The 72,089-nt window shown below is 44.9% G+C and overlaps 3 protein-coding genes across 3 annotated transcripts in view; 2 read left to right on the top strand and 1 right to left on the bottom strand.

The window, feature by feature from the left end:
- LOC135551658 (transmembrane protein 64-like) overlaps positions 1 to 3,822 on the top strand; it is a 28,248-nt gene extending 24,426 nt beyond the window's left edge. The window contains exon 3 of the mRNA XM_064982837.1: positions 1 to 3,822. This exon is cut by the window's left edge and continues 3,037 nt beyond it. The gene's annotated coding sequence lies outside the window, so the exon portion shown is untranslated.
- A 13,138-nt stretch (positions 3,823 to 16,960) lies between these two features.
- On the top strand, positions 16,961 to 18,772 carry acot13 (acyl-CoA thioesterase 13). The gene is made up of 3 exons (XM_064982836.1): positions 16,961 to 17,126; positions 17,534 to 17,718; positions 18,093 to 18,772. Exons 1-3 carry the CDS (start codon positions 17,043 to 17,045, stop codon positions 18,247 to 18,249), a joined length of 426 nt encoding a protein of 141 aa, XP_064838908.1. The 5' UTR covers positions 16,961 to 17,042; the 3' UTR covers positions 18,250 to 18,772.
- On the bottom strand, positions 18,771 to 30,554 carry c13h6orf62 (chromosome 13 C6orf62 homolog). Its single transcript, XM_064982835.1, has 5 exons — positions 28,833 to 30,554; positions 28,351 to 28,527; positions 24,225 to 24,350; positions 22,908 to 23,042; positions 18,771 to 20,209 (listed from the first exon to the last, which is right to left on the bottom strand). The coding sequence occupies exons 1-5, from the start codon at positions 28,959 to 28,961 to the stop codon at positions 20,084 to 20,086; spliced, it is 693 nt and encodes a 230-aa protein (XP_064838907.1). The 5' UTR covers positions 28,962 to 30,554; the 3' UTR covers positions 18,771 to 20,083.
- Positions 30,555 to 72,089: the final 41,535 nt, after the last annotated feature.

The following is a 72,089-nucleotide window of genomic DNA, read 5'->3' as shown; positions in this document are numbered from 1 at the left end:
TGAGCTTGTGTGGCCAACCACTTCGCAGCTGAGACGTTTCTTTCTTCTCCTAGACGTGTCCACTTCACAGTAACAGCACTTACAGTTGACCGGGGAAGCTGTAGCAGGGCTTCAATTTGACGAACTGACTTGTTGGAAAGGTGGCATCATGACGGTGCCACGTTGAAAGTCACTGTGCTCTTCAGTACGGGCCATTCTACTGCTAATGTTTGTCTATGGAGATTGCATGGCTGTGTGCTGGATTTTGTACACCTGTCTGCAACGGGTGTGGCTGAAATAGACGAATCCATACATTTTTTTAAGGGGGTGTCCACATACTTTCATAAATATACAATGTACATGAATCTAGAACTCCAGATTCCAGCTGTTTTTAAATCACTAGTATGTAAAATGGTGTTTCTTAATACCCACAAAAATCAAACATGACATGTACGCAAAACGATGAATGTGATCATCCTTAGGTGCACACTTTATTCTATGGACTTGAATATTCTTATTGTGGTGATGCTGTTGCTTTGATGGTAAAGGTCTAGTAGAGGATACTGGCTTCTACCAAACATCATCTGGTCTAGTTTGGTCTTCGCTTTGTTCCCAAGCCTGAAATCTCTCTTCCCAGACCGGTTTCTCTTGTCCTGACAAAATGACTATAAGTTGTCGGCTTGGCTCCACCACAAACCCATCTGACAACAGTCCCTCTGTTCCATCTTATTCCATCTTCTCTCATTCTTCTTCTCTGGTTTTGGAAGCAGCGTAGAGTATAAACCAACACATTCCATGCTGTCTGTCAGTTGGTTCTTCTCTGGTTTTGGAAGCAGAGTAGAGTATAAACCAACACATTCCATGCTGTCTGTCAGTTGGTTCTTCTTCTCTGGTTTTGGAAGCAGTGTAGAGTATAAACCAAAACATTCCATGCTGTCTGTCAGTTGATTCTTCTTCTCTGGTTTTGGAAGCAGAGTAGAGAATAAACCACCACATTCCATGCTGTCTGTCAGTTGGTACTTCTTCTCTGGTTTTGGAAGCAGAGTAGACTATAAACCAACACATTCCATGCTGTCTGTCAGTTGGTTCTTCTTCTCTGGTTTTGGAAGCAGAGTAGAGTATACACCAACACTTTCCATGCTGTCTGTCAGTTGGTTCTTCTTCTCTGGTTTTGGAAGCAGCGTAGAGTATAATTAAGTCTTCACTATTTCTGAGAATGGGGCCTCCTCTTTCCTGAATTTAGAAATAATGTTTTGAAAAAGTGTGCAGAAATGTGATGACGGGACTATACTGATATTAACGGGCAGAATCATACAACATTCCCTGGAGTTAGCCTGGCTCCAGGTCTGTTTGTGCTTTTACCTACTTCATGCTGTCAGCCAAGACGAGGAGTGGCACGGTGGCACAAACAGACTTGTACCCAGGCTACATTGGAGTTGGCAAGACCGCACAAGCAGATCTGGGATCCAGGCTACAAACCTGCCTTGTGGTTCCTGCTGTCTAACACGTAAAGCTGCCTAACACTTCATCATAGACGGACCGACGCTTCATTAATTCTACTCTGTCCACCAGCACAGCATTTAAACAGCTTTTATTTAGACAAACAAACGGGGCAGTTGGAAAAAGTGTCATCTCTAGTCACTGAGCCTGGGGGACGAGGTGTCATCACTAGTCACTGAGCCTGGGGACGAGGTGTCATCTCTAGTCACTGAGCCTGGGGATGAGGTGTCGTCACTGAGCCTGGGGACGAGGTTAGTGGAGGTGTCATCTCTAGTCACTGAGCCTGGGGGACGAGGTGTCATCACTAGTCACTGAGCCTGGGGACGAGGTGTCATCTCTAGTCACTGAGCCTGGGGATGAGGTTAGTAGAGGTGTCATCTCTAGTCACTGAGCCTGGGGACGAGGTGTCATCTCTAGTCACTGAGCCTGGGGACGAGGTGTCATCTCTAGTCACTGAGCCTGGGGACGAGGTTAGTGGAGGTGTCATCTCTAGTCACTGAGCCTGGGGACGAGGTTAGTAGAGGTGTCATCTCTAGTCACTGAGCCTGGGGATGAGGTGTCATCTCTAGTCACTGAGCCTGGGGACGAGGTGTCGTCACTAGTCACTGAGCCTGTCGACGAGGTTAGTGGAGGTGTCATCTCTAGTCACTGAGCCTGGGGATGAGGTTAGTGGAGGTGTCATCTCTAGTCACTGAGCCTGGGGATGAGGTTAGTAGAGGTGTCATCTCTAGTCACTGAGCCTGGGGACGAGGTGTCATCTCTAGTCACTGAGCCTGGGGGACGAGGTGTCATCTCTAGTCACTGAGCCTGGGGGACGAGGTGTCGTCACTGAGCCTGGGGACGAGGTTAGTAGAGGTGTCATCACTAGTCACTGAGCCTGGGGGACGAGGTGTCGTCACTGAGCCTGGGGATGAGGTGTCATCTCTAGTCACTGAGCTTGGGGATGAGGTGTCATCTCTAGTCACTGAGCCTGGGGATGAGGTGTCGTCACTGAGCCTGGGGATGAGGTGTCATCTCTAGTCACTGAGCCTGGGGCCGAGGTGTCATCACTAGTCACTGAGCCTGGGGACGAGGTGTCGTCACTGAGCCTGGGGATGAGGTTAGTAGAGGTGTTATGCAATCATGAAGCGGGTTTTACCGACATCAAAAGCTTTGGTTTCTGTTCATCTGTTGGCTCTACTTTACATAGACACGTTATGCAACCATGGATTCATACAGGAAGTCTTCCATAGACCTACCAATTCTTAGCCTGGCCCCAGATCTGTTTCTACTGTCTAGCCAACTCCTAAATAGTGTTTGACATGACAATGACCATAAGAGTTGGATATACAAACTAATCTGAGTATAGGCCAACAAACCCCTACTCTGGGACCTAACTGGGGTCTGGTGAAGTAGACCCTAGATCAGAGGTGGGCAAACCTTTTGGCTCGAGGGCCACAACGGGATTTTGAAATTCAACAGAAGGATACATTTTTTGGAGGGGACCAATTGCTTGTTAAAATCAATTTGAGGGGGCCTCCCGAGTGGCGCAGTGGTCTAAGGCGTCATTACAGACCCGGGTTCGATCCCAGGCTGTGTCATAGCTGGCCGTGACATGAGGCGGTGCACAATTGGCCCAGCGACGTCCGGGTTAGGGGAGGGTTTGGCAGGCCGAGATTTCCTTGTCCCATCACGCTCTAGCGACTCCTGTGGCGGGCCGGGCGCATGCACGCTGATGCAGTCGCCAGGTGTAAGGTGTTTCCTCTGACACATTGGTGCGGCTGGTTTCCAGGTTCAGTGGGCGTTGTGTCTAGAAGCAGTGAGGCTGGTTTCCTGGTTCAGTGGGCGTTGTGTCTAGAAGCAGTGAGGCTGGTTTCCTGGTTCAGTGGGCGTTGTGTCTAGAAGCAGTGAGGCTGGTTTCCTGGTTCAGTGGGCATTGTGTCTAGAAGCAGTGAGGCTGGTTTCCTGGTTCAGTGGGCGTTGTGTCTAGAAGCAGTGAGGCCTTGTTGGGTTGTGTATTGGAGGACGCACGGCTCTCGACCTTCGCCTCTCCCGAGTCCGTACAGGAGTTGCAGCGATGGGACAAGACTGTAACTACCAATTGGATGCCACAAAATTGGGTATTCAGATGCTGGGTCAGATTATAATTTTTGCCAACTAATGGTTAAGGTTAGGATTTGGGGAGGGATAGCTGATCTGTACCTCAGAGAAACTTGGTTTCTTGATTCGACTTCACATTGGAACACAGCCGGATCTCATAGACCTGACGTAACATAGTAAAAGTAAATCCACGATACCAATTAGTATGATATGTTACGTATGGTTACATGAGACAGATGGTTGCTGAAGGTAACAACTAAAGTAGGGTGGTTGGTTGGGGCGGACGGGTGGGCGTATGGGGTGGTTGGTTGGGGTGGGCGTATGGGGTGGTTGGTTGGGGTGGACGGTTGGGGCGGACGGGTGGGGTGGACGGGTGGGTGTATGGGGTGGTTGGTTGGGGTGGACGGGTGGGCGTATGGGGTGGTTGGTTGGAGTGGGCGTATGGGGTGGTTGGTTGGGGTGGACGGGTGGGGTGGTTGGTTGGGGTGGACAGGTGGGGTGGATGGGTGGGCGTATGGGGTGGTTGGTTGGGGTGGACGGGTGGGGTGGTTGGTTGGGGCGGACGGGTGGGGTGGACGGGTGGGCGTATGGGGTGGTTGGTTGGGGTGGACGGGTGGGCGTATGGGGTGGTTGGTTGGAGTGGGCGTATGGGGTGGTTGGTTGGGGTGGACGGGTGGGCGTATGGGGTGGTTGGTTGGAGTGGGCGTATGGGGTGGTTGGTTGGGGTGGACGGGTGGGGTGGTTGGTTGGGGTGGACGGGTGGGGTGGATGGGTGGGCGTATGGGGTGGTTGGTTGGGGTGGACGGGTGGGGTGGATGGGTGGGCGTATGGGGTGGTTGGTTGTGATGGACGTATGGGGTGGACGGGTGGGGTGGTTGGTTGGTTGGGGTGGACGGATAAGGTCAGTGTATGAATTGATATTTATCACTGTACCATGCTTGTTCAGTGTTATTTATTACATTTAAAAAAAACTAACTGGCAACAAGTTTAAAATTATTATTATTTTTAAGATGCTCATTGAAATATTTAGCAAATCACAAAGGATCAAGGTTGATTTGTGTACTTGTGTTAATATTGGCAACTACTGCACCAAGCTCAATGATACATTTACATTCAGGGACAAGTTGGTTCATCTTGCCCCTCGCTGTTCGTTACTGATTGACTGGGGACCTGATATGACTGATGTTTTGTAACTAAGATCCTCGCTGTCTTTTTCAAAAACCGATTTATCAACTACAGTATTTACAGTGGCAGTGCTGAGCTTTGGGAACGTTACGCGTGTCACATGGAAAGCATTGGCATAGCGGTGTTAAGTAACTTCACAGCATATTTTAGAAGCCTGAGTGTTGGACATACAGGATGGTATATTTTAGAAGCCTGAGTGTTGGACATACAGGATGGTATATTTTAGAAGCCTGAGTGTTGGACATACAGGATGGTATATTTTAGAAGCCTGAGTGTTGGACATACAGGATGGTATATTTTAGAAGCCTGAGTGTTGGACATACCAGATGGCCATGGTCAGCTTGACTGGAATGGAATGACCCTAAACATTGACCCAGATAAAGGCTCTATCCCAAATGGCACCCTATTCCCTACATAGTACACTACTTTTAACCAGAGCCCTGTGGGCCTTGGTCACAAGTAGTGCACTTTGACTGCTTGCATCCCAAATAGCACCCTATCTTCTACTATCTACACGTTATGGCGTTATCTATGAGAACTTACTAACCCTACCCTCCCTCTGGTTATTTTCCCCACGTAGTACTGCCTGACACACTCACAGCCTGTGACTAAATCAATGGCTTCCCTTCACTAGCTGCTGAGGATCAGTGGCATCACAATGGCAGAGCTGTGTTCTAAATGGCTTCCCTTCACTAGCTGCTGAGGATCAGTGGCATCACAATGGCAAGAGCTGTGTTCTAAATGGCTTCCCCTCACTAGCTGCTGAGGATCACTGACATCACAATGGCAGGTCTGTGTTCTAAATGGCTTCCCTTCACTAGCTGCTGAGGATCACTGACATCACAATGGCAGGTCTGTGTTCTAAATGGCTTCCCCTCACTAGCTGCTGAGGATCACTGACATCACAATGGCAGGTCTGTGTTCTAAATGGCTTCCCTTCACTAGCTGCTGAGGATCACTGACATCACAATGGCAGGTCTGTGTTCTAAATGGCTTCCCTTCACTAGCTGCTGAGGATCACTGACATCACAATGGCAGGGCTGTGTTCTAAATGGCTTCCCTTCACTAGCTGTTGAGGATCACTGACATCACAATGGCAGGGCTGTGTTCTAAATGGCTTCCCTTCACTAGCTGCTGAGGATCACTGACATCACAATGGCAGGGCTGTGTTCTAAATGGCTTCCCTTCACTAGCTGTTGAGGATCACTGACATCACAATGGCAGGGCTGTGTTCTAAATGGCTTCCCTTCACTAGCTGTTGAGGATCACTGACATCACAATGGCAGGTCTGTGTTCTAAATGGCTTCCCTTCACTAGCTGCTGAGGATCAGTGGCATCACAATGGCAGGGCTGTGTTCTAAATGGCTTCCCTTCACTAGCTGTTGAGGATCACTGACATCACAATGGCAGGTCTGTGTTCTAAATGGCTTCCCTTCACTAGCTGCTGAGGATCACTGACATCACAATGGCAGGTCTGTGTTCTAAATGGCTTCCCTTCACTAGCTACTGAGGATCACTGACATCACAATGGCAGGTCTGTGTTCTAAATGGCTTCCCTTCACTAGCTGCTGAGGATCACTGACATCACAATGGCAGTGCTGTGTTCTAAATGGCTTCCCCTCACTAGCTGCTGGGGCTCAGTGACATCACAATGGCAGCCTATGTTCTAAATTACACCCTCTTTCCTATATATAGTGTACTACTTTTCAACAGGGCCCATAGGGCTATAGTCAAAAGTATTGCACCACATAGGGAAAAGGGTACAATTTTGGATGCAGTGTATGTATGAGGACATTCAGTCCCCAATGACAACCTCAGTCCATCCAAGCCCTTCACAGCATCTCTCCACACACACAGTCTCCTGGTCTCAGTGTAGTGGACTGCAGAGCTAAATAGGAATTGAGGGTTGAGTCCCAAATGGGTACCCTAGTCACAGAGACAGAGATATATCAAACGATCAACAGGGACTGCTGGCCGCCACCACCTGATCATTGAGGTAAATTGAGCATGGAAGGGTCTGCTGATGATCACTTCCATTTTATACTGAACAAAAAAAATGTATGCAACGTGTTGGTCCCATGTTTAATGAGTTGAAATAAACAATCCCAGAAATGTTCCATTCGCACAAAAAGCTTTTTTTCTCTAACATTTTCTGCACAAATTTGTTTACATCCCTGTTTAGTGAGCATTTCTCCTTTGCCAAGATATTCCATCCACCTGACAGGTATGGCATATCAAGAAGCTGATTAAACAGCATGATCAATACACAGGTGCACCTTGTGCTGGGGACAATAAAATTCCCTATTTTTAAATGTGCAGTTTTGTCACAACACAATGCCACAGATGTCTCAAGTTTTGAGAGAGCGTGCAAATGGCAAGCTGACTGCCATTTGTCCACCACAGCTGTTGCCAGAGAACTGGGTGTTAATTTCTCTACCAGAAGCGGCTTACAACAATTTTTTGAGAATTTGGCAGTATGTCCAACCGGCCTCACAACCACAGACTGCGGTTAACCACGCCAGCCCAGGACCTCCACATCCGGCTTCTTCACCTGCGGGATCATCTGAGACCAGCCACCCGGAGAGCTGATGAAACTGTGGGTTTGCACAACCGAAGAATTTCTTCACAAACTGTCAGAAACTGTCTCGGAAGCTCTGTGTTCGTCGTCCTCACCAGGGTCGGGGATTTAATGGCCTTCAGTGCGGAGTGTACTCACGGATGAATCGCGGTTTTAACTGTACCGGGCAGATTGCATCGTGTGGGCGAGCGGTTTGCTGATGTCAACGTTGTGAACAGATGGTGGTGGGGTATGGGTTACGGACAATAAACACAACTGTATTTTATCGATGGCAATTTGAATGCACAGAGATACTTTGATGAGATCCTGAGGTCCATTGTGGTGCCATTCATCTGCCACCATCACCTCATGTTTCAGCAGGATAATGCACCGACCACATGTCGCAAGGATCTGGACACAATTCCTGGAACCTGGACATTTCCCGGTTCTTCCATGGCCTGCATACTCACCCATTTGAGCATGTTTGGGATGCTCTGGATCGACGTGTACAACAGTGTTCCCACCAATATCCAGCAACTTCACACAGCCATTGAAGAAGAATGGGACAACATTTCACAGGCCACAATCAACAGCCTGATCAACTCTATGTGAAGGAGATGTCGCGCTGCATGAGGCAAATGGTGTGTATATATATATATATATATATATATATATACTGCTCAAAAAAATAAAGGGAACACTAAAATAACACATCCTAGATCTGAATGAATTAAATATTCTTATTAAATACTTTCTTCTTTACATAGTTGAACGTGCTGACAACAAAATCACACAAAAATTATCAATGGAAATCAAATTTATCAACCCATGGAGGTCTGGATTTGGAGTCACACTCAAAATTAAAGTGGAAAACCACACTACAGGCTGATCCAACTTTGATGTAATGTCCTTAAAACAAATCAAAATGAGGCTCAGTAGTGTGTGTGGCCTCCACGTGCCTGTATGACCTCCCTACAACGCCTGGGCATGCTCCTGATTAGGTGGCGGATGGTCTCCTAAGGGATCTCCCAGACCTGGACTAAAGTATCCGCCAACTCCTGGACAGTCTGTGGTGCAACGTGGCGTTGGTGGATGGAGCGAGACATGATGTCCCAGATGTGCTCAATTTGATTCAGGTCGGGCTGGAACGGGCGGGCCAGTCCATAGTATCAATGCCTTCCTCTTGCAGGAACTGCTGACACACTCCAGCCACATGAGGTCGAGCATTGTCTTGCATTAGGAGGAACCCAGGGCCAACCGCACCAGCATATGGTCTCACAAGGGGTCTGAGGATCTCATCTCGGTACCTAATGGCAGTCAGGCTACCTCTGGCGAGCACATGGAGGGCTGTGCGTCCCCCCAAAGAAATGCCACCCCACACCATGACTGACCCACCGCCAAACCGGTCATGCTGGAGGATGTTGCAGGCAGCAAAACGTTCTCCACGGCGTCTCCAGACTCTGTCACGTCTGTCACACGTGCTCAGTGTGAACCTGATTTCATCTGTGAAGAGCACAGGGCGCCAGTGGCGAATTTGCCAATCTTGGTGTTCTCTGGCAAATGAAAAATGTCCTGCACGGTGTTGGGCTGTAAGCACAACCCCCACCTGTGGACGTCGGGCCCTCATACCACCCTCATGGAGTCTGTTTCTGACCGTTTGAGCAGACACATGCACATTTGTGGCCTGCTGGAGGTCATTTTGCAGGGCTCGTGCAGTGCTCCTCCTGCTCCTCCTTGCACAAAGGCGGAGGTAGCGGTCCTGCTGCTGGGTTGTTGCCCTCGTCCATGTCTCCTGATGTTCTGGCCTGTCTCCTGGTAGCACCTCCATGCTCTGGACACTATGCTGACAGACACAGCAAACCTTCTTGGAACTGAGAAGTGGTCTGTGGTCACCACCTGCAGAACCACTCCTTTATAGGGGGTGTCTTACTAATTGCCTATAATTTTCACCTGTTGTCTATTCCATTTGCACAACAGCATGTGAAATTTATTGTCAATCAGTGTTGCTTCCTAAGTGGACAGTTTGATTTCACAGAAGTGTGATTGACTTGGAGTTACATTGTGTTGTTTAAGTGTTCCCTTTATTTTTTTGAGCAGTGTATGTGTGTGTGTGTGTGTGTGTGTATATATATATATATATATATATGTGTATGTATATATATGTATATATGTGTATATATATGTGTATATATATGTGTATATATATATGTGTATATATATATATGTGTATATATATATGTGTATATATATATATATATATATATATATATATATATGTATACATATACATACATATATATATATGTATATATAGGTATATATATATGTATGTATATATGTATGTATATATATGTATATATATATATATATATATATGTGTATATGTATATGTGTGTGTATACAGTGCCTTGCGAAAGTATTCAGCCCCCTTGAACTTTGCGACCTTTTGCCACATTTCAGGCTTCAAACATAAAGATATAAAACTGTATTTTTTTGTGAAGAATCAACAACAAGTGGGACACAATCATGAAGTGGAACGACATTTATTGGATATTTCAAACTTTTTTAACAAATCAAAAACTGAAAAATTGGGCGTGCAAAATTATTATTAGCATAGCCAAAGACACGACAATGTGTAATATCTATGTGTGTCCACTTCGGTTGGAGTCATTAAAACTAGTTTTTCAACCACTCCACAAATTTCTTGTTAACAAGCAATAGTTTTGGCAAGTCGGTTAGGACATCTACTTTGTGCATGACACGAGTCATTTTTCCAACAATTGTTTACAGACAGATTATTTCACTGTATCACAATTCCAGTGGGTCAGAAATGTGCATTCACTTAGTTGACTGTGCCTTTAAAACAGCTTGGATTCCAGAAAATGTCATGGCTTTAGAAGCTTCTGATAAATGATGTCAATTAGCCTGAGTCAAATGGAAGTGTACCTGTGGATGTATTTCAAGGCCTACCTTCAAACTCGGTGCCTCTTTGCTTGACATCATGGGAAAATCAATAGATATCAGCCAAGACCTCAGAAAAACAATTGTAGACCTTCACAAGTCTGGTTCATCCTTGGGAGCAATTTCTAAATGCCTGAAGGTACCACGTTCATCTGTACAAACAATAGTACACAAGTATAAACACCATGGGACCAGGCAGCCGTCATACTGCTCAGGAAGGAGAGTGATCTGTCTCCTAGAGATGAACGTACTTTGGTGTGAAAAGTGCAAATCAATCCCAGAAGAAGAGCAAAGGACCTTGTGAAGATGCTGGAGGAAACCGGTACAAAAGTATCTATATCCACAGTAAAACGACATAACCTGAAAGGCCGCTCAGCAAGGAAGAGGCCACTGCTCCAAACCCGCCATAAAAAAGGCAGACTACGGTTTGCAACTGCATATGGGGACAAAGATCTTACTTTTTGGAGAAATGTCTAATGAAACAAAAATAGATCTGTTTGGCCATAATGACCATCGTTATGTTTGGGGGAAAAGGGGGAGACTTGCAGGCCAAAGAATACCATCCCAACCGTGAAGCACGGGGGTGGCAGCATCATGTTGGGGGGAGGTGCTTTGCTGCAGGAGGGACTGGTGCACTTCACAAAATAGATGGCATCATGAGGAAGGGAAATTATGTGGATATATTGAAGCAACATCAAGACTTCAGTCAGAAAGTTATACCTTGGTCACAAATGGGTCTTCCAAATGGACAATGACCCTAAGCATGCTTCCAAAGTTGTGGCAAATTGGCTTAAGGACAACAAAGTCAAGGTATAGGAGTGGCTATCGCAAAGCCCTGACCTCAAACCTATAGAACATTTGTGGGCAGAACTGAAAAAGCGTGTGTGAGCAAGGAGGCCTACAAACCTGACTCAGTTACACCAGCTCTGTCAGGAGGAATGGGCCAAAATTCACTTATTGTGGGAAGCTTGTGGAAGGCTACCTGCAACGTTTGACCCAAGTTAAACAATTTAAAGGCAATGCTACCAAATACTATTTGAGTGTATGTAAACTTCTGACCTACTGGGAATGTGATGAAAGAAATAAATGCTGAAGTAAATCATTCTCTACTATTATTCTGACATTTCACATTCTTAAAATAAAGTGGTGATCCTAAATATATATATATATTATAACCTGTGTGTGTGTGTATGTGTGTGTGTGTGTGTGTGTGTGTGTATGTATATATATATATATATATATATATATATATATATATACATTTTATACTGTATATATATATATATATATATATATATATATATATACACACACACACCACGTTATAATATATCTATATGTATAGATATAGAGTAACATATATAGAGTAACAAATATAGAGTAACAAATATAGAGTAACATATATAGAGTAACAAATATAGAGTAACATATATAGAGTAACATATATAGAGTAACATATATAGAGTAACAAATATAGAGTAACATATATAGAGTAACAAATATAGAGTAACATATATAGAGTAACAAATATAGAGTAACATATATAGAGTAACAAATATAGAGTAACATATATAGAGTAACAAATATAGAGTAACATATATAGAGTAACAAATATAGAGTAACATATATAGAGTAACATATATAGAGTAACAAATATAGAGTAACATATATAGAGTAACATATATAGAGTAACATATATAGAGTAACAAATATAGAGTAACATATATAGAGTAACAAATATAGAGTAACATATATAGAGTAACAAATATAGAGTAACATATATAGAGTAACAAATATAGAGTAACATATATAGAGTAACAAATATAGAGTAACAAATATAGAGTAACATATATAGTAACAAATATAGAGTAACATATATAGTAACAAATATAGAGTAACATATTTAGTAACAAATATAGAGTAACATATATAGTAACAAATATAGAGTAACAAATATAGAGTAACATATGGACACAGATATAACAGACGTATAAACATAGATATGACATATAGGTGTATTAACATATAGGTGTATTAGCATATAGGTGTATTAACATATAGGTGTATTAGCATATAGGTGTATTAACATATAGGTGTATTAACATATAGGTGTATTAACAGATATATTAACATATAGGTGTATTAACAGATATATTAACATATAGGTGTATTAACATATAGGTGTATTAGCATATAGGTGTATTAACATATAGGTGTATTAACATATAGGTGTATTAACAGATATATTAACAGATAGGTGTATTAACATATAGGTGTATTAACATATAGGTGTATTATGATATAGGTGTATTAACATATAGGTGTATTAACAGATATATTAACATATAGGTGTATTAACATATAGGTGTATTAACAGATATATTAACATATAGGTGTATTAACAGATCTATTAACATATAGGTGTATTAACATATAGGTGTATTAACATATAGGTGTAGTAACAGATATATTAACATATAGGTGTATTAACAGATATATTAACATATAGGTGTATTAACATATATATTAACATATAGGTGTATTAACATATAGGTGTATTAACAGATCTATTAACATATAGGTGTATTAACATATAGGTGTATTAACATGTATATTAACATATAGGTGTATTAACAGATATATTAACATATAGGTGTATTAACAGATCTATTAACATATAGGTGTATTAACATATAGGTGTAGTAACAGATATATTAACATATAGGTGTATTAACATATAGGTGTATTAACAGATATATTAACATATAGGTGTATTAACATATAGGTGTATTAACAGATCTATTAACATATAGGTGTATTAACATATAGGTGTATTAACATATAGGTGTAGTAACAGATATATTAACATATAGGTGTATTAACATATAGGTGTATTAACATATAGGTGTATTAACAGATCTATTAACATATAGGTGTATTAACATATAGGTGTATTAACATATAGGTGTATTAACAGATAGGTGTATTAACATATAGGTGTATTAACATATAGGTGTAGTAACAGATATATTAACATATAGGTGTATTAACATATAGGTGTATTAACAGATATATTAACATATAGGTGTATTAACATATAGGTGTATTAACAGATATATTAACATATAGGTGTATTAACATATAGGTGTATTAACAGATATATTAACATATAGGTGTATTAGCATATAGGTGTATTAACAGATCTATTAACATATAGGTGTATTAACATATAGGTGTATTAACATATAGGTGTATTAACAGATCTATTAACATATAGGTGTATTAACATATAGGTGTATTAACATATAGGTGTAGTAACAGATATATTAACATATAGGTGTATTAACATATAGGTGTATTAACATATAGGTGTATTAACATATAGGTGTATTAACATATAGGTGTATTAACAGATCTATTAACATATAGGTGTATTAACATATAGGTGTATTAACATATAGGTGTAGTAACAGATATATTAACATATAGGTGTATTAACATATAGGTGTATTAACATATAGGTGTATTAACATATATATTAACATATAGGTGTATTAACATATAGGTGTATTAACAGATATATTAACATATAGGTGTATTAACAGATCTATTAACATATAGGTGTATTAACATATAGGTGTATTAACATGTATATTAACATATAGGTGTATTAACATATAGGCGTATTAACATATATATTAACATATAGGTGTATTAACATATAGGTGTATTAACAGATATATTAACATATAGGTGTATTAACAGATCTATTAACATATAGGTGTATTAACATATAGGTGTATTAACATATAGGTGTATTAACATATAGGTGTAGTAACAGATATATTAACATATAGGTGTATTAACATATAGGTGTATTAACAGATATATTAACATATAGGTGTATTAACAGATATATTAACATATAGGTGTATTAACATATAGGTGTATTAACATATAGGTGTATTAACATATAGGTGTAGTAACAGATATATTAACATATAGGTGTATTAACATATAGGTGTATTAACATATAGGTGTATTAACAGATCTATTAACATATAGGTGTATTAACATATAGGTGTATTAACATATAGGTGTATTAACAGATAGGTGTATTAACATATAGGTGTATTAACATATAGGTGTAGTAACAGATATATTAACATATAGGTGTATTAACATATAGGTGTATTAACAGATATATTAACATATAGGTGTATTAACATATAGGTGTATTAACAGATCTATTAACATATAGGTGTATTAACATATAGGTGTATTAACATATAGGTGTAGTAACAGATATATTAACATATAGGTGTATTAACATATAGGTGTAGTAACAGATATATTAACATATAGGTGTATTAACATATAGGTGTATTAACAGATATATTAACATATAGGTGTATTAACATATAGGTGTATTAACAGATCTATTAACATATAGGTGTATTAACATATAGGTGTATTAACATATAGGTGTAGTAACAGATATATTAACATATAGGTGTATTAACATATAGGTGTAGTAACAGATATATTAACATATAGGTGTATTAACATATAGGTGTATTAACAGATATATTAACATATAGGTGTATTAACATATAGGTGTATTAACAGATATATTAACATATAGGTGTATTAACATATAGGTGTATTAACATATAGGTGTATTAACAGATATATTAACATATAGGTGTATTAACAGATATATTAACATATAGGTGTATTAACATATAGGTGTATTAACATATAGGTGTATTAACAGATATATTAACATATAGGTGTATTAACAGATCACCAGACATCACCGGCAACAACGTTGCCTATGGGTGTAACGGATGTGAAATGGCTAGCTAGTTAGCGGTGGTGCGCACTAATAGCGTTTCAATCGGTGATGTCACTCCCTCTATGACCTTGAAGTAGTGGTTCCCCTTGCTCTGCAAGGGCTGTGGCTTTTGTGGCGCGATGGGTAACGATGCTTCGTGGGTGACTGTTGTCTGTGCGCAGAGGCTCCCTGGTTCGAGCCCGGGTATGGGCGGGGGGACGGTCTAAAGTTATACTGTTACATGGGCACAAACCCACCATCACTGGACCAGACAGGACTGGAATAAAGTGACGAGTCGCGGTTTTGTCTCACCAGAGGTAATGGTTGGATTCGCGTCTATCGTCAAAGGAATGAGCGTCACACCGAGTCCTGTACTCTGGAGCGGGATTGATTTGGAGGTGGAGGGTCCGTCATGGTCTGGGGCGATGTGTCACAGCATCATCGGACTGAGCTTATTGACATTGCAGGCAATCTCGACGCTGTGTGTAACAGGGAAGACATCCTCCTCCCTCATGTGGTATCCTTCCTGCAGACTCATCCTGACATGACCCTCCAGCATGACAATGCCGCCAGCCATACTGCTCGTTCTGTGCGTGATTTCCTGCAAGACAAGAATGTCAGTGTTCTGCCATGGCCAGTGAAGTGCCCGGATTTCAATTCCATTAAGCACGTCTGGGACCTGTCGGATCGGAGGGTGAGGGCTAGGGCCATTCCCCCCAGAAATGTCTGGGAACTTGCAGGTACCTTGGCGGAAGAGTGGGGTAACATCTCACAGCAAGAACTGCCAAATCTGGTGCAGTCCATGAGGAGGAGATGCACTGCAGTACTTAATGCAGCTGGTGGCCACACCAGATACTGACTGTTACTTTTGATTTTGACCCCCCCCCCCCCTTTGTTCAGTGACACATTATTCCATTTTTGTTAGTCACATGTCTGTGGAACTTGTTCAGTTTATGTCTCAGTTGTTGAATCTAGTTATGTTCATACAAATATTTACACCTGTTAAGTTCACTGAAAATAAACAGTTGACAGTGAAAGGACTTTTTTATTTCCTTATTTTAGTTAGATAAAAGGATGGTTCTTGTTTGGTCAGTTGTTTTCAGACCTCAAAGGGGATCATGTTTAGTTGATGTTTTATGTCTCCAATTTGATCATCTATGATGGTGTTTATTTTGCTATTCATCGATGGCTGAATCTATACATGATTGACATAACAAATAAAACAGTTCTAATGCCTGAAAACGTCGGACGAAGTTTATTGGAGTGAACTCTCAGAAATAACTAACCACAAACAAGACTGTGGGGTCAAAATTAAAAACAAATACTATTGGTAACACACTGGATAGTATACGAATAGTTTCGTACAAAGGAAAGGGGCACTAATGACAATTGGACTGATATGAGCTAGTTAGACCTCCATTTCCCTGTCCTTTTCAGCACGGCAACGTTAGTGTTGAGCCACGGAGCTAAAGAATCCTGTAACGGACAAGAACTCATCACAGAGAAGTCCTCGTTTCTTCTGAAGTCGACATGGACTTGGAAATATTACTCATTGTTTCTCTATTTCATAGCGATGCTTATATCTTGTTAGAAGCGACGAAAAAATGTATTTTAGATGAGTGTTGTTGTTGTTGAAGCTCTGACGCCACTTAAGAGCTGTGTGAGTCTAAATAGTCCGGGTTGACGCAAAGATCTGGCCAGTTAATATGTAGAAATAGGTAGAATATGTGAATATGTAGAAAATGAACACGAACTCCTTCAATATATATGACACTTTCATATGCGAGTAAATAAATGCATAATCATGTCCAATAAATATTAAATCAAAGCGGAACCTTGTTTAACTTGTATGATATCCGGAAGATTTAGCTATCAGAACAGTTTCCTGTTTGGATGAAAATCTACTTTTATCAAGTTGACATTGAACACAGTCAGCATTAAAACATGGTTTCTCTGTCTTTAAACTCGTTAAAAACAATTATGCGGGCGATGGTGGACAGTCCGGGGTTTGATCGAGTTTTAAGTAAGGTATGTCACAGTAAAACAAATGACATTTTACGAGTTACTGTACAAGAGACGTGTACTGTAGGCACCGGAGGTTGCTTCCCAACTCCGCCCATTCACCTACCTTGACAGGCTTGTGTATGTGGGAAAACAAGGGTTTTCACGACACCCCTTACATTTTATCTCGTTACCTTGAGTGGATCTCAATTGTATTTTCTTGATTTCTCACGTCCTCCCTCGTGTCCTTCTCGATGCACATCGGAGCAGAATATTTGAGGTTCCTCTAAATGCATTTTGAGGAGGAAAGTAGAGGACACAAGGAAATACAATTGAGATTTACCCCTAGTCTTGCAACTCTTGGACATATTTACAGTGCCCTCTTCTTTAATTGATCCAAGGGATAATTAGTGACGGGTTGTCCGTTTCCCCAGGTGGACATTGTAACAGCCAGCCCAGGGAAAGTGGTGTGTGAGTTTAAAGTGGAAGAGGAACACACAAACCGAGGGGGCACCCTTCACGGGGGTCTGACAGCAACACTGGTCGATGTCATCTCCACCACTGCCATCATGTACACAGAACGGGGAGCACCCGGTGTCAGCGTGGACATGAACATCACGTGAGTTTTATACTTAAATTACAGTGGCTAGGTGATACACGGGGAATTATAGCCTGGTCTCAGATCTATTTGTGCGGTTTGGTATGATGGCACAAAGACTGGTACCCAGGCTTGATAATATACTTGTAGAATAAACAGAATGCATGTGTTCTATGTAGAGCTGTTTTGGTTGTCTAGTCTTGGGCTGAGCCTGAGCTCTCTAGGCCTCTACAAGTCACACACTGTAATGGGTGAAGGAGTAGAGAGTAACCTGTTGTCAAAACACTGAAAAGAAAAATCTCTGTCTGAAAGTAGCACCCTAGGGCTCTGATGTAAAGTGCACAAAGGGGCTCCGTTTAGGACACAGCCACTGAATGGAACCACTGTTTCGACAGGTACATGAATGCTGCCAAGATGGGCGAGGACGTGCTGATCACAGCCACAGTGTTGAAGCAAGGACGGACCCTGGCATTCGCTACTGTAGACCTCACTAGCAAAGCCTCTGGGAAACTCATCGCACAAGGAAGACACACAAAGCACCTTGGGAGCTAGATCAGTTGCTCGGTCTAGGGTGATGTCACCCCTATACACTGGTCTTGGGTCAGTTTAGCACCCCCCCACCACTAATGGTTAAGATGGGGGAGGGGGGCTAATCCTAGATCTGTACCTCCCTCCGTCAGCAAATTGTGAATGATTTATTTTTACCTTTATTTAACTAGGCAAGTCAGTTAAGAACAAATTCTTAATTTTCAATGACGGCCTAGGAACAGTGGGTTAACTGCCTGTTCAGGGGCAGAACGACAGATTTGTAGCTTGTCAGCTCGGGGGTTTGAACTTGAAACCTTCCGGTTACTAGTCCAACGCTCTAACCACTAGGCTACACTGCCGCCCCAAACTGCTGCTGTGATGCTGTCCAGCAGAAAGTCTGTGGGGTGAAGAAACGTGACTATTGTGAAACTGTGTCAGTGAATTGTTCTTTACCCCACAACAGACTTGTTAAATATTATTTTTTTGCATGTCATTCTGCTGTAAATATACACAGTGTTTACACACAAATAAAACACACCAGGAAATACTTTCAATGTTACATTGTATTGGGACTTGTTCAGCCGTGTTGATTTCTAGATGCATTTAAAAAAATAAAATAAAATAAAAAAGAATAGACTCAACCTTTAAATCGAACATATTGAATCAACAAAGAAAACCCTCAATTAAATGTACTGACTGATTTGTGCCTTATTTTCCCCCAGCAAAGCAAGCAACAAAACAAAAACCACCCCCATTTTACATTTTATAAGCACTGCAACAATTAGTCCCCTTTAGGATACTTGTCTATCGAATTAAAGGAACATAAACATGTAACGGTCCCATTTAATTTCAACTCAACAACCTGTTCCGTTGTTAGGTACATTCATTCCGCAATTATAAAACAACACCCATGCCAACCCCCACCCAGGAAAAAAAACAAACATCAGATTTCAGTAGCTTGAATGGCTTTGCGTGGTAACAACCTTCAAAATAAAACATTTCAACCCTGTGTGTCAGTCCACACCATGCGATTCACAATACCGTCTGTCTGACAACTTCCTCCCATCCGTTTCCAACTATACTCCAGATCAGACCAATGGTGTTCCTGGCATATTTCACAGGAAAAGCAAATGAACCCAGAAAGAAAATAACCAGCCAACATTAAACAAGGCTTAAAAAGGAAAAACAAAGATGTAAATACACCAAATGATTTGACAAAACACTCCTTCACCTTCTATCTTTGCTTTACAGGGACGTTGTAACGCCACCTAGGCTGCCCCGTCAGATTGTAGCTAGTCCTTCTAGAACACCCCCCCTTCCTCCCCAGGTCTTCCTCTAACCCAAGCTTTTGAAATGATAGAAGCTTTTCCAATCTGTTATGACATGTGTCCAGCAGAGACAGAGGACCCCTGTGAACATCATTAAAAAACAACCTGTGTGGCTTTTGTTCCTGCTTGGTAGCAACATAAAGAGTTCCTTCAGTGACTGCTCTGTGTCGTTGACAGTGCAGCTCCATGGGGGGAATAACCAACCACTCAAAATCAATGTTCGTGCAGGTTCAGAATAAACAGAAAAAACAAGATGGATGGAGGGTGGATAAAAGGTAGAACCAATCCAAAACTGGTAGGAGCAGAGCTAGGAGGAGGAAGCTTGGTAGGTAAGGAAAAACAAACAGATTTGTATTTATTTTTTAAATTAGCTTCAGGACGATGGAAACTAACAAACAAGCGACCCAAGCAACAGTTCTATTCAATGGAAGGAAGGATGTGTGGTGGATGAGAGAGATCAACTTGCTTCGGTGGCTTAGGGGTTAAGTCTTCCTTGTGTTGTGGGTGGAAGCCATGGAGGCCGGCTGGCCCTAGTCGGGCATGTACGGGAGGAGATGGTCTTCGATGTCGCCAACGCCCCAGCACGTTAGCTGGTCCTGGGGCAGGTACAGGCAAAGGCTGCACAACTTAAAAACTGTGGCCTTGGTTTTAGGAGTCTGACACGGGAGAGAAGGGATGACAAGAGAAAACATGGTTGACAACGGGGGAGGAGAGGGCGACAACGGGGGGACAACAGGGGAGAAGAGGGTAAGACCATAGAATCTATTAATAATAATAAGTAATTTCACTAATATATTCTATTTCTTTGGGTTAGACATTGTCCCATGACAGAGGACCTTTGTCTGAATGATCCTTTAACACCTACGTGAGTGCTCCAATTAGAGGTCTTTCCCAAAACCATTGTGACTGGTGCAGTGGTGACAGGTTAGCATTGAGGGGAGAAGGAATGTTAGGCACAATCAACAGGTCTGGAGCCTGGTAAGACAGGCCTGGTGCAAGGTTTGGTTTGGCAACATTGTCTGAATGATTGCCTAATTCAAATCATTTCAATAGGCTCTTAGCTTCCCCAAAACCATTGTGTTCCTGCACTAGGCCGAGCGGCAACATGCCATTGTGTTCCTGCACTGGGCCGAGCGGCAACATGCCATTGTGTTCCTGCACTGGGCCGAGCGGCAACACGCCATTGTGTTCCTGCACTGGGCCGAGCGGCAACACGCCATTGTGTTCCTGCACTGGGCCGAGCGGCAACACGCCATTGTGTTCCTGCACTGGGCCGAGCGGCAACACGCCATTGTGTTCCTGCACTAGGCCGAGCGGCAACACGCCATTGTGTTCCTGCACTAGGCCGAGCGGCAACACGCCATTGTGTTCCTGCACTGGGCCGAGCGGCAACATGCCATTGTGTTCCTGCACTGGGCCGAGCGGCAACATGCCATTGTGTTCCTGCACTGGGCCGAGCGGCAACATGCCATTGTGTTCCTGCACTGGGCCGAGCGGCAACATGCCATTGTGTTCCTGCACTGGGCCGAGCGGCAACATGCCATTGTGTTCCTGCACTGGGCCGAGCGGCAACATGCCATTGTGTTCCTGCACTGGGCCGAGCGGCAACATGCCATTGTGTTCCTGCACTGGGCCGAGCGGCAACATGCCATTGTGTTCCTGCACTAGGCCGAGCGGCAACATGCCATTGTGTTCCTGCACTAGGCCGAGCGGCAACATGCCATTGTGTTCCTGCACTGGGCCGAGCGGCAACATGCCATTGTGTTCCTGCACTGGGCCGAGCGGCAACATGTCATGTTGTCAGTTGAAGTCTGAAGTCAGACACGCGTGTTAAAACGAGGTGTCTCTCCGCTACTTTACGCCTGCGCACCAGATGGCACCCTTTTCCCTACATAGTGCACTAACTTTGACCAGAGTGCAATGGACCCTGGTCTAAAGTAGTGTCCCACCTGGAACGCAGGCCCAGATGGATCAACAGCTGTCTGGAGCTAAAACAAGAGAGACGTGACTCCATTCGAGACACAGGATGGGTTGCACAATCCAGGTGCATCTACTACTCTGGGTTTAAATCCAGGTGCATCTGCTGCTCTGGGTTTAAATCCAGGTGCATCTGCTGCTCTGGGTTTAAATCCAGGTGCATCTGCTGCTCTGGGTTTAAATCCAGGTGCATCTACTACTCTGGGTTTAAATCCAGGTGCATCTACTACTCTGGGTTTAAATCCAGGTGCATCTACTACTCTGGGTTTAAATCCAGGTGCATCTACTACTCTGGGTTTAAATCCAGGTGCATCTACTACTCTGGGTTTAAATCCAGGTGCATCTACTACTCTGGGTTTAAATCCAGGTGCATCTACTACTCTGGGTTTAAATCCAGGTGCATCTACTACTCTGGGTTTAAATCCAGGTGCATCTACTACTCTGGGTTTAAATCCAGGTGCATCTACTACTCTGGGTTTAAATCCAGGTGCATCTACTACTCTTGTTACACCAAATTATAAACCTAGTTTTAAATTAATCCTAGTTCATTTAAATCATTCCTCTAACCCAAGCTTAGTTTTCACTTTAATCCTAGATTAATTAAGCCTGTTGCTCAATGAATATATTTTTTTAATGAATTTAGATTGGAGATGAATTCTAAACTGCCACTTGAGGTGTTTTATCTGATCAAAATGAGGCATATCTACTGTTGAGACCAAAACGAGTTCCTTAGAGAATAATTGAAAGACAGGTTCAATCCTGTTGAGTTTTAATGATAATTCATTATTAGTAGACTATTTACCATCCCATTTTTCTGGGATAGGATGAATTCCCAAAGACAGAGCCACCCCCCCCCCCCCCCCCCCCCCCCTCGGTCTGAAATAGCCCCCTAGGACAGAGCCCCTCGGTCTGAAATAGCCCCCTAGGACAGAGCCCCCCCCTGCCCCTCGGTCTGAAATAGCCCCCTAGGACAGAGCCCCCTGGGACAGAGCCCCCCCCCCCGGTCTGAAATAGCCCCCCTCGTTTCAACTCCATACCTCCACATAGTGGTAACACGAATGTGTCACTAATCACAGTTTTAAACCGCTAAATCACAGATTTACTGATCCAGACTTAGAATTAAGAGGTGCAACACATCTCTGATAAATTATTAAACTAGATTTACAAAACCGAGATCAGCTCTAATCCCAGATTAATTTAAACCATGTTGGTGCAACCCACCCTCAGGCCCAGATGGGTCAACAGCTGTCTGGAGCTAAAGCAAGAGATGTGACTCTGCTGACAAGCCCCATCAACCAAGTGGCACCCTACTCCCTATATAGGTCACCATGTCTGACCAGAGTGGTAAGCTCAGCGGTGCTGTGTGAACGGCCTGACCTGTAAGTGCTGTCGGTCCATAAAGAGGAAGACCGACTGAGTTGGGTTGTTCATAACCATTCCAGCCTTGTCCCTCCGGCCGACAGCATGCAACAACTGCTTCTCGTAGTCTCCATGATGAAACTCAAACTTGGCCTGTGGATAAACAACACATTTTGGATACCACGCTTAATAAAATGGATGAACAGTGACTGGCCCTCAACGTAACGGTATAGAATACTACTTGAATATGGGGAGGCAGGTAGCCTAGAGGTTAGAGTGTAGAGGTTGGCAGGTAGCCTAGTGGTTAGAGTATAGGGGAGGCAGGTAGCCTAGAGGTTAGAGTGTAGAGGTTGGCAGGTAGCCTAGTGGTTAGAGTATAGGGGAGGCAGGTAGCCTAGTGGTTAGAGTGTAGAGGTTGGCAGGTAGCCTAGTGGTTAGAGTGTAGAGGAGGCAGGTAGCCTAGTGGTTAGAGTGTAGGGGCGGCAGGTAGCCTAGTGGTTAGAGTGTAGAGGAGGCAGGTAGCCTAGTGGTTAGAGTGTAGAGGAGGCAGGTAGCCTAGTGGTTAGAGTGTAGAGGAGGCAGGTAGCCTAGTGGTTAGAGTGTAGAGGAGGCAGGTAGCCTAGTGGTTAGAGTGTAGAGGAGGCAGGTAGCCTAGTGGTTAGAGTGTAGAGGTGGCATGTAGCCTAGTGGTTAGAGTGTAGGAGGCATGTAGCCTAGTGGTTAGAGTGTAGGAGGCATGTAGCCTAGTGGTTAGAGTGTAGGAGGCAGGTAGCCTAGTGGTTAGAGTGGAGGGGAGGCAGGTAGCCTAGTGGTTAGAGTGGAGGGGAGGCAGGTAGTCTAGTGGTTAGAGTGTAGGGGAGGCAGGTAGCCTAGTGGTTAGAGTGGAGGGGCGGCAGGTATCCTAGTGGTTAGAGTGGATGAGCGGCAGGTATCCTAGTGGTTAGAGAGTAGGGGAGGCAGGTAGTCTAGTGGTTAGAGTGTAGGGGAGGCAGGTAGCCTAGTGGTTAGAGAGTAGGGGCGGCAGGTAGCCTAGTGGTTAGAGTGTAGGGGAGGCAGGTAGCCTAGAGGTTAGAGCGTTGGACTAATAACTGAAAGGTTAGAAGATCGAATCCCCAAACCGACAAGGTAAAAATCTGTCGTTCTGCCCCCTGAACAGGCAGTTAACCCACTGTTCCTAGGCCGTCATTGAAAACGAGAACATGTTCTTAACTGACTTGCCTAGTTAAATAAAGGTCAAATAAAATAAATAAATAAATATATAACATTTGAATTCAGGGGCGTAGTGAATAGGACCCAGGTGTGTAGCTATTTGATGAAGGAAGCTAAATGTTTTACCTGAACAGGCCTGAAGGGTTCTTCCTCGGCCCCCTTCCATCTGGAGAACAAGAGACAGACTATCTTCTCTATGTCGTTGCGCGGCCACAGGATGAAGTCCATCTCCTGGGTGCATCCTATGACATCCTGCAACAACAACAACAACAAGTCAGTAAACAGCACGTCACCTACCTCCACAGGGCTCTGGTCAAAAGGAGTGCACTGTGTCACTAGGTTCCCATCCAATTTAGCGACAGATTTCCATGTGAATATTCAAACATTGACCACCAGCGGTGTGTCTCCACCAAACTGACTTGATGCTGATAAAAATCAGTGTGCGATGACATAGTGCACAAAGAAATGACCCCCCCCCGGTACTGAATTAAGCTCTGAAGCTCATGTGTTCACAGTTAACGATATGGATAGTTGTCACAAAAACCGTTGTGTTAAATAGTAAACTCCTTGGTATGTGCGTTCACAAGTCGTGTGGGTGGGCTAGTCTACATTATGAGATTATTTATTTGTCAAACGGCAGTCTGGCGTCGAGCCTCACTTCAAACGGCAGTCTGGCGTCGAAAGGGGCATTGAACTCATCAACATGCACTTTCACCACCATGTGAAGTTCATCGTAACTTATTTCACCTGTAGGCTAATAAACGGCACGGTTTCCCCGAGCAGGGTGGGAAATGAACACCAGCCAGTAGTGTACAGACAGCCGGGTCACTGTCAGTCTCTACCCAAGGACAATAGACAATGTGGCAGGCGGGCTGAAGCGCTACAATGTGAGTCATGCTCGTAGAAATGAGGAACGTCCACTGTTGACACTGTCGGATTCTGAGAATATGAAATATACTTATTCATGTCACTGAGGGAGGGAGGGTAATGTTATAGGAGGAGGGTATATAGTGGAGGGTCTACACCAGAAGGTAATGGGTATAGGAGGGTATATAGTGGAGGGTCTACACCAGAGGGTAATGGTTATAGGAGGAAGGTATATAGTGGAGGGTCTACACCAGAGGGTAATGGTTATAGGAGGAAGGTATATAGTGGAGGGTCTACACCAGAAGATAATGGGTATAGGAGGAAGGTATATAGTGGAGGGTCTACACCAGAGGGTAATGGGTATAGGAGGAAGGTATATAGTGGAGGGTCTACACCAGAAGGTAATGGGTATAGGAGGAAGGTATATAGTGGAGGGTCTACACCAGAAGGTAATGGGTATAGGAGGAGGGTATATAGTGGAGGGTCTACACCAGAAGGTAATGGGTATAGGAGGAAGGTATATAGTAGAGGATCTACAGCAGAAGGTAATGGGTATAGGAGGAGGGTATATAGTGGAGGGTCTACACCAGAAGGTAATGGGTATAGGAGGAGGGTATATAGTGGAGGGTCTACACCAGAAGGTAATGGGTATAGGAGGAAGGTATATAGTGGAGGGTCTACACCAGAAGGTAATGGGTATAGGAGGAGGGTATATAGTGGAGGGTCTACACCAGAAGGTAATGGGTATAGGAGGAGGGTATATAGTGGAGGGTCTACACCAGAAGGTAATGGGTATAGGAGGAAGGTATATAGTAGAGGATCTACAGCAGAAGGTAATGGGTATAGGAGGAGGGTATATAGTGGAGGGTCTACACCAGAAGGTAATGGGTATAGGAGGAGGGTATATAGTGGAGGGTCTACACCAGAAGGTAATGGGTATAGGAGGAGGGTATATAGTGGAGGGTCTACACCAGAAGGTAATGGGTATAGGAGGAAGGTATATAGTAGAGGATCTACAGCAGAAGGTAATGGGTATAGGAGGAGGGTATATAGTGGAGGGTCTACACCAGACGGTAATGGGTATAGGAGGAGGGTATATAGTGGAGGGTCTACACCAGAAGGTAATGGGTATAGGAGGAAGGTATATAGTGGAGGGTCTACACCAGAAGGTAATGGGTATAGGAGGAGGGTATATAGTGGAGGGTCTACACCAGAAGGTAATGGGTATAGGAGGAAGGTATATAGTGGAGGGTCTACACCAGAAGGTAATGGGTATAGGAGGAAGGTATATAGTGGAGGGTCTACACCAGAAGGTAATGGGTATAGGAGGAGGGTATATAGTAGAGGATCTACAGCAGAAGGTAATGGTTATAGGAGGAAGGTATATAGTGGAGGGTCTACACCAGAAGGTAATGGGTATAGGAGGAGGGTATATAGTGGAGGGTCTACACCAGAAGGTAATGGGTATAGGAGGAAGGTATATAGTAGAGGATCTACAGCAGAAGGTAATGGGTATAGGAGGAGGGTATATAGTGGAGGGTCTACACCAGAAGGTAATGGGTATAGGAGGGGGTATATAGTGGAGGGTCTACACCAGAAGGTAATGGGTATAGGAGGAAGGTATATAGTGGAGGGTCTACACCAGAAGGTAATGGGTATAGGAGGAGGGTATATAGTGGAGGGTCTACAGCAGAAGGTAATGGGTATAGGAGGAGGGTATATAGTAGAGGGTCTATACCAGAAGGTAATGGGTATAGGAGGAGGGTATATAGTGGAGGGTCTACACCAGAGGGTAATGGGTATAGGAGGAGGGTATATAGTGGAGGGTCTACAGCAGAAGGTAATGGGTATAGGAGGAGGGTATATAGTGGAGGGTCTACACCAGAAGGTAATGGTTATAGGTGGAGGGTATATAGTGGAGGGTCTACACCAGAAGGTAATGGGTATCTGTAGGAGGAAGGTATATAGTGGAGGGTCTACAGCAGAGGGTAATGGTTATAGGAGGAAGGTATATAGTGGAGGGTCTACACCAGAAGGTAATGGTTATAGGTGGAGGGTATATAGTGGAGGGTCTACACCAGAAGGTAATGGGTATAGGAGGAAGGTATATAGTGGAGGGTCTACACCAGAAGGTAATGGGTATAAGAGGAAGGTATATAGTGGAGGGTCTACAGCACAAGGTAATGGTTATAGGAGGAGGGTATATAGTGGAGGGTCTACACCAGAAGGTAATGGGTATAGGAGGAGGGTATATAGTGGAGGGTCTACACCAGAGGGTAATGGTTATAGGAGGAGGGTATATAGTGGAGGGTCTACACCAGAAGGTAATGGGTATAGGAGGAGGGTATATAGTGGAGGGTCTACACCAGAAGGTAATGGGTATAGGAGGAGGGTATATAGTGGAGGGTCTACACCAGAAGGTAATGGGTATAGGAGGAGGGTATATAGTGGAGGGTCTACACCAGAAGGTAATGGGTATAGGAGGAGGGTATATAGTGGAGGGTCTACACCAGAAGGTAATGGGTATAGGAGGAGGGTATATAGTGGAGGGTCTACACCAGAAGGTAATGGGTATAGGAGGAGGGTATATAGTGGAGGGTCTACACCAGAAGGTAATGGGTATAGGAGGAGGGTATATAGTGGAGGGTCTACACCAGAGGGTAATGGTTATAGGAGGAGGGTATATAGTGGAGGGTCTACACCAGAAGGTAATGGGTATAGGAGGAGGGTATATAGTGGAGGGTCTACAGCAGAAGGTAATGGTTATAGGAGGGTATATAGTGGAGGGTCTACACCAGAAGGTAATGGGTATAGGAGGAAGGTATATAGTGGAGGGTCTACACCAGAAGGTAATGGGTATCTGTAGGAGGAAGGTATATAGTGGGTGCAATTAAGCTTGGAATGTGTTGAGTGCAGGGAAGTGATTACATGTGGCAGGTATTGATAAGGGGAGAGAGCCATGGATTCGTGATGGAGGGGGAGGTTGAGGTCAGGTCACCTTAAGGGAGAAATACAAGTTTATGGCCCATATCACTTGGTATCCTGCCTAGCAGTAAAGATGCAAAGTTTGTACAGATGGGTAGGAGGAGACTCAGCCTATGAGGAGAGGTTAAATATCAGTATTTGTACAGATGGGTAGGAGGAGACAGCCTATGAGGAGAGGTTAAATATCAGTGCTTGTGTGAAAATGTTTGTCTAATGCAGTTGTATTGATCCTCTGGGAAGAATAAACTTGGTTAAGCTTTCGTAATGTCCGTAGAGTTTTTAACTCTGAGAAATAGAACCTAACATTGAGGAAAGCCCAACTGTGCCCGTGGCGGTGTGTGTGTACGCACATGGTTTTGGTAGGTTTGCCCAACGGAAGGAATCCGGGTTCCCGACTTACCCTGCGCATTGATTGGTAGCGTGGGGCGTGCAACTGCACGACATCTTTCTGCAGAAGTTCCATGGAGCTCTGGAGGGAGTAGCTGGAAGCCTGCACACCTTTCAGGATATTGTCTTCATAGTTGTTGGTCATCACTGGTACCACTTCAGCTACCTCGAACAGCGCAGACTTCTTCTTCTGAAGGAGCAGAGAGGAGAGGGAAGAGACAATAACCGTACAGACGACTTCTGCCATAGGAAGGAGCAGAGAGGACAGGGAAGAGACATGTAAGGGATACGTTGATGTCTCTGTGTCGCAGTGTGAAGGAAGTTAAGAGGTAGTTTTGTGAGCCAATGCTAACTAGTGTTTCCTGAGTTATACGTGCCAACGCCAGTTAGCAACTTTTTTCAAACTGCAGGCAGAAACAAAATGGTCTCCACGAGTTAAACGGGACTCTGGGGAAGTAGAAAGCAGGACCTCGTTGCTTCCTCCATAATACTCACCTTGTCCTTGAACACAAAGGCGATGTAGATCTTGAAGTCAAACTGGTCTGCCAAAGATTCCCTTTTCTTTCGAATCTGAGCACGGAGTCGATCTCTAGTTTGGTTTCTTCTCCAGGTTGGGTCCCCCATGATTAGATTTTGATGCTAGGTGTCTTCTCTAATTACAGAATATTTTTGACTATACTTTCGAGTTGTCTATATGTAGCTCGTTAGCTACTTTTACAGAACGAGAAATCTAAATTATTCTACACTAGCTCTTTTGAAACAACTACCAACTTAAGGAGGAAACGAATGAAATAGCAAGCTATGTCATTTTGTTTATTTAAAATAGTTTATGCTCAGGAGGGGGAGCGGGGTTCTTGAATCAATATTTGGCTACATTTGTTTTAGTAATTACTCAAGAAGCCATGCTGTGATTAAAAGTATGACATTTGAATACAGACCAAATGAACTTTAATTCTAACACATTTGCCTAGTGAAAACAAATGAGCAAATTAAAAATGAGAAGTACACCTTTTCCTTTAGGTTACTGACAACTACTAACAGAAAGGATAGCCATTTCCCAAACCCATACCGACACTACTTCTCGCTAGTGAAATAGGAGATTACTACACAAAACAAAAAGCAGACAATTTTATTCGTGTCTTCTCAAACTCAAAGCTTCGTCCATGATTGACGCCGTTTGGTTTGTGTTTATTTCTCGGCAGAGACCGCGTTATGAACGTGTTCCTGAATAACTGAGGGACATATATAGAAAAGCATCATGACAAGTCAATGTGGATGCCAGAAGCCGATGGCACCAAGTTAAAACATTGAAGTTTACAGAGCATTTTAACATCTCCCGGGGTGTTTTTTAATGCCATTGAACTGGTCCGCGGCCTTGTTTACTTCCGTTGTCGATACTCATAGCGTGACTATTTTTTAGTTGACAAAGTTAAACGTGAACTAGTTAAGACTAAGCAGCATACACTTTCAACACTAACTAGTTAGTGGGTCAACTAACTGGCTACATCATTTGTATTAGTTGGATGTAATTGGAGGCCTATTGTCGTGCGGGTTAAGTTAGCTGACAAGTCCCATGTTTCGTTTTACATTTCCGCTGAGTTTCTGTCTGGCTTGTTTGGTGTTTAATGTGGAATGACTTGTCCGCTTGACTACCTAACTGTTGTATCTCGGCATTTTAAATGACATTTTGCTTCAATATCATCATGCTGGTTAGTATTCCCGTAGAGAGAACCGACTAGATTTTTAAAAAATTATTATTTATTTATTTTTATACAGACAAACGTGTTTTTCGAAAAAAATAAAATAATTTCTTTCACCCCGTTGAAGTTGAATTATTAACTATTTATCTGCGCTGGGGTTTTTTTTTCGTGCTTTTCCTTCAGTCGTCACAACCACTAACTAACCCTTACATGCCATGTCAAGATAAATTGACAAACCAACTGAAATCCTCCGTTCTTTCAGAGGACACACGACGTGGGTTGTCTCCTGGTGGACCCATATTGAACGATGTTTTGTTTTCTTAAAGTAATTTTTTTTTTTTAAACGTATTTTTGTTGTTGTTCAGTTCCTTTTATGTATTCGTCCCTGGTCGGTGTTGTCGGTAGCCAGCAGCTCGTCGTTGAACAAACCTTCCCAAAATGGCCGACCGGCGTCAGACAGCCGCACCAGAGATGTTCTCTATCTGTGGCTACACCAGAGAGGAAGCGAGAGGTCCAACTCGGCGGACGATTTAAAATATGTGTCCTTCCAGCTGCTGGAGGCGATGTTTCTATCCACTAAACAATGAGGTTTTTTTTGTTTTTTTTTGTTATGGAGATCAATGAGAGAAAGTGTCGAAATTTGGTTTCACGACAATAAATACAATTAAAATTAAAAATGAATGAGTTATTTACTACGTGAGGTTTATTTGATCGAATAGATGTTTCGTAATGCTTACGTTGTTAAGAGTGTACTGATATAAGTGGGATACGTGACATCCCGGAAACTTTGAGAAAAAACACTATATTGGAGTTATTTTTATTTAACCTTTATTTAACTAGCATATCATCTTTATGTTTTATTCATTTATACAAAAGTATCAGCAATCAACAACTTAAGTAGACCGTCATTGTAAATAATAATTTCTTCTTAACTGACTTGCCTAGTTAACTAAAGATTCAATTTAAAAAACATCCCTACATCTAACATGTCTAACAAAACACGGTTATAAACAAGAAAAGCCTCAATACATACAACAAAAATTAAACATGTGTGCAATTGTATTCACTCAGATAAATATCTCAATGATTCAGGAAGATATTATTTTTGTTATTCACTATGGATAATGTCTTAACAAATCAAATATTTTTAATTTTGGTGTAGAATTCTGGAATTTTTATTTGGCAAACAAGAATAAAAAAATTCACAATCATTTCAATGGTCTTTTATCATTGCAATAGTTAGCGAATTATATCCTTCATGTCAAAAACATGGGTTCAGTTCAAAAAGGTTTTCCCCAAAATCAGACATTTACATTCATGTAACAAATGTGTAAGATTTTCACCTTGTTCTTCACAGAAAATGCAGATATCATTAATATCAACACATTAGGACAGTATAGAACTTAATGGGTGTATATTATGTAGAATCTTAAAGTGCACTTCCTTAAAATTAGTTTGGTATAGAATATTTTTAAGGCATCAACCAAGCTTTTTTTCCAGACAAGGCCCAGAATAAGCATGTTCCAGGTTTAAGTTGGTTCTGTGAATGGAAAATGTGTCATGTATTTGAAACAACATTTCTCAAGTTAAGCCCCGCCTTCCAAGCTGAGTTCTGGATAAGCCCCGCCTTCCAAACTGAGTTCCGGATAATCCCCGCCTTCCAAGCTGAGTTCTGCGTAATCCCCGCCTTCTAAACTGAGTTCTGGATAAGCCCCGCCTTCAAAGCTGAGTTCTGGTTAAGCCCACATTTACATTTACATTTAAGTCATTTAGCAGACGCTCTTATCCAGAGCGACTTACAAATTGGTGAATTCACCTTCTGACATCAGTGGAGCAGCCACTTTACAATAGTACATCTAAATCATTTGGGGGGGGTGAGAAGGATTGGTTTATCCTATCCTAGGTATTCCTTGAAGAGGTGGGGTTTCAGGTGTCTCCGGAAGGTGGTGATTGACTCCGCTGTCCTGGCGACTCCGCCGGCCCCGCCTTCCAAGCTGAGTTCTGGGTAATCCCCGACTTCTAAACTGAGTTCTGGATAAGCCCCGCCTTCCAAGCTGAGTTCTGGTTAAGCCCCGCCTTCCAAGCTGAGCTCCGGATAAGCCCCGCCTTCCAAGCTGAAGCCTGTTTGAATCTCATTTATTATGGCATCTATTCCTTTCTTTAATCTTTTGGCATAAACCAGAGCAATCCATTTGTAATCAGTATTTAATAAAGTAATTGGTCTCCAATTGTCAATGAGAGAAGGGTCTTTATCGGGCTTCGGAATCAATGAAATAGGGCCCTGTTTCATAATGGAGACCTTTTTAGAATTTACAATGCAATCTTGAAACATATAAAACAATAGGTTCTTCAAGTAACTCCCCAAACAGCGTTATAATTCAAATGACAGGCCGTCAGGACCAGCTGAGTTCCCTTTTTCATTGAATTCAGAGCCTCTCTAAGGTCTTCGATGGAAACACAGGTGAATCGCAAACTGACTGGAAATCATCTTCAATTACAGGGACATCATTCTGAACGGGGTAAATGTAGCTTTCACAACCTTCTTCCTGGAATGGTGAGCTGTAAAAGTTTTGATAAAAGGGAATTGACAAACGTTGATATTGGTAACAGGATCTTTGCATAATATCTTTGCATAATACATAAATTCATTTTGAGTGCTGTTATAGATTTTCTTTTGTAGTTTCTCTTTTTCAAGTGCAAATAAATAACTGGTGTTTCTTTCTCCCTCTTCAATCCATTTTTCTCTTGACAAAGGCACCCTTTGATCCATGTAAAACTGTTCTAATTCTAGTTGTAAAGACTTAAATACAGACTCCTCTTCTTGAGATAGATGATCTTTCTTTAGAAAACTGTCACGCTTGCTCATCCTCTCTTTTTCTCTAAGATTCTTTAAGTGCTTCAGCTTTTTGGCACGTTTTAATGGCTACAAATCTGACTTTATATTTGAAAAATTCCCATCTACTTCCATGACCCAAGTCTTCTCTCTCAAAAAATATCTTTGGCTCACGATTTGATGTTTCCAATGAAAATATAATCTTTAAGAAGTGTGTTGCTTAAATTTCCAATATCCTCGAATACCCTTTTGTGACATAGTTTTGTTGGTCCAGGTATAACCCTTTGAATCCAGATTAAAATAACACCAGGCATCATCAACACAGAGATCCTTGTATAATGTAGTGATGATGTTGCTATTTTGAGAGATTTGACTCGTTCTAGGGGGAAAAAGATCAGCAGAGTCATCAAGTGTTTTGGTTAAAATCTCTTGAGAGAATTAGAAAAGCCTCTTGAGTATTTGTTGCGTAAATCCTGTCGTTTTCTGGTTAGTTAAAACAAGGGTTATATTTGGAGCATGTGGGTTATGTCCATAGACATTACAGAGGATGGAAATAGCATTGTCAAGTTTAAAAGTTGCTATGACCCATCTAACCTGTACCATCTGCAAAGATGTGGACTGTAGAACGTCTCCTCTAAACTTGGCGATAAGCGTCTAAACACCAGAGAGAGGCCATGACAGAGAGAGGCCATGACAGAGAAGGACCATGACAGAGAGAGGCCATGACAGAGAGAGGCCATGACAGAGACAGAGAGAGGCCATGACAGAGAGAGGCCATGTCAGAGAGAGGCCATGACAGAGAGAGGCCATGACAGAGAGAGTCCATGACAGAGAAGGCCCATGACAGAGAGAGGCCATGACAGAGAAGGGCCATGACAGAGAAGGGCCATGACAGAGAAGGGCCATGACAGAGAGAGGCCATGACAGAGAAGGGCCATGACAGAGAAGGGACATGACAGAGAAGGGCCATGACAGAGAAGGGCCATGACAGAGAAGGGCCATGACAGAGAAGGGCCATGACAGAGAAGGGCCATGACTGAGAAGGGCCATGACAGAGAAGGGCCATGACAGAGAGAGGCCATGACAGAGAGAGGCCATGACAGAGAAGGGCCATGACAGAGAGAGGCCATGACAGAGAAGGGCCATGACAGAGAGAGGCCATGACAGAGAGAGGCCATGACAGAGAAGGGCCATGACAGAGAAGGGCCATGACAGAGAAGGGCCATGACAGAGAGAGGCCATGACAGAGAGAGGCCATGACAGAGAAGGGCCATGACAGAGAGAGGCCATGACAGAGAAGGGCCATGACAGAGAAGGGCCATGACAGAGAAGGGCTATGACAGAGAAGGGCCATGACAGAGAGAGGCCATGACAGAGAGAGGCCATGACAGAGAGAGGCCATGCCAGAGTAGGGCCATGACAGAGAGAGGCCATGACAGAGAGAGGCCATGACAGAGAAGGGCCATGACAGAGAAGGGCCATGACAGAGAAGGGCCATGACAGAGAGAGGCCATGACAGAGAGAGGCCATGACAGAGAGAGGCCATGACAGAGAAGGGCCATGACAGAGAGAGGCCATGACAGAGAGAGGCCATGACAGAGAGAGGCCATGACAGAGAAGGGCCATGACAGAGAGAGGCCATGACAGAGAGAGGCCATGTCAGAGAGAGGCCATGTCAGAGAGAGGCCATGACAGAGAGAGGCCATGACAGAGAGAGGCCATGACAGAGAAGGGCCATGACAGAGAAGGGCCATGACAGAGAGAGGCCATGACAGAGAGAAGCCATGTCAGAGAGAGGCCATGACAGAGAGAGGCCATGACAGAGAGAGGCCATCACAGAGGGAGGCCATGTAAGAGAGAGGCCATGTCAGAGAAGGACCATGACAGAGAGAGGCCTTGACAGAGAGAGGCCATGCTAGAGAAGGGCCATGACAGAGAGAGGCCATGTCAGAGAGAGGCCATTACAGAGAGAGGCCATTACAGAGAGAGGCCATGACAGAGAGAGGCCATGACAGAGAGAGGCCATGTAAGAGAGAGGACATGTCAGAGAAGGACCATGACAGAGAGAGGCCTTGATAGAGAGAGGCCTTGACAGAGAGAGGCCATGCCAGAGAGAGGCCATGACAGAGAGAGGCCATGACAGAGAGAGGCCATGACAGAGAAGGGCCATGACAGAGAGAGGCCATGACAGAGAGAGGCCATGTCAGAGAGAGGCCATGTCAGAGAGAGGCCATGACAGAGAGAGGCCATGACAGAGAGAGGCCATGACAGAGAAGGGCCATGACAGAGAAGGGCCATGACAGAGAGAGGCCATGACAGAGAGAAGCCATGTCAGAGAGAGGCCATGACAGAGAGAGGCCATGACAGAGAGAGGCCATCACAGAGGAGGCCATGTAAGAGAGAGGCCATGTCAGAGAAGGACCATGACAGAGAGAGGCCTTGACAGAGAGAGGCCATGCTAGAGAAGGGCCATGACAGAGAGAGGCCATGTCAGAGAGAGGCCATTACAGAGAGAGGCCATTACAGAGAGAGGCCATGACAGAGAGAGGCCATGACAGAGAGAGGCCATGTAAGAGAGAGGACATGTCAGAGAAGGACCATGACAGAGAGAGGCCTTGATAGAGAGAGGCCTTGACAGAGAGAGGCCATGCCAGAGAGAGGCCATGACAGAGAGAGGCCATGACAGAGAAGGGCCATGACAGAGAGAGGCCATGACAGAGAGAGGGCCATGACAGAGAAGGGCCATGACAGAGAGAGGCCATGACAGAGAGAGGCCATGACAGAGAGAGGCCATGCCAGAGTAGGGCCATGACAGAGAGAGGCCATGACAGAGAGAGGCCATGACAGAGAGAGGCCATGACAGAGAGAGGCCATGCCAGAGTAGGGCCATGACAGAGAGAGGCCATGACAGAGAGAGGCCATGACAGAGAGAGGCCATGACAGAGAGAGGCCTTGACAGAGAGAGGCCTTGACAGAGAGAGGCCATGACAGAGAGAGGACATGACAGAGAGAGGCCATGTCAGAGAGAGACCATGACAGAGAGAGGCCATGACAGAGAGAGGCCATGTCAGAGAGAGGCCATGACAGAGAGAGGCCATGACAGAGAGAGGCCATGAGAGAGAGGCCATGTCTCCCCCACTGTGACTCCCACCGCTTACGGGCGGGAGTCACCGCTGTTGACTGAGGTCAACAATACAATTGTGTGACAATATGCAATAATGTCACGCCCTGGCCATAGAGAGGCTTTTATTCTCTATTTTGTTTAGGCCAGGGTGTGACTAGGGTGGGCATTCTATGTTAATTTTCTATGTTTTGTATTTCTTTGTTGTTTGGCCGGGTGTGGTTCTCAATCAGGGACAGCTGTCTATCATTGTCTCTGATTGAGAACCATACTCAGGTAGCTTTTTCCCACATGGTTTTTGTGGGTAGTTGTTTTTTGTTTTGTGTCTTTCTGCACCAGACAGAACTGTTTCGGTTTTGTTTATTCTCTTTGTTGATTTGTTATTCGGTGTTCAGTTCTAAATAAAAGCATGAACACGTACCACGCTGCACCTTGGTCCTCCACTCCTTCCAACAGCCGTTACAGAACTACCCACCACCAATGGACCAAGCAGCGTGGTGAAAAGGAGGAATGGACATGGGAGGACATCTTGAACGGCAAGGTATCCTACACATGGGAGGAGATCCTGGCTGGAAGGGATCGTCTCCCATGGGAGAAGGTGTAGGCAGCAGGAGAAGGGAACCAGCGATACGAGGGAACACGGCTGGCAAGGAAGCCCGAGAGGCAGCCCCAAAATATATTTTTTGGGTGGGGGCACACGGGAGTGTGGCAGAGTCAGGAGTCAGACCTGAGCCAACTCCCCGTGCTTACCGTAAGGAGACGAGGATGGAACCAGAGCCAGTTGGGGTGGAATTGGGAGGTGAGTGAAGCAGAGACAGTGAAGGAGTTGATGGGGAGATTGGAGGAGAGCAAAGGGAGCAAGGCAGAGACAGTGAAGGAGTTAATGGGGAGATTGGAGGAGAGAGTAATGAGGGAGTTGCTGTGTTGGTGCATGAGGCACGACATCCGCCCGACGGAGCGTGTCTGGGATTTGATGTCACCTGAGTCAGCTCTCCATACTCGTCCTGAGGTGCGTGCTAGCCGTCTGGTGAAGACTGTGCCAGCCCCACGCACCAGGCCTTCTGTGCGCCCCCCTAGCCCTGCACGTCTTGTGCCAGCTTGGCGCTACAGATCTCCAGTATGCGTTCTTAGCCCGGTGCCCTACATTCCAGCTCCCCGCATCTGGTGGGCTAGGGTGAGGATCCTGCCAGGACAGATGTTGCCAGCCCTGCTCTCCAGACCTCCAGTGCCTCTCATCGGGCCAGGATATCTATCCTGCGCCGGCTCTAAGCACTGTTTCCCCAGTTCGCCAGGAGAACCCAGTGCGGCGTGTTCCAGCTCCCCGCATGTGCCGGGCTAGAGTGGGCATTCAGCCTGGAAGAGTGGTGCCAAGGCTACACACCAGCTCTCCAGTGCTCCCATACAGCCCGGTCTATCTGGTGCCTCCTCCACGGACCAGGCCTCCAGTAGGTCTCCCCAGCCCGGTCTATCCGGTACCTCCTCCACGTACCAGGCCTCCAGTAGGTCTCCACAGCCCGGTCTATCCTGTGCCTCCTCCACGGACCAGGCCTCCAGTAGGTCTCCACAGCCCGGTCTATCCTGTGCCTCCTCCACGGACCAGGCCTCCAGTAGGTCTCCACAGCCCGGTCTATCCTGTGCCTCCTCCACGGACCAGGCCTCCAGTAGGTCTCCCCAGCCCGGTCTATCCGGTGCCTCCTCCACGGACCAGGCCTCCGGTAGGTCTCCACAGCCCGGTCTATCCTGTGCCTCCTCCACGAACCAGGCCTCCAGTAGGTCTCCCCAGCCCGGTCTATCCGGTGCCTCCTCCACGGACCAGGCCTCCAGTAGGTCTCCCCAGCCCGGTCTATCCGGTGCCTCCTCCACGGACCAGGCCTCCGGTAGGTCTCCCCAGCCTGGTGAGTCCTGTGCCTGTTCCCAGAACCAGGTCTCCTGTCCTGCGCCCTTTGTGAGGGTCCCGCTCTGTGGCCACGGCGTGACAGTTCCCCCCCCAAAGGTGCGGACTCCGGCCGCAAAACCTGACTCTAAAGGGGAGGGTGGACCTTCTTTACGGCGGAGGTGTGGGACGTGGACCCCACTCCACCGCCAGCACAGAACAGTAACATCAACAGTTTTCCTAGTATATGTTTGATGTTTATACATTGTACGTTGTGTGGAAAATGTCCAAACCAAAGGGAATGTTTTGATAAAGATGAAATGTTGTTGTCTAAAATTGGATTTGAAAAAAGCCTAGACCTTGCTCTTAACTTGATACGCCCAGACAATTGCCCTAAAGGCGGTTACGCCCACTTCTGGCGGTTACGCCCACAAAGGTATAAAACCTGTGAGTAAAGAATTTACAGAGAAGACTTACGTAACCCAAGCTGCAGCCAAGGTCTAAAAAGTCAACGAACCCAGAACGCAACACAAGTTTGAAGACAAAGAAATCTTTTTCTACCCAAGCTACGGATGAGTAGCTGTGTCTAAGCTGGTGAATTCAACCACCTAGCCTCCATCTCCCATCGAATCGTGGTATCTACACTGTTTCATTCCAACGCTGTGAGCTCAGAGCTGTCTGTCCTCAGAAGAGCCCTTCCAGAGCAAAGGGTGAGGGAACAGACTCCTAAGCCAAAAGGACACTGACATTGGGAGGACGATCAGAGGTGCGCCGTAGAAGTGCGTCATCTGACAGCTAAACGGTCCACGCAGAGAATCCTCGGAGGTCTTCCCCACGTAATCATTATATTCTGACCCATAAGAGCGGCAGTTTGGGGCAAGGCTCGGGTTAGAATAGCTGACAAATTCACCCAAATGTATATTCCTCGTGTACTTTCTTTTTTCTTTCTCTCTCTCTTTGAAATCCCCATTGTGGGTAACACGCGCCATAGTGTGTTGGCCCATTATACTAAGTTCTAATCAATAGCCTATAATGTGTATTTTTTAATCATCATTTTAGCTTTTTAGTAAATAAATATTCAACTAAGATTGGTGTGGTACGAACTCATTGGTGAGACCCGGGTCCCTGCAGACTCACGGACTATACAACGTTCAGAACGAGATTGTAGAGGTAACAAAACAAAAATTACATTTTCATATTCCATCTATCGTCATGACCACTAAATGACGTACATTTTCATATTCCATCTATCGTCATGACCACCAAATGACGTACATTTTCATATTCCATCTATCGTCATGACCACCATTGTGGCTGACGGAAACCATTGTTCCAAAGTCCCTTTTTTTCATGTTTAATGTTCTGAGGCTGGTTCTCCATAGTAACAGGACAAAGGAATTTGTCTGTGGCCTGAGATTTAGCAGGGGCGTGAGGGGTCATAAACCCCCCACATCTTCAGACCCCTAGATCTCTCCTCCTCTGTTGGGGTTGAGAGATAATCTGTAGGGTTGTGGTCTCCTGTAACCTGACCTGATCTGTTCTCCAGGACCTAGGGGTTCTACCCAACACCCAGACCCACCTGATGTCCTCCGTTACTTGTTCTCCAGGACCTAGTGGTTCTACCCAACACCCACCTGATGTCCTTCACTACCTGTTCTCCAGGACCTAGGGGTTCTGCCCAACACCCACCTGATGTCCTTCACTACCTGTTCTCCAGGACCTAGGGGTTCTGCCCAACACCCACATGATGTCCTTCACTACCTGTTCTCCAGGACCTAGGGGTTCTACCCAACACCCACATGATGTCCTTCACTACCTGTTCTCCAGGACCTAGGGGTTCTACCCAACACCCACATGATGTCCTCCACTACCTGTTCTCCAGGACCAAGGGGTTCTGCCCAACACCCACATGATGTCCTTCACTACCTGTTCTCCAGGACCTAGGGGTTCTGCCCAACACCCACCTGATGTCCTTCACTACCTGTTCTCCAGGACCTAGGGGTTCTGCCCAACACCCACCTGATGTCCTTCACTACCTGTTCTCCAGGACCTAGGGGTTCTACCCAACACCCACTTGATGTCCTTCACTACCTGTTCTCCAGGACCTAGGGGTTCTACCCAACACCCAGACCCAACTAGTTTAAAACAGAGATTGACGCAGAAATCAGCCTTGTTTTCATAGCAGGAATTAAGAGAACTAACTCTAAACGTATCATTTGTAGCTAAAACCAGTTCTAGTTAGTTTCTCACAGCGACGCCATCTTGGGCCCCCCTAGTATCACTGCATCAGAAAACGACTCGCATGTTCTATTATGTTTCTGATCACAAAAACAACCAAAAACATTGGACATCACCACACGTATATTTTCTCTGAAGAAACATTCACAACACTATTGTGTTATTGTACGTTTGTTTATGTGTAAAACTCTGTTTTTGTTTTTTGTCGCACTGCTTTGCTTTATCTTGGTCAGGTTGCAGTTGTAAATGAGAACGTGTTCTCAACTGACCTACCTGGTTAAATAAATGGTGAAATATATCATTAAAAAAAATCTACACATGAATTGAATTTCAAAAGTTAAAGTACCTAAAATAAATACAAATAAGGTCAGGGGTTATGAATGTATGAACCTATGATAGAGTTGAAAGCCTACAGTGTTTTTTTTTGTTATTGTCACGTTCTGACCTTTATTTCCTTTGTTTTGTATTTATTTAGTATGGTCAGGGCGTGAGTTGGGGTGGGCAGTCTATGTTTGATTTTCTATGATTTGGGATTTCTATGTTTCGGTCGAGTATGGTTCTCAATCAGAGGCAGGTGTCATTAGTTGTCTCTGATTGAGAATCATACTTAGGTAGCCTGGGTTTCACTGTTTGTTTGTGGGTGATTGTCTATGTTGATTGCTTGCTTCAGCACAGTTCTCATTAGCGTCACGGTTGTTATTTCGTTTATTGTTTTTGTATAGTGTTTCAGTGTTCAGGACTACCTGACATGATGACTCCTTGCTTTCCCCAGTCCACCTGGCCGTGCTGCTGCTCCAGTTTCAACTGTTCTGCCTTATTATTATTCGACCATGCTGGTCATTTATGAACATTTGAACATCTTTGCCATGTTCTGTTATAATCTCCACCCGGCACAGCCAGAAGAGGACTGGCCACCCCACATAGCCTGGTTCCTCTCTAGGTTTCTTCCTAGGTTTTGGCCTTTCTAGGGAGTTTTTCCTAGCCACCGTGCTTCTACATCTGCATTGCTTGCTGTTTGAGGTTTTAGGCTGGGTTTCTGTACAGCACTTTGAGATATCAGCTGATGTACGAAGGGCTATATAAATAAATTTGATTTGATTCAGTGTTTTCTTTATTAAATTTCATCATGAACACATACCACGCCGCATTTTGGTCCTCCGATCCTTCTCGCCTCTCCTCTTCAGATGAAGAGGAGGACGACCGTGACAGTTATTGACTAATTCTAGAGATTTGATTCGTTATTGGATTTCAAGTAAAACTATATTGCATTTGGGGAAAGATTTGAAGTATTTGTTTTAGTGTATATCAAATTGACTGGAGAATATGAAGAAAGTAAAGACTAATTAATTCATTTTCATTTGAATAATATATACATATTACGTCTTTCATTGTAAATACATCGGTCTTAGTAACGAAATAAAAAATGGGATTTCTTAAGTCACTCCAAAAATAACCACAGTCACATAAACAATGTGGATAAGAGTTTCCTCTTTTTTATCTCAGAAAATGCAAATGTCCTCTAAGTCCATGAATATAGACAAGTTTTTACAACAGTATATTTTTTTTGCATTTATTTTAAAGTTAATTTATTTTATTTTTGATATTTAACAAATTGTGAGGGAGCAACCAAGCTTTCTTCTGTTAAATTTCAGTAATATATACATTCCAGAATAATTTCCCTCAAGGAGAGATCTGGTTGGAGTTAAAAAGTTATGAATGTGTTATTACATTTGTTATCCAGCAGGGGGAAACCTGTTAACATAAATTGTGCATCTATTTTGACATGTTCTCCAAAACACAAATTACATTTCTTTAATGGAGTTAAGACCTGAAGGTATTGCTTTGCATATATAATTACATTCCTTCTAATGTACAAAGTTATATGTTCATAAGAACTCTTTATAATGTATTGGAAAGTTAAATGTTCATAAAAACGTTCTAGAACTTTCTATGGGCTCCCAAGTGGTGTGGAAACATCACATTTACAGAAGTGTTCAGACCCTTTACTCAGTACTTTACTGAAGCACCTTTGGCAGCGATTACAGCCTGGAGTCTTCTTGGGTATGATGCTACAAGCCTGGCACACCTGTATTTGGGGAGTTTCTCCCATTCTTCTCTGCAGATCCTCTCAAGCTCTGTCAGGTTGGATGGGGAGTGTCATTGTTCGGCTGTTTTCAGGTCTCCCCAGAGATGTTCGATCAGATTTATGTCCGGGCTCTGGCTAGGCCACTCAAGGACATTCAGAGACTTGTCCCAAAGCCACTCCAGCTGCTTCGCCCCAGTCTGAGGTCTTGAGCAGGTTTTCATCAAGGATCTCTCTGTACTTTGCTCCATTCATCTTTCCCTTGACTAGTGTCTCCCAGTTCTTGCTGCTGAAAAACGTCCCCACAACATGATACTGCCACCACCATGCTTCACCGTAGGGATGGTGCCAGGTTTCCTCCAGACGTGATGCTTGGCATTCAAGCCAAAGAGTTCAATCTTGGTTTCATCGGACCTGAAAATCATGTTTCTCGTTGTCTGAGAGTCTTTGTGCCTTGCACCGAGGAGTGTCACTCTACCATAAAGGCCTGATTGGTGGAGTGCTGCAGCGATTGTTGTCCTTCCGGAAGGTTCTCCCATCACCACAGAGGAACTCTAGAGCTCTTTCAGAGTGACCATTGGGTTCTTGGTCACCTGGTCGGGCGACCAGCTCTAAGAAGAGTCTTAGAATTTTTCCATTTAAGAATGATGGAGGCCACCGTGTTCTTAATGTAGACTGATTTTTTTGATACATTTTATTTATTAAAACTAACAAAATGTGGAAAAAGTTGAGGGGGTCTGAATACTTTCTGAAGGCACTGTGTAAATATATATATATATATATATATATATATATATATATATATATATATATATATATATACACACACACACAGTGGGGCAAAAAAGTATTTAGTCAGCCACCAATTGTGCAAGTTCTCCCACTTAAAAAGATGATAGAGGCCTGTAATTTTCATCATAGGTACACTTCAACTATGACAGACAAAATGAGAAGAAAAAAATCCAGAAAATCACATTGTAGGATTTTTTATTAATTTATTTGCAAATTATGGTGAAAAATAAGCATTTGGTCACCTACAAACAAGCAAGATTTCTGGCTCTCACAGACCTGTAACTTCTTCTTTAAGAGGCTCCTCTGTCCTCCACTCGTTACCTGTATTAATGGCACCTGTTTGAACTTGTTATCAGTATAAAAGACACCTGTCCACAACCTCAAACAGTCACACTCCAAACTCCACTATGGCCAAGACCAAAGAGCTGTCAAAGGACACCAGAAATAAAATTGTAGACCTGCACCAGGCTGGGAAGACTGAATCTGCAATAGGTAAGCAGCTTGGTTTGAAGAAATCAACTGTGGGAGCAATTATTAGGAAATGGAAGACAGACAAGACCACTGATAATCTCCCTCGACCTGGGGCTCCACGCAAGATCTCACCCCGGGGGGTCAAAATTATCACAAGAACGGTGAGCAAAAATCCCAGAACCACACGGGGGGACCTAGTGAATGACCTGCAGAGAGCTGGGACCAAAGTAACAAAGCCTACCAACAGTAACACACTACGCCGCCAGGGACTCAAATCCTGCAGTGCCAGATGTGTCCCCCTGCTTAAGCCAGTACATGTCCAGGCTTATCTGAAGTTTGCTAGAGAGCATTTGGATGATCCAGAAGAAGATTGGGAGAATGTTATATATGTTATATGGTCAGGTGAAACCAAAATATAACTGTTTGGTAAAAACTCAACTCGATGTGTTGAGTGCTGAGTTGCATCCAAAGAACACCATACCCACTGTGAAGCATGGGGGTGGAAACATCATGCTTTGGGGCTGTTTTTTTGCAAAGGGAACAGGACGACTGATCCGTGTAAAGGAAAGAATGAATGGGGCCAAGTATCGTGAGATTTTGAGTGAAAACCTCCTTCCATCAGCAAGGGCATTGAAGATGAAACGTGGCTGGGTCTTTCAGCATGACAATGATCCCAAACACACCGCCCGGGCAACGAAGGAGTGGCTTCGTAAGAAGCATTTCAAGGTCCTGGAGTGGCCTAGTCAGTCTCCAGATCTCAACCCATAGAAAATCTTTGGAGGGAGTTGAAAGTCTGTGTTGCCCAGCAACAGTCCAAAAACATCACTGCTCTAGAGGAGATCTGCATGGAGGAATGGGCCAAAATACTAGCTACAGTGTGTGAAAACCTTGTGAAGACTTACCGAAAACGTTTGACCTCTGTCATTGCCAACAAAGGGTATATAACAAAGTATTCAGATAAACTTTTGTTATTGACCAAATATTTATTTTCCACCATAATTTGCAAATAAATTCATAAAAAATCCTACAATGTGATCTGTCATAGTTGAAGTGTACCTATGATGCAAATTACAGGCCTCTCTCATCTTTTTAAGTGGGAGAACTTGCACAATTGGTGGCTGACTAAATACTTTTTTTGCACCACTGTATATATACTCCGACATAGCTCGTCCAAATTTGATATATTTCTTAATCACATTATTTTATTTTTAGCTTTGTTTACTGTTGTGAATAGCTATATACTACTGCTTTATTGGAGTTAGGAACACAAGCATTTAGCTACACCCGCAATAACATCTGCTAAATATGTGCATAAGATTCAAATTTGATTTGACAAGCACTCACCTTGTGAAATAGTCCAGTCCATCGAAGTGCCATCTGCACTGACTCAGCTCTGATTGGGGGCTCCATTTTACACAGAGAGCTCTAACCTCTGTTTGGGGGCTCCATTTTACATGGAGAGCTCTAACCTCTGTTTTGGGGGCTCCATTTTACATAGAGAGCTCTAACCTCTGTTTAGGGGCTCCATTTTACATGGAGAGCTGTAACCTCTGTTTGGGGGCTCCATTTTACATGGAGAGCTCTAATCTCTGTTTGGGGGCTCCATTTTACATGGAGAGCTCTAATCTCTGTTTGGGGGCTCCATTTTACATGGAGAGCTCTAATCTCTGTTTGGGGGCTCCATTTTACATAGAGAGCTCTAACCTCTGATTGGGGGCTCCATTTTACATGGAGAGCTCTAACCTCTGTTTTGTAAGCAGCGCACTCATGATTTCATCTGTTCCGTTGTGGGGGTTTGGATTTGGACACGCACTCTATTGTACGATAGCCAGTTTAGTTTGAGTTGAGTCAGATCTCTCTCCGTCTCAGTTCCTCTCCCGTAGGAGGTGTGAGTTAAGTTTTGTGAAGTACATTTTCACTATAAAAGTCCCCTTCATAATTAAGCGTTTATCATCGCATTTGCAGACTTACCGTTCAAAAGTTTGGGGTAACTTAGAAATGTCCTTGTTTTTGAAAGGAAAAACATTTTTTTTGTCTATTAAAATAACATCAAATTGATCAGAAATACAGTGTAGACATTGTTAATGTTGTAAATGACTATTGTAGCTGGAAACGGTAGATGTCTTAGGGAATATCTACATAGGAGCACAGAGGCCCATTATCAGCAACCATCACTCCTGTGTTCCAATGGCACGCTGTGTTAGCTAATCCAAGTTTATCATTTTAAAAGGATAATTGTTCATTTGGAAACCATTTTGCAATTGTTAGCACAGCTGAAAACAGTTGTGCTGATTAAAGCTTGGTGGGGATGCCCAGGAGCTTCTCCTGTTGCAGCTTGGTGGGGATGCACAGTAGCTTCTCCTGTTGCAGCTTGGTGGGGGATGCCCAGTAGCTTCTCCTGTTGCAGCTTGGTGGGGGATGCCCAGTAGCTTCTCCTGTTGCAGCTTGGTGGGGATGCCCAGTAGCTTCTCCTGTTGTTGCAGCTTGGTGGGGATGCCCAGGAGCTTCTCCTGTTGTTGCAGCTTGGTGGGGATGCCCAGTAGCTTCTCCTGTTGTTGCAGCTTGGTGGGGGATGCCCAGTAGCTTCTCCTGTTGCAGCTTGGTGGGGGATGCCCAGTAGCTTCTCCTGTTGCAGCTTGGTGGGGATGCCCAGTAGCTTCTCCTGTTGTTGCAGCTTGGTGGGGATGCCCAGGAGCTTCTCCTGTTGTTGCAGCTTGGTGGGGGATGCCCAGGAGCTTCTCCTGTTGTTGCAGCTTGGTGGGGATGCCCAGTAGCTTCTCCTGTTGTTGCAGCTTGGTGGGGATGCCCAGGAGCTTCTCCTGTTGCAGCTTGGTGGGGATGCCCAGGAGCTTCTCCTGTTGCAGCTTGGTGGGGGATGCCCAGTAGCTTCTCCTGTTGCAGCTTGGTGGGGATGCCCAGGAGCTTCCCTAACCACTAGGCTACCTGCCTCCCCTCCACTCTAACCACTAGGCTACCTGCAGCTCCTACACTATAACCACTAGGCTACCTGCCTCCCCTACACTCAAACCACTAGGCTACCTGCCTCCCCTACACTCTAACCACTAGGCTACCTGCCTCCCCTACACTCTAACCACTAGGCTACCTGCCTCCCCTACACTCTAACCTTTAGGCTACCTGCCTCCCCTACACTCTAACCTTTAGGCTACCTGCCTCCCCTACACTCTAACCACTAGGCTACCTGCCTCCCCTACACTCTAACCTTTAGGCTACCTGCCTCCCCTACACTCTAACCTTTAGGCTACCTGCCTCCCCTACACTCTAATCTCTAGGCTACCTGCCTCCCCTACACACTAACCACTAGGCTACCTGCCACCTCTACACTCTAAACTCTAGGCTACCTGCCCCCCCTACACTCTAACCTCTAGGCTACCTGCCTCCCCTACACTCTAACCACTAGGCTACCTGCCTCCCCTACACTCTAACCTCTAGGCTACCTGCCTCCCCTACACTCTAACCTCTAGGCTACCTGCCTCCCCTACACTCTAACCTCTAGGCTACCTGCCCCCCCACGCTCTAACCTCTAGGCTACCTGCCTCCCCTACACTCTAACCACTAGGCTACCTGCCTCCCCTCCACTCTAACCACTAGGCTACCTGCCTCCCCTACACTCTAACCACTAGGCTACCTGCCCCCCCTACACTCTAACCACTAGGACACCTGCCTCCTCTACACTCTAACCACTAGGCTACCTGCCTCCCCTACACTCTAACCACTAGGCTACCTGCCTCCTCTACACTCTAACCTCTAGGCTACCTGCCACCTCTACACTCTAACCACTAGGCTACCTGCCTCCCCTACACTCTAACCACTAGGCTACCTGCCTCCTCTACACTCTAACCACTAGGCTACCTGCCTCCTCTACACTCTAACCTCTAGGCTACCTGCCACCTCTACACTCTAACCACTAGGCTACCTGCCACCTCTACACTCTAACCACCAGGCTACCTGCCTCCCCTACACTCTAACCACTAGACTACCTGCCTCCCCTACACTCTAACCACTAGGCTACCTGCCACCTCTACACTCTAACCACTAGGCTACCTGCCTCCCCTACACTCTAACCACTAGGCTACCTGCCTCCTCTACACTCTAACCACTAGGCTACCTGCCTCCCCTACACTCTAACCACTAGGCTACCTGCCTCCTCTACACTATAACCACTAGGCTACCTGCCTCCCCTACACTCTAACCACTAGGCTACCTGCCTCCTCTACACTCTAACCACTAGGCTACCTGCCTCCCCTACACTCTAACCACTAGGCTACCTGCCTCCCCTACTCTCTAACCACTAGACTACCTGCCTCCTCTACACTCTAACCACTAGACTACCTGCCTCCTCTACACTCTAACCACTAGGCTACCTGCCTCCCCTACACTCTAATCACTAGACTACCTACCTCCTCTACACTCTAACCACTAGACTACCTGCCTCCTCTACACTCTAACCACTAGACTACCTGCCTCCTCTACACTCTAATCACTAGACTACCTACCTCCTCTACACTCTAACCACTAGACTACCTGCCTCCTCTACACTCTAACCTCTAGGCTACCTGCCACCTCTACACTCTAACCACTAGGCTACCTGCCTCCCCTACACTCTAACAACTAGGCTACCTGCCTCCTCTACACTCTAACCACTAGGCTACCTGCCTCCTCTACACTCTAACCTCTAGGCTACCTGCCACCTCTACACTCTAACCACTAGGCTACCTGCCACCTCTACACTCTAACCACTAGGCTACCTGCCACCCCTACACTCTAACCACTAGACTACCTGCCTCCCCTACACTCTAACCACTAGGCTACCTGCCACCTCTACACTCTAACCACTAGGCTACCTGCCTCCCCTACACTCTAACCACTAGGCTACCTGCCTCCTCTACACTCTAACCACTAGGCTACCTGCCTCCCCTACACTCTAACCACTAGGCTACCTGCCTCCTCTACACTATAACCACTAGGCTACCTGCCTCCCCTACACTCTAACCACTAGGCTACCTGCCTCCTCTACACTCTAACCACTAGGCTACCTGCCTCCCCTACACTCTAACCACCAGGCTACCTGCCTCCCCTACTCTCTAACCACTAGACTACCTGCCTCCTCTACACTCTAACCACTAGACTACCTGCCTCCTCTACACTCTAACCACTAGGCTACCTGCCTCCCCTACACTCTAATCACTAGACTACCTACCTCCTCTACACTCTAACCACTAGACTACCTGCCTCCTCTACACTCTAACCACTAGACTACCTGCCTCCTCTACACTCTAACCACTAGACTACCTGCCTCCTCTACACTCTAACCACTAGACTACCTGCCTCCTCTACACTCTAACCACTAGGCTACCTGTCTCCCCTACACTCTAACCACTAGGCTACCTGCCTCCTCTACACTCTAACCACTAGGCTACCTGCCTCCTCTACACTCTAACCACTAGACTACCTGCCTCCTCTACACTCTAACCACTAGGCTACCTGCCTCCCCTACACTCTAATCACTAGACTACCTACCTCCTCTACACTCTAACCACTAGACTACCTGCCTCCTCTACACTCTAACCACTAGACTACCTGCCTCCTCTACACTCTAACCACTAGACTACCTGCCTCCTCTACACTCTAACCACTAGACTACCTGCCTCCTCTACACTCTAACCACTAGGCTACCTGCCTCCCCTACACTCTAACCACTAGGCTACCTGCCTCCTCTACACTCTAACCACTAGACTACCTGCCTCCTCTACACTCTAACCACTAGGCTACCTGCCTCCTCTACACTCTAACCACTAGACTACCTGCCTCCTCTGCACTCTAACCACTAGGCTACCTGCCTCCCCTACACTCTAACCACTAGGCTACCTGCCTCCTCTACACTCTAACCACTAGGCTACCTGCCTCCCCTACACTCTAACCACTAGGCTACCTGCCACCCCTCCACTCTAACCACTAGGCTACCTACCACCTCTACACTCTAACCACTAGGCTACCTGCCCAGTGTGAGTACCTGTTGTACCACCATGTGTCTATTCAAGCGTCATCATGAAACCAGAGCAATAGTCATGTATTTGGGGTTGGAACCAGAACAATAGGGTTGGGGTTGGAACCAGAACAATAGGGTTGGGGTTGTATATCACTATTTTATCTGATCTGAACTACATTTTAATTGAAATGATTTGCTCGGATGACTAACAACCATCATTATCTATGACTTCTTTTCGAATGAACACGCCTCCTCAATCAGCATATTGGATGGAGATTGGTCAATAAAAGTGTTCTACTTATTTGTGATCAATATTCCCTGTTCTCAGTTACAGCTTCTCCACAACTTGACTGAACATCTTTAAACGTGTCTGTAGACCTTATGAAGGTTATGGGGGGTGATGCTGTTCCCCATCAGTTTTCATATTATGCCAAAGTTCTCAGTTAGGAAGATGGTGCTGTTCAGAATACTATGTTGATGTTCACAGCGCCATCCTAATGTTGTGGAGGAAGAGGAGGGAAACAGACAGCTTCTCCACACCGTCGCCAAGTCATCCAATGTTTGCTTCATTAACGATTGTTACTTCTTTGGCACTAAATACATTTGTTTAGTTTCTAGAGTGTTTTTTTAAATGCTAGATGTCATTTAGCAGGTGTATAATGTATTGTTTTGTTACCTTGCTACTGTCTGGTGAGGACGTGGGCAACATTGGAGGAAGGGAGAATGAACGAGTAATCAGTTTATGGATGTATAAATAGAGGCCATCTGTAAAAGACGAGGACAATAAGTGGGTACATGTAGAACCTGTCAATGACAAAAGAAACAGTGCACCAGATATGAAGAGGGCTTTGAACATTAGAGCGTGGAACATTAGAGCGTGGAACATTAGAACGTGGAACATTAGAGCGTGGAACATTAGAGCGTGGAACATTAGAACGTGGAACATTAGAATGTGGAACATTAGAGCGCGGAACATTAGAAAGTGGAAAATTAGAGTGTGAAACATTAGAACGTGGAACATTTGAGCATGGAACATTAGAACGTGGAACATTAGAACGTGGAACATTAGAACGTGGAACATTAGTGCGTGGAACATTAGACTGTGGAACATTAGAGCGTTGGAACATTAGAACGTGGAACATTAGAACGTGGAACATTAGAGCATGGAACATTAGAAGTGGAACAATAGAGCGTGGAACATTATAACGTGGAACATTAGTACGTGGAACATTAGACCGTGGAACATTAGAGCGTTGGAACATTAGAACGTGGAACATTAGAACGTGGAACATTACAACGTGGAACATTAGAGCTTGGAACATTAGAACGTGGAACATTAGAACGTGGAACATTCGAACGTGGAACATTAGAACGTGGAACATTAGAGCATGGAACATTATAATGTGGAACATTAGAACGTGGAACATTAGAACGTGGGACATTAGAACGTGGAATATTAGAATGTGGAATATTAGAATGTGGAACATTAGAATGTGGAACAATAGAATTTGGAACATTAGAACGTGGAACATTAGAATGTGGAACATTAGAGCATGGAACATTAGAAGTGGAACAATAGAGCGTGGAATATTATAACGTGGAACATTAGTACGTGGAATAATTAGACCGTGGAACATTAGAGCGTTGGAACATTGGAACGTGGAACATTAGAACGTGGAACATTAGAACGTGGAACATTAGAGCTTGGAACATTAGAACATGGAACATTAGAATGTGGAACATTCGAACGTGGAACATTAGAACGTGGAACATTAGAGCATGGAACATTATAATGTGGAACATTGAACGTGGAACATTAGAACGTGGAACATTAGAACGTGGAATATTAGAATGTGGAACATTAGAACGTGGAACAATATCATTTGGAACATTAGAACGTGGAACATTAGAATGTGGAACATTAGAGCATGGAACATTAGAAGTGGAACAATAGAGCGTGGAACATTATAACGTGGAACATTAGTACGTGGAACATTAGACCGTGGAACATTAGAGCGTTGGAACATTAGAACGTGGAACATTAGAACGTGGAACATTACAACGTGGAACATTAGAGCTTGGAACATTAGAACGTGGAACATTAGAATGTGGAACATTAGAACGTGGATCTTGCATTGAGGGTATTGCCAGACTAAATGTAAATGATCAGATTTGTTTCCTTCTGTTTTTTATACTGGAACAATGTTTGGATTTTAAGGTCTTTATACTGTGAAAAAACATTCATCAAATGAATGTGTCAATAATGAATGTGTACGGTTGGGGCAGAGCAACACATTTTCACCTTGCACCTTTGGTGACGAGTCCAACTCTCTAACCACTAGGCTACTACGGGAATAAATATCACTGAATGACAGAAATAGTGGAATAAAGTACGCTAATGCATTTGAAGGCAATACATTTTTACTTATTGAAACACCCAAAGCCACCCAATTGTTAAAATAGGATTAGAAGCAATAGCCTACCCACGTGGTCAACTATCTAACTAGTTTGTTGTCTTTTAAATGTTTCAATCAGAAGTTATTATCCTGGATGACCTAAATTATGATTGTGAAATGCAGTATTCAGACAAGCACGAGTTTTAATTGGGATGCAAATTCAAAATGTAATACAACTGACATGGTGTCTTCTTTTTTTGAAACACATTTGAAACCATGTGTGTGAACTTTTGTTTTAAAGTAGATTTGTTTAATACTACCAAGAAACTGTGTGACCATGATTTAGCCCACTGCAGTAAAATGTTTGAACTATTTCAAAATGTGCACTATCCAGAAATCACTCCGCCATTTCCTGGTTACTATCATTCTAATAGTTTGTCTAATTTCAGTTTCTAAAATATTTATTTTAACTTTATTTAACTAGGCAAGTCAGTTAAGAACAAATTTTTATTTTCAATTACAGCCTAAGAACAGTGGGTTAACTGCCTGTTCAGGGGCAGAACGACAGATTTGTACCTTGTCAGCTCAGGGGTTTGAACTTGCAACCTTCCGCTTTCTAGTCCAACTCTAACCACTAGGCTACCCTGCCATAAAAAAAACAGAAATACCTTATTTAAATAAGTATTCAGACCCTTTGCTATGAGACTCAAAATTGAGCACAGGTGCATCCTGTTTCAAATTCTTGAGATGTTTCTAGAACTTGATTGGAGTCCACCTGTGGTAAATTCTATTGATTGGACATGATCTTGAAAGGCACACACCTGTCTATATAAATGTCCCATAGTTGAAATTGTCCATAGAGCTCCGAGACAGGATCGTATCGATAAACACACCTGGAGAAGGGTTCCAAAAAATGTCTGCAGTATTGAAGGTCCCCAAGAACACAGTGGCCTCCATCATTCATAAATGGAAGAAGTTTAGAACCACCAAGACCCTTCCTAGAGCTGGCCGCCTGGCCAAACTGAGCAATCGGGGGAGAATGGCCTTGGTCAGGGAGGTGACCAAAAACCCAATGGTCACACTGACAGAACTCCAGAGTTCCTCTGTGGAGATGGGAGAACCTTCCAGAAGGATGCAAGAGAAAGGCCACAATGTTTTATTCCAGTTTAGGCGCAAATACATTTTGGCCACTAGATGGCAGCAGTGTACATGCATAGGTTTTTAGACTGATCCAATGAACCATTGCATTTCTTTTGTTTCAAGACTTGCCAAATGTGTCTAATTGGTTTATTAATATATTTTGGAAGTTCATAACTGTGCACTCTCCTCAAACAATAGCATGGTATTCTTTCACTGCAATAGCTACTGGACAATGCAGTTAGATTAACAAGAATTTAAGCTTTCTGCCCATATCAGATATGTCTATGTCCTGGGAAATTATTTTGTTACTTACAACCTCATGCTAATCACATTAGCGAACGTCAGCTCAACTGTCCCGCGGGGGACAAACCGACCATGTAGAGGTAAAAAAAAGAAGTGGTTTCTACTGACAATTGAGACGTACAGACTAATTTCGATTAAGACATTAATGAGCGAGCTGGGACGGACGGAGTCAATATAACTATTTGTGCAGCACGTTTGAATTGGACAGCAACAGAATTCAGAACATGGGCTATTCTTACAGTATTCTCCCTGTACACCAAGTCAGAACCGTAGGATAAATAAAGGGGGCATATCAACAGAAAATGAAAGCTCTTACAATATTTGATAATTCCGTTTCTCTAAAACAGGTTATAGGCTACATGTGCACCACCAAGTTAGAACAGTAGGCTAAGTTGTTTCCAGTATATGTTGTTTTTGACTGTGTAAAGTATTCAAAGTAGTCCTTGTGCATTGAGTAAACGTTGTCTCTGCACAGTTCTGTCTTCAAATGTATTTCTGAAACATTTTCTGGGGACACTTTATTAAGTAGTCATTGTGCATAGAACTGTACTGTTTGTTACAATTTGATATCAATGGTTTTTATTTGGCAAGTGAAACAAAATTCTTAGCGTAATGCCATTGCTATGGAATTGCCCCTAACTAGCTAGCTAACTAGCTAAGTACTAGCTAGACAGCTAACTAGCTAAGTACTAGATAACTAGCTATATAGCTAACTAGCTATCCCAAATGGATGAATATATCCCACTGTGTAAACTAGCTAGTTTGCTAAACTTTTGTAAACATTTAGCTATCTAATTTCAGCATACTGTTTTTGAGAAATATGGCTACAGTTTTAGATTCCAATTGTCTAACTATTTATTTAATGATAATTTTACTTATTTCTATTTCCCAACACCTCACCCTCCCAGTCTCTGAAGAGGAGGTTTCCCCTGAGCAGCAGCTCACCCTCCCAGTCTCTGAAGAGGAGGTTCTCCATGAGCAGCAGCTCACCCTCCCAGTCTCTGAAGAGGAGGTTCCCCCTGAGCAGCACCTCACCCTCCCAGTCTCTGAAGAGGAGGTTCCCCCTGAGCAGCAGCTCACCCTCCCAGTCTCTGAAGAGGAGGTTCTCCCTGAGCAGCAGCTCACCCTCCCAGTCTCTGAAGAGGAGCTTCTCCCTGAGCAGCAGCTCACCCTCCCAGTCTCTGAAGAGGAGCTTCTCCCTGAGCAGCAGCTCACCCTCCCAGTCTCTGAAGAGGAGCTTCTCCCTGAGCAGCAGCTCACCCTCCCAGTCTCTGAAGAGGAGGTTCCCCCTGAGCAGCAGCTCACCCTCCCAGTCTCTGAAGAGGAGCTTCTCCCTGAGCAGCAGCTCACCCTCCCAGTCTCTGAAGAGGAGCTTCTCCCTGAGCAGCACCTCACCCTCCCAGTCTCTGAAGAGGAGGTTCCCCCTGAGCAGCAGCTCACCCTAAGTATCTGAAGAGGAGGTTCCCCCTGAGCAGCACCTCACCCTCCCAGTCTCTGAAGAGGAGGTTCCCCCTGAGCAGCAGCTCACCCTAAGTATCTGAAGAGGAGGTTCCCCCTAGGCAACAGCACACCCTCCCAGTATCTGAAGAGGAGGTACCCCCTGAGCAGCACCTCACTCTCCCAGTATCTGAAGAGGAGGTTCCCCCTAGGCAACACCTCACCCTCCCAGTCTCTGAAGAGGAGCTTCTCCCTGAGCAGCACCTCACCCTCCCAGTCTCTGAAGAGGAGCTTCTCCATGAGCAGCAGCTCACCCTAAGTATCTGAAGAGGAGGTTCCCCCTGAGCAGCAGCTCACCCTCCCAGTCTCTGAAGAAGAGGTTCCCCCCGAGCAGCAGCTCACCCTCCCAGTCTCTGAAGAGGAGCTTCTCCCTGAGCAGCACCTCACCCTCCCAGTCTCTGAAGAGGAGGTTCCCCCTAGGCAACAGCACACCCTCCCAGTCTCTGAAGAGGAGCTTCCCCCTAGGCAACAGCACTGTGAGCAGGAGTGGAGCCCCAGTCGGGGGCCAGGAGGACCCAGAGCCCACACAGATCAAGATGAAAGGGAGGAACTCTGCGGGACCAGGCAAGAAGAAGAGCAGCTTCAAAGGCTGGAGTCTGATACCAAAGATGTTACAACTGTCTGTACCGTAAGTGACTGGGAGGATGTGAACCCACCTCAGCCCTCATAGAGACGGCGGTTCACCATTCAACTGGAAAGATCCAGAAAGAGCCTGATGATGAAGACATAATAGACTACATAGTATCAGACCCATGCAGTCCAGCAGCTCAGAGTGAGAACAGTGCTAACAGTGGAAGGGACAACGATAAGGAGAGCAGGGAGGGTTAAAGCAACCGGAATCACAAACAAAATGGAAGGTGAGGAACAAGCTTTGGTGAAGATGCTGCTCCTTATTGCTGCAAGGTAAGTAACTTAGGCCTCACCCTCAAACCCTCACTGAACCAAAACCTAGGCCTCACCCTCAAACCCTCACTGAACCAAAACCTAGGCCTCACCCTCAAACCCTCACTGAACCAAAACCTAGGCCTCACCCTCAAACCCTCACTGAACCAAAACCTAGGCCTCACCCTCAAACCCTCACTGAACCAAAACTTAGGTCTCACCCTCAAACCCTCACTGAACCAAAACCTAGGCCTCACCCTCAAACCCTCACTGAACCAAAACCTAGGCCTCACCCTCAAACCCTCACTGAACCAAAACCTAGGCCTCAAACCCTCACTGAACCAAAACCTAGGCCTCAAACCCTCACTGAACCAAAACCTAGGCCTCACCTGCAACCTGCAACCTGCAACCAAACCTACTTGTCATGTTTGTGACAAATGTTTCCCTTACGATCATAGTCTAAATGAGCATTTAGTTTCTGTTGGGTAAATATAAGGTGAGAGATTTACACGGTAATCAAAAAGTCACGCCAGGTTAAACCTACACAAAAACACAGCCCTTATTTTAAGTGTTTTAAGTGTAAAATCCCTTTTGGGAAAAATGTATGATGGAAAAACGATTAGAACCGTTTCCTTGTGACTCATACTGTGGCGCTCTATGGCATTCTAATTCCACTACAGTGAACGACCCGTTTTGTCCAGTAGATGGCGCCAAAGACACACTGAGCAGGGGGACTGGCCTTCAGTCAGCCTTCTGTTTTTCTTTTCCAGAGGCCTTATAAATAGACTAGAGGGAGAGAGACATTTGACTGATTTAATTCAGATGCATTTATAAACCTCAACTCTCTACGTTCAGATAAAAACCGATTTAAAACACCACACTGCAGGAAATGTTTCTTTGTAAACGGATGAGTTCTTGTTTGACAATTAAATAGATTTAGGATGTTAAAAAGCAGCGGGCCTTGGATTTAAGTCCTGCTCTATAGGGACTAATACCTCGTGCTGCTGTAGCCGTAATGTACTGAACACTTTCATTGACATGAACATCACTGAGGCGTCGCAAAACTCTGGTTACTAAAATAACACATTAAAACCAAAGACAAATAGAGACATGGAAATATCAACATTCAATAGCAGACTCACTGGTGAATACTGAAGACTGACCAGGGTTTTGGCTTTCCCAGTGTAAACTGTTCCCCCCTCTTCCCCAAAGTTATATAACAGACAAGGAAAACATGGTTGAGGCTCTCGCTCTGCTTTCCCTCTCTTTTTCTCCTCCCCCTCTTTCTCTATATCAGTCTCTTTCCGTAGTCTCCCTGCCTCTCTCTCTCTCTCTCTCTCCTGTGGGGGACTGAAGTGACCGTGGGTGCTGTGAATGATGGATGGCTGTAGCTACAGTGGTTGAACATAACATAAAAGATTGAGTCAACAACAGGGACCAAGAGTATGTGTTGGTAGGCTATCAGTTTGTTATATCCTTTCTCTCTTCACCACAAATAGTCACACACTCTCTCTCTCTCTCTCTCTCTCTCTCTCTCTCTCTCTCTGTCTCTCTCTGTCTCTCTCTCTGTCTCTCTCTCTCTCTCTCTCTCTCTCTCTCTCTGTCTCTCTGTCTCTCTCTCTCTCTGTCTCTCTCTCTGTCTCTCTCTCTCTCTCTCTCTCTCTGTCTCTCTCTCTCTCTGTCTCTCTCTCTCTCTCTCTCTCTGTCTCTCTGTCTCTCTCTCTGTCTCTTTCTCTCTCTCTCTCTCTCTCTGTCTCTCTCTCTGTCTCTCTCTCTCCCTCTCTCTCTCTGTCCTCTCTCTCTCTCTGTCCCTCTCTCTCTCTCTCTCTCTCTCGGTCTCTCTCTCTCTCTGTCTCTCTCTCTCTGTCTCTCTCTCTCTCTGTCCTCTCTCTCTCTCTCTCTCTCTCTCTCTCTCTCTCTCTCTCTCTCTTGTAAGCTCAACTCCCTCTCTCGTTCTCCCACAGAAATATTTAAAGTACTTAATTGAAGTCTTATGTGCCATGGGAGATTTTGGTTCAGCATGGGTATTCTCATTTTGAGCTTACAGAAGAGGGAGAGACAGAGAGAGAGAGGGAGGGAGAGAGAAACATGAGAGAGAGAAGGAGAGAGAAAGAGAGAGTGGGAGAGAGAAAGAGAGAGAGGGAGGGAGAGAGAAAGAGAAAGAGAGAGAGAGAAAGAGATAGATGGGGGGAGAGAGAGAGAGAGAGAGAGGTGTGTAAACTCTGTATACAATCTGACCCTAACTGTTCTTTTCCTCTGCGGTGGATGGAGCTCCGATTTATCACCCAAAATGCCCTCACAGCAAAAAAAAATATGTAATTCCTCAAACTTCAAATCATTCAAAGATGCTGGACGAGGTCCAAGATGTCCAAGATCATTCAACGTTCTCTCAGTTGGTTTCTTGGTAATTGGAGTTTACAGGGGGGAGAGAGAGAGAGAGAGAGAGAGAGAGAGAGAGAGATACTTTAATCAGTTATAGAGCCCATTGCCCTTTATGGTTGTGAGGTCTGGGGTATACTCACCAACCAAGAATGCACGAAATGGGACAAACACCAAATTGAGATTGCATGCAGAATTCTGCAAATACATTCTCTGTGTACAATGTAAAACATAAAATAATGCACACAGAGCAGAATTAGGCCAATATCCGCTAATGATCAAAATCAGGAAAAGAGCAGTTAAATTCTACAATCACCTAAAAGGAAGCGATTCCCAAACCTTCCATGACAAAGCCATCACCTACAGAGAGATGAACCTGGAGAAGAGTCCCCTAAGCAAGCTGGTCCTGGGGCTCTGTTCACAAACACACCCTACAGAGCCCCAGGACAGCAGCACAATTAGACCCAACCAAATCATGAGAAAGCAAAAAGATAATTACTTAACACATTGGAATGAATTGACAAAAAAACAGAGGAAACTAGAATGCTATTTGGCCCTAAACAGAGAGTACACAGTGGCAGAATACCTGTCCACTGTGACTGACCCAAAATTAAGGAAAGCTTTGACTATGTACAGACTCAGTGAGCATAGCCTCGCTATTGAGAAAGGCCTCTGTAGGCAGACATGGCTCTCAAGAGAAGACAGGCTATGTGCTCACTGCCCACAAAATGAGGTGGAAACTGAGCTGCACTTCCTAACCTCCAGCCCAACGTATGACCATATTAGAGAGACATATTTCCCTCAGATTACACAGATCCACAAAGAATTCGAAAACAAATCCAATTTTGATAAACTACCATATTTACTGGGTGAAATTCCACAGTGTGCCATCACAGCAGCCAGATTTGTGACCTGTTGCCACGAGAAAAGGGCAACCAGTGAAGAACAAACACCATTGTAAATACAACCCATATTTATGTTGATTTAATTTCCCTTTTGTACAGTAACTATTTGTACATCATTACAACACCTTATGTAGGCATATGACATTTGAAATGTATTTATACTTTTGTAACTTTTGTGAGTGTAATGTGTATTGTTAATTTTCATTGTTTATTGTTGTGAAATTATCAAGGCATAAGGCGAGACCCAGATGCAGATGGTTGGAGTCTTATATGTTTATTGATCCATAAAGGGGTAGACAAAGGAATGGTCGTGGACAGGCAAAAGGTCAAAACCAATTCAGAGTCCAGGATGTACAGAGTGGCAGACAGGCTCGAGATCAAGGCAGGCAGAATGGTCAGGCAGGCGGGTACAGAGTCCAAAAACAGGCAAGGGTCAAAACCAGGAAGGACCAGCAAAAAGACAATAGAAAGGCAGGAGCACGGGAAAAACACGCTGGTTGACTTGGACATACAAGACGAACTGGCACAAAGAGACAGGAAACACAGGGATAAATACACTTTCACAGAGAGACAGGAAACACAGGGTTAAATACACTGGCACAGAGAGACAGGAAACACAGGGATAAATACACTGGCACAGAGAGACAGGAAACACAGGGATAAATACACTGGCACAGAGAGACAGGAAACACAGGGATAAATACACTGGCACAGAGAGACAGGAAACACAGGGATAAATACAGTGGTACAGAGAGACAGGAAACACAGGGATAAATACACTGGTACAGAGAGACAGGAAACACAGGGATAAATACAGTGGTACAGAGAGACAGGAAACACAGGGATAAATACAGTGGTACAGAGAGACAGGAAACACAGGGATAAATACACTGGCACAGAGAGACAGGAAACACAGGGATAAATACAGTGGTACAGAGAGACAGGAAACACAGGGATAAATACACTGGCACAGAGAGACAGGAAACACAGGGATAAATACACTGGCACAGAGAGACAGGAAACACAGGGATAAATACACTGGGACAGAGAGACAGGAAACACAGGGATAAATACACTGGTACAGAGAGACAGGAAACACAGGGATAAATACACTGGCACAGAGAGACAGGAAACACAGGGATAAATACACTGGCACAGAGAGACAGGAAACACAGGGATAAATACACTGGTACATAGAGACAGGAAACACAGGGATAAATACAGTGGTACAGAGAGACAGGAAACACAGGGATAAATACACTGGCACAGAGAGACAGGAAACACAGGGATAAATACAGTGGTACAGAGAGACAGGAAACACAGGGATAAATACACTGGCACAGAGAGACAGGAAACACAGGGATAAATACACTGGCACAGAGAGACAGGAAACACAGGGATAAATACACTGGGACAGAGAGACAGGAAACACAGGGATAAATACACTGGTACAGAGAGACAGGAAACACAGGGATAAATACACTGGCACAGAGAGACAGGAAACACAGGGATAAATACACTGGCACAGAGAGACAGGAAACACAGGGATAAATACACTGGCACAGAGAGACAGGAAACACAGGGATAAATACACTGGTACAGAGAGACAGGAAACACAGGGATAAATACACTGGCACAGAGAGACAGGAAACACAGGGATAAATACACTGGCACAGAGAGACAGGAAACACAGGGATAAATACACTGGCACAGAGAGACAGGAAACACAGGGATAAATACACTGGTACAGAGAGACAGGAAACACAGGGATAAATACACTGGCACAGAGAGACAGGAAACACAGGGATAAATACACTGGCACAGAGAGACAGGAAACACAGGGATAAATACACTGGGACAGAGAGACAGGAAACACAGGGATAAATACACTGGTACAGAGAGACAGGAAACACAGGGATAAATACACTGGCACAGAGAGACAGGAAACACAGGGATAAATACACTGGCACAGAGAGACAGGAAACACAGGGATAAATACACTGGGGAAGATAGGTGACACCTGGAGGGGGTGGAGACAATCACAAGGACAGGTGAAACAGATCAGGGAGTGACAGAAATAAGAGTGTTTTTTATCTCTTCAGGACAGCGTGTAGATGTAAGCATATAGCAGATATTGAGCTTATCTGGAGGCTACATAGAGATAGAATAATATCACCTCCCCTGTAGTCGCAGAACCGCAAAATGTTGGATTGTGAAACGGTGAAGGGACAGAATCTAGAATCTAGATGGGGTCGTCTCTAGAATATAGAATCTAGATGGGGTCGTCTCTAGAATATAGAATCTAGAATCTAGATGGGGTCGTCTCTAGAATCTAGAATCTACATGGGGTCGTCTCTAGAATCTAGATGGGGTCGTCTCTAGAATCTAGTTGGGGTCGTCTCTAGAATCTAGTTGGGGTCGTCTCTAGAATTTAGAATCTAGATGGGGTCATCTCTAGAATCTAGATGGGATCGTCTCTAGAATCTAGATGGGGTCATCTCTAGAATCTAGATGGGGTCATCTCTAGAATCTAGATGGGGTCATCTCTAGAATCTAGATGGAGTCATCTCTAAAATCTAGATGGGGTCGTTTCTAGAATCTGGATGGGATCGTCTCTAGAATCTAAATGGGGTCGTCTCTAGAATCTAGATGGGATTGTCTCTAGAATCTAAATGGGGTCGTCTCTAGAATCTAGATGGGATCGTCTCTAGAATCTAAATGGGGTCGTCTCTAGAATCTAGATTGGGTCGTCTCTAGAATCTAGATGGGGTCGTCTCTAGAATCTAGATTGGGTCGTCTCTAGAATCTAGATGGGGTCGTCTCTAGAATCTAGATTGGGTCGTCTCTAGAATCTAAATGGGGTCGTCTCTAGAATCTAGATTGGGTCGTCTCTAGAATCTAAATGGGGTCGTCTCTAGAATCTAGATGGGGTCGTCTCTAGAATCTAGATGGGGTCGTCTCTAGAATCTAGATTGGGTCGTCTCTAGAATCTAGATCAAATCAAATTCAAATCAAATTTATTTATATAGCCCTTCGTACATCAGCTGATATCTCAAAGTGCTGTACAGAAACCCAGCCTAAAACCCCAAACAGCAAGCAATGCAGGTGTAGAAGCACGGTGGCTAGGAAAAACTCCCTAGAAAAGCCAAAACCTAGGAAGAAACCTAGAGAGGAACCAGGCTATGTGGGGTGGCCAGTCCTCTTCTGGCTGTGCCGGGTAGAGATTATAACAGAACATGGCCAAGATGTTCAAATGTTCATAAATGACCAGCATGGTCGAATAATAATAAGGCAGAACAGTTGAAACTGGAGCAGCAGCACGGCCAGGTGGACTGGGGACAGCAAGGAGTCATCATGTCAAGTAGTCCTGGGGCATGGTCCTAGGGCCGCGGTTCAGTTGAAACTGGAGCAGCAGCACGGCCAGGTGGACTGGGGACAGCAAGGAGTCATCATGTCAGGTAGTCCTGGGGCATGGTCCTAGGGCTCAGGTCCTCCGAGAGAGAGAAGGAGAGAATTAGAGAACGCACACTTAGATTCACACAGGACACCGAATTGGACAGGAGAAGTACTCCAGATATAACAAACTGACCCCAGCCCCCCGACACATAAACTACTGCAGCATAAATACTGAAGGCTGAGACAGGAGGGGTCAGGAGACACTGTGGCCCCACCCGAGGACACCCCCGGACAGGGCCAAACAGGAAGGATATAACCCCACCCACTATGCCAAAGCACAGCCCCCACACCACTGGAGGGATATCTTCAACCACCAACTTACCATCCTGAGACAAAGCTGAGTATAGCCCGCAAAGATCTCCGCCACGGCACAACCCAAGGGGGGCGCCAACCCAGACAGGATGACCACATCAGTGAATCAACCCACTCAGGTGACGCACCCCTCAGGGACGGCATGAGAGAGCCCCAGCAAGCCAGTGACTCAGCCCCTGTAATAGGGTTAGAGGCAGAGAATCCCAGTGGAAAGAGGGGAACCGGCCAGGCAGAGACAGCAAGGGTGGTTCGTTGCTCCAGAGCCTTTCCGTTCACCTTCCCACTCCTGGGCCAGACTACACTCAATCATATGACCCACTGAAGAGATGAGTCTTCAGTAAAGACTTAAAGGTTGAGACCGAGTTTGCGTCTCTGACATGGGTAGGCAGACCGTTCCATAAAAATGGAGCTCTATAGGAGAAAGCCCTGCCTCCAGCTGTTTGCTTAGAAATTCTAGGGACAATTAGGAGGCCTGCGTCTTGTGACCGTAGCGTACGTGTAGGTATGTACGGCAGGACCAAATCAGAGAGATAGGTAGGAGCAAGCCCATGCAATGCTTTGTAGGTTAGCAGTAAAACCTTGAAATCAGCCCTTGCTTTGACAGGAAGCCAGTGTAGGGAGGCTAGCACTGGAGTAATATGATCAAATTTTTTGGTTCTAGTCAGGATTCTAGCAGCCGTATTTAGCACTAACTGAAGTTTATTTAGTGCTTTATCCGGGTAGCCGGAAAGTAGAGCATTGCAGTAGTCTAACCTAGAAGTGACAAAAGCATGGATTAATTTTTCTGCATCATTTTTGGACAGAAAGTTTCTGATTTTTGCAATGTTATGGGGTCGTCTCTAGAATCTAGATTGGGTCGTCTCTAGAATCTAAATGGGGTCGTCTCTAGAATCTAGATTGGGTCGTCTCTAGAATCTAAATGGGGTCGTCTCTAGAATCTAGATGGGGTCGTCTCTAGAATCTAGATTGGGTCGTCTCTACAATCTAGATGGGATTGTCTCTAGAATCTAAATGGGGTCGTCTCTAGAATCTAGAGTGGGTCGTCTCTAGAATCTAAATGGGGTCGTCTCTAGAATCTAGATGGGGTCGTCTCTAGAATCTAGATGGGGTCGTCTCTAGAATCTAGATTGGGTCGTCTCTAGAATCTAAATGGGGTCGTCTCTAGAATCTAAATGGGGTCGTCTCTAGAATCTAGAGTGGGTCGTCTCTAGAACCTAAATGGGGTCGTCTCTAGAATCTAGATGGGGTCGTCTCTAGAATCTAGATGGGGTCGTCTCTAGAATCTAGATGGGGTCGTCTCTAGAATCTAGATGGGGTCGTCTCTAGAATCTAGATGGGGTCGTCTATAGAATCTAGATGGGGTCGTCTCTAGAATCTAGATGGGGTCGTCTCTAGAATCTAGATGGGTTCGTCTCTAGAATCTAGATGGGGTCGTCTCTAGAATCTAGATGGGGTCGTCTCTAGAATCTAGATGGGTTCGTCTCTAGAATCTAGATGGGGTCGTCTCTAGAATCTAGATGGGGTCGTCTCTAGAATCTAGATGGGGTCGTCTCTAGAAAATAGATGGGGTCGTCTCTAGAATCTAGATGGGGTCGTCTCTAGAATCTAGATTGGGTCGTCTCTAGAATCTAGAATCTAGATGGGGTCGTCTCTAGAATCTAGATTGGGTCGTCTCTAGAATCTAGAATCTAGATGGGGTCGTCTCTAGAATCTAGATGGGGTCGTCTCTAGAATCTAGATGGGGTCGTCTCTAGAATCTAGATGGGGTCGTCTCTAGAATCTAGATGGGGTCGTCTCTAGAATCTAGAATCTAGATGGGGTCGTCTCTAGAATCTAGATGGGGTCGTCTCTAGAATCTAGATGGGGTCGTCTCTAGAATCTAGATTGGGTCGTCTCTAGAATCTAAATGGGGTCGTCTCTAGAATCTAAATGGGGTCGTCTCTAGAATCTAGAGTGGGTCGTCTCTAGAATCTAAATGGGGTCGTCTCTAGAATCTAGATGGGGTCGTCTCTAGAATCTAGATGGGGTCGTCTCTAGAATCTAGATGGGGTCGTCTCTAGAATCTAGATGGGGTCGTCTCTAGAATCTAGATGGGGTCGTCTCTAGAATCTAGATGGGGTCGTCTCTAGAATCTAGATGGGGTCGTCTCTAGAATCTAGATGGGTTCGTCTCTAGAATCTAGATGGGGTCGTCTCTAGAATCTAGATGGGGTCATCTCTATAATCTAGATGGGTTCGTCTCTAGAATCTAGATGGGGTCGTCTCTAGAATCTAGATGGGGTCGTCTCTAGAATCTAGATGGGGTCGTCTCTAGAATCTAGATGGGGTCGTCTCTAGAATCTAGATGGGGTCATCTCTAGAATCTAGATTGGGTCGTCTCTAGAATCTAGAATCTAGATGGGGTCGTCTCTAGAATCTAGATTGGGTCGTCTCTAGAATCTAGAATCTAGATGGGGTCGTCTCTAGAATCTAGATGGGGTCGTCTCTAGAATCTAGATGGGGTCGTCTCTAGAATCTAGATGGGGTCGTCTCTAGAATCTAGATGGGGTCGTCTCTAGAATCTAGAATCTAGATGGGGTCGTCTCTAGAATCTAGATGGGGTCGTCTCTAGAATCTAGATGGGGTCGTCTCTAGAATCTAGAATCTAGATGGGGTCGTCTCTAGAATCTAGAATCTAGATGGGGTCATCTCTAGAATCTAGATGGGGTCGTCTCTAGAATCTAGATGGGGTCGTCTCTAGAATCTAGAATCTAGATGGGGTCGTCTCTAGAATCTAAATGGGGTCGTCTCTAGAATCTAAATGGGGTCGTCTCTAGAATCTAGATGGGGTCGTCTCTAGAATCTAGATGGGTTCGTCTCTAGAATCTAGATGTGGTCGTCTCTAGAATCTAGATGGGGTCGTCTCTAGAATCTAGATGGGGTCGTCTCTAGAATCTAGATGGGGTCGTCTCTAGAATCTAGAGATGTCTCTAGAATCTAGATGGGGTCGTCTCTAGAATCTAGATGGGGTCTAGAATCTCTAGAATCTAGATGGGGTCGTCTCTAGAATCTAGATGGGGTCGTCTCTAGAATCTAGATGGGGTCGTCTCTAGAATCTAGATGGGGTCGTCTCTAGAATCTAGATGGGGTCGTCTCTAGAATCTAGATGGGGTCGTCTCTAGAATCTAGGGTTCGTCTCTAGAATCTAGATGGGGAATCTAGATCTCTAGAATCTAGATGGGGTCGTCTCTAGAATCTAGATGGGTTCGTCTCTAGAATCTAGATGGGGTCGTCTCTAGAATCTAGATGGGGTCGTCTCTAGAATCTAGATGGGGTCGTCTCTAGAATCTAGATGGGGTCGTCTCTAGAATCTAGATGGGGTCGTCTCTAGAATCTAGATTGGGTCGTCTCTAGAATCTAGAATCTAGATGGGGTCGTCTCTAGAATCTAGATTGGGTCGTCTCTAGAATCTAGAATCTAGATGGGGTCGTCTCTAGAATCTAGATGGGGTCGTCTCTAGAATCTAGATGGGGTCGTCTCTAGAATCTAGATGGGGTCGTCTCTAGAATCTAGATGGGGTCGTCTCTAGAATCTAGAATCTAGATGGGGTCGTCTCTAGAATCTAGATGGGGTCGTCTCTAGAATCTAGATGGGGTCGTCTCTAGAATCTAGAATCTAGATGGGGTCGTCTCTAGAATCTAGAATCTAGATGGGGTCATCTCTAGAATCTAGATGGGGTCGTCTCTAGAATCTAGATGGGGTCGTCTCTAGAATCTAGAATCTAGATGGGGTCGTCTCTAGAATCTAAATGGGGTCGTCTCTAGAATCTAAATGGGGTCGTCTCTAGAATCTAGATGGGGTCGTCTCTAGAATCTAGATGGGTTCGTCTCTAGAATCTAGATGGGGTCGTCTCTAGAATCTAGATGGGGTCGTCTCTAGAATCTAGATTGGGTCGTCTCTAGAATCTAGAATCTTGATGGGGTCGTCTCTAGAATCTAGATGGGGTCGTCTCTAGAATCTAGATGGGGTCGTCTCTAGAATCTAGATGGGGTCGTCTCTAGAATCTAGATGGGGTCGTCTCTAGAATCTAGAATCTAGATGGGGTCGTCTCTAGAATCTAGATGGGGTCGTCTCTAGAATCTAGATGGGGTCGTCTCTAGAATCTAGAATCTAGATGGGGTCATCTCTAGAATCTAGATGGGGTCATCTCTAGAATCTAGATGGGGTCGTCTCTAGAATCTAGAATCTAGATGGGGTCGTCTCTAGAATCTAAATGGGGTCGTCTCTAGAATCTAAATGGGGTCGTCTCTAGAATCTAGATGGGGTCGTCTCTAGAATCTAGATGGGGTCGTCTCTAGAATCTAGATGGGGTCGTCTCTAGAATCTAGATGGGGTCGTCTCTAGAATCTAGATGGGGTCGTCTCTAGAATCTAGATGGGGTCGTCTCTAGAATCTAGATGGGGTCGTCTCTAGAATCTAGATGGGGTCGTCTCTAGAATCTAGATGGGGTCGTCTCTAGAATCTAGATGGGGTCGTCTCTAGAATCTAGATGGGGTCGTCTCTAGAATCTAGATGGGGTCGTCTCTAGAATCTAGATGGGGTCGTCTCTAGAATCTAGATGGGGTCGTCTCTAGAATCTAGTTGGGGTCGTCTCTAGAATCTAGATGGGGTCGTCTCTAGAATCTAGATGGGGTCGTCTCTAGAATCTAGATGGGGTCGTCTTCCCAGTAGACTTCAGTGGTCTGGATCGTGGGAGAGACAAGACAACTGTCGTGCTGTGATGGTGTTGTGATGGTGCTGTGATGGTGTCGTGCTGTGATGGTGTCGTGCTGTGATGGTGTCGTGCTGTGATGGTGTCGTGCTGTGATGGTGTCGTGCTGTGATGGTGTCGTGCTGTGATGGTGTCGTGCGTCGTGCTGTGATGGTGTCGTGCTGTGATGGTGTTGTGATGGTGCTGTGATGGTGTCGTGCTGTGATGGTGTCGTGCTGTGATGGTGTCGTGCTGTGATGGTGTCGTGCTGTGATGGTGTCGTGCTGTGATGGTGTCGTGCGTCGTGCTGTGATGGTGTCGTGCTGTGATGGTGTTGTGATGGTGCTGTGATGGTGTCGTGCTGTGATGGTGTCGTGCTGTGATGGTGTCGTGCTGTGATGGTGTTGTGATGGTGCTGTGATGGTGTCGTGCTGTGATGGTGTCGTGCTGTGATGGTGTCGTGCTGTGATGGTGTCGTGCTGTGATGGTGTCGTGCTGTGATGGTGTTGTGATGGTGCTGTGATGGTGTGGTGATGGTGCTGTGATGGTGTCGTGCTGGGATGGCGTCGTGCTGTGATGGTGTTGTGATGCGATGATGGTGTGGTGCTGTGATGGTGCTGTGATGATGATGGTTTTGATGGTGTGATGGTGTTGTGCTGTGACTATGGTGTGATGGTGGTGTGATGGTGTTGTGACAGTGTTGTGATGGTGTGATGGTGTTGTGATGGTGTTTTGATGTTGTGATGATGTTTTGATGTTTTGATGGTGTTGTGATGATGGTGTGGTGCTGTGATGGTGTTTTGATGGTGCTGTGATGATGGTGTGGTGCTGTGATGGTGTTTTGATGGTGCTGTGATGATGGTGTGGTGCTGTGATGGTGTTTTGATGGTGCTGTGATGATGGTGTGGTGCTGTGATGGTGTTTTGATGGTGCTGTGATGATGGTGTGGTGCTGTGATGGTGTTTTGATGGTGCTGTGATGATGGTGTGGTGCTGTGATGGTGTTTTGATGGTGCTGTGATGATGGTGTGGTGCTGTGATGGTGTTTTGATGGTGCTGTGATGATGGTGTGATGGTGTGATGTTGTGACTGTGTTGTGATGTTGTGATGGTGTTGTGATGGTGGTGTGGTGGTGTGATGTTGTGACTGTGTTTTGATGTTGTGATGGTGTGATGGTGTTGTGATGGTGGTGTGGTGGTGTGATGTTGTGACTGTGTTGTGATGCTGTGATGGTGTTTTGATGGTGCTGTGATGATGGTGTGGTGCTGTGATGGTGTTTTGATGGTGCTGTGATGATGGTGTGATGGTGTGATGTTGTGACTGTGTTGTGATGGTGTGATGGTGTGATGGTGGTGTGGTGGTGTGATGTTGTGATGGTGGTGTGGTGGTGATCGAACACCACGTAGCAGCCAGGGATCCCTGTCTGGGGTGAAGTGTTACTTAGTGAAGAGCAGATCAACTCTGAACAGTTGGAACTCGGAACGCAGCCGAGAATAGAAGCAGCAAAGCCCCGGGAGGAAGATACTTCAGAGGGCTTAAATGTGCCTCCCGAAATGGACACTATTCACTATATAGTGCACTATTTTTGACCAGAGAGTTATGGGTCGTGGTCAAAGTATTGCACTATACAGGGAATTAGGGTCCATTTGGGACATAGCCCAAGACGATATGCTATCTATGAGAAGCTGTTATGATCTGTTCCATGTGTTTTTATTGATGTGGTATGATGACAGTATTGAGGCACTGCATTACACCAGTAGGCAACCCTCCACACTTGGAGGAAACATTTCTCCCAACTGTCCTCAATATGGGTTGAAACTTAAATGTCATTCTCAATTGACCTGACCTTCCTCCATAGTAAATATTCCATGACCGACTTGTTGTTTTTATGTGAAGAGATTTGTTCATGTTTATGACGTTGGCTATGTTATTTATGAGAGAAAAGAAGAAAACCGCACACTGTTCTTGCTAGTATCACTGCTCTTTAATAAGCTTTATGTATCGGCCTCAAGCCCTTCCTCAGAGCTTTACGTATCGGTCTCAAGCCCTTCTTCAGAGCTTTACGTATCGGCCTCAAGTCCTTCCTCAGAGCTTTACGTATCGGCCTCAAGGCCTTCCTCAGAGCTTTACGTATCGGCCTCAACGCCTTCCTCAGAGCTTTACGTATCGGCCTCAAGTCCTTCCTCAGAGCTTTACGTATCGGCCTCAAGTCCTTCCTCAGAGCTTTACGTATCGGCCTCAAGTCCTTCCTCAGAGCTTTACGTATCGGCCTCAAGTCCTTCCTCAGAGCTTTATGTATCGGCCTCAAGTCCTTCCTCAGAGCTTTACGTATCGGCCTCAAGGCCTTCCTCAGAGCTTTATGTATCGGCCTCAAGGCCTTCCTCAGAGCTTTATGTATCGGCCTCAAGTCCTTCCTCAGAGCTTTACGTATCGGCCTCAAGGCCTTCCTCAGAGCTTTATGTATCGGCCTCAAGGCCTTCCTCAGAGCTTTATGTATCGGCCTCAAGGCCTTCCTCAGAGCTTTATGTATCGGCCTCAAGGCCTTCCTCAGAGCTTTACGTATCGGCCTCAAGGTCTTCCTCAGAGCTTTACGTATCGGCCTCAAGTCCTTCCTCAGAGCTTTATGTATCGGCCTCAAGTCCTTCCTCAGAGCTTTATGTATCGGCCTCAAGTCCTTCTTCAGAGCTTTACGTATCGGCCTCAAGTCCTTCCTCAGAGCTTTACGTATCGGCCTCAAGTCCTTCCTCAGAGCTTTACGTATCGGCCTCAAGCCCTTCCTCAGAGCTTTACGTATCGGCCTCAAGTCCTTCCTCAGAGCTTTACGTATCGGCCTCAAGTCCTTCCTCAGAGCTTTGGTGAGTTAGACATAGCTCCACCCAGTTCCGTTCAACGCATCGAATGGGGTTGGAGTCGAGGGGAAAACAAGTGGTACCAAGTATAGCAATCGGCATTTCATAAATATTCTAATAAAGTGTGTACATAAAACATATTAAATATGTCTGTAAAAGGACATGGGTTGATGTCAGGACATCAACCCATCAAGCAAGTGTTCAGACAAGGGAGATGATATTAATAACACTGAGTAAAAGGGAATGTTTTGGATCTTCACTCCAGACATCACTTCCTGAAAGGCTTAATGATGGACTGCTGTTCTGGCTAGTTGAACTGCTGTTCTGGCTAGTTACTGCTGTTCTGGCTAGTTGAACTGCTGTTCTGGCTAGTTACTGCTGTTCTGGCTAGTTACTGCTGTTCTGGCTAGTTGAACTGCTGTTCTGGCTAGTTACTGCTGTTCTGGCTAGTTGGACTGCTGTTCTGGCTAGTTACTGCTGTTCTGGCTAGTTGAACTGCTGTTCTGGCTAGTTGAACTGCTGTTCTGGCTAGTTGAACTGCTGTTCTGGCCAGTTGGACTGCTGTTCTGGCTACTTGGACTGCTGTTCTGGCTAGTTGAACTGCTGTTCTGGCCAGTTGGACTGCTGCTCTGGCTACTTGGACTGCTGTTCTGGCTTGTTGGACCGCTGTTCTGGCTAGTTGGACTGCTGTTCTGGCTTGTTGGACTGCTGTTCTGGCTACTTGGACTGCTGTTCTGGCTAGTTGGACTGCTGTTCTGGCTACTTGGACTGCTGTTCTGGCTAGTTGGACTGCTGTTCTGGCTAGTTGAACTACTGTTCTGGCTAGTTGAACTGCTGTTCTGGCTAGTTACTGCTGTTCTGGCTAGTTACTGCTGTTCTGGCTAGTTGAACTGCTGTTCTGGCTAGTTACTGCTGTTCTGGATAGTTACTGCTGTTCTGGCTAGTTGAACTGCTGTTCTGGCTAGTTACTGCTGTTCTGGCTAGTTGAACTGCTGTTCTGGCTAGTTACTGCTGTTCTGGCTAGTTGAACTGCTGTTCTGGCTAGTTACTGCTGTTCTGGCTAGTTGAACTGCTGTTCTGGCTAGTTACTGCTGTTCTGGCTAGTTACTGCTGTTCTGGCTAGTTGAACTGCTGTTCTGGCTAGTTACTGCTGTTCTGGCTAGTTACTGCTGTTCTGGCTAGTTGAACTGCTGTTCTGGCTAGTTACTGCTGTTCTGGCTAGTTGAACTGCTGTTCTGGCTAGTTACTGCTGTTCTGGCTAGTTGAACTGCTGTTCTGGCTAGTTACTGCTGTTCTGGCTAGTTGAACTGCTGTTCTGGCTAGTTACTGCTGTTCTGGCTAGTTACTGCTGTTCTGGCTAGTTGAACTGCTGTTCTGGCTAGTTACAGCTGTTCTGGCTAGTTACTGCTGTTCTGGCTAGTTGGACTGCTGTTCTGGCTAGTTGAACTGCTGTTCTGGCTAGTTACTGCTGTTCTGGCTAGTTGGACTGCTGTTCTGGCTAGTTGAACTGCTGTTCTGGCTAGTTGAACAGCTGTTCTGGCTAGTTACTGCTGTTCTGGCTAGTTACTGCTGTTCTGGCTAGTTACTGCTGTTCTGGCTAGTTGAACTGCTGTTCTGGCTAGTTACTGCTGTTCTGGCTAGTTGGACTGCTGTTCTGGCTAGTTGAACTGCTGTTCTGGCTAGTTACTGCTGTTCTGGCTAGTTACTGCTGTTCTGGCTAGTTACTGCTGTTCTGGCTAGTTGAACTGCTGTTCTGGCTAGTTGGACTGCTGTTCTGGCTAGTTACTG

Source organism: Oncorhynchus masou, chromosome 13 (assembly GCF_036934945.1).
Source record: "Oncorhynchus masou masou isolate Uvic2021 chromosome 13, UVic_Omas_1.1, whole genome shotgun sequence".
In the NCBI taxonomy this organism is placed as follows: Eukaryota; Metazoa; Chordata; class Actinopteri; order Salmoniformes; family Salmonidae; genus Oncorhynchus; species Oncorhynchus masou.
Note: the sequence above shows the minus strand (reverse complement) of the source record. Positions and strands in the feature narration are given on the sequence as shown.

Coding starts and splice junctions, on each gene's coding strand:
- acot13 (XM_064982836.1), top strand. CDS start 17,043: ATGGTTTCTCTGTCTTTAAACTCGTTAAAAACAATTATGCGGGCGATG. Junction 17,127..17,533: donor TTGATCGAGTTTTAAGTAAG/GTATGTCACAGT, acceptor CCGTTTCCCCAG/GTGGACATTGTAACAGCCAG. Junction 17,719..18,092: donor AGCGTGGACATGAACATCAC/GTGAGTTTTATA, acceptor CTGTTTCGACAG/GTACATGAATGCTGCCAAGA.
- c13h6orf62 (XM_064982835.1), bottom strand. CDS start 28,961: ATGGGGGACCCAACCTGGAGAAGAAACCAAACTAGAGATCGACTCCGT. Junction 24,351..28,350: donor GCTACCAATCAATGCGCAGG/GTAAGTCGGGAA, acceptor TTGTTGTTGCAG/GATGTCATAGGATGCACCCA. Junction 20,210..22,907: donor TGGACCGACAGCACTTACAG/GTCAGGCCGTTC, acceptor CTCCCGTGTCAG/ACTCCTAAAACCAAGGCCAC.